This window comes from Betta splendens, chromosome 2 (genome assembly GCF_900634795.4).
Source record: "Betta splendens chromosome 2, fBetSpl5.4, whole genome shotgun sequence".
NCBI lineage: Eukaryota > Metazoa > Chordata > Actinopteri > Anabantiformes > Osphronemidae > Betta > Betta splendens.
In genome coordinates this window covers 1,667,230-1,736,148 of record NC_040882.2, presented here as the reverse complement: position 1 = coordinate 1,736,148, position 68,919 = coordinate 1,667,230, and the positions used below count along the sequence as shown (strand labels likewise).

The 68,919-nt window shown below is 44.6% G+C and overlaps 7 protein-coding genes and 1 long non-coding RNA gene across 9 annotated transcripts in view; 2 read left to right on the top strand and 6 right to left on the bottom strand.

The window, feature by feature from the left end:
* Positions 1 to 980, top strand: part of pcid2 (PCI domain containing 2) — a 3,824-nt gene extending 2,844 nt beyond the window's left edge. Inside the window, exons 12-15 of the mRNA XM_029137242.3 lie at positions 81 to 154; positions 234 to 359; positions 582 to 705; positions 788 to 980. Of these exons, the coding sequence (XP_028993075.1) occupies positions 81 to 154; positions 234 to 359; positions 582 to 705; positions 788 to 877 (414 nt within the window). The 3' untranslated portion in view covers positions 878 to 980. The remainder of the gene's footprint in view (positions 1 to 80; positions 155 to 233; positions 360 to 581; positions 706 to 787) is intronic.
* Positions 981 to 3,026: 2,046 nt separating this feature from the next.
* Positions 3,027 to 6,359, bottom strand: prozb (protein Z, vitamin K-dependent plasma glycoprotein b). Its single transcript, XM_029143120.2, has 8 exons — positions 6,240 to 6,359; positions 5,650 to 5,813; positions 5,545 to 5,569; positions 5,027 to 5,191; positions 4,828 to 4,959; positions 4,674 to 4,753; positions 4,412 to 4,550; positions 3,027 to 4,075 (listed from the first exon to the last, which is right to left on the bottom strand). Exons 1-8 carry the CDS (start codon positions 6,331 to 6,333, stop codon positions 3,309 to 3,311), a joined length of 1,566 nt encoding a protein of 521 aa, XP_028998953.1. The 5' UTR covers positions 6,334 to 6,359; the 3' UTR covers positions 3,027 to 3,308.
* A 4,287-nt stretch (positions 6,360 to 10,646) lies between these two features.
* On the bottom strand, positions 10,647 to 22,418 carry LOC114850175 (venom prothrombin activator porpharin-D-like). Its single transcript, XM_029142181.3, has 12 exons — positions 22,272 to 22,418; positions 21,452 to 21,612; positions 20,634 to 20,658; positions 20,406 to 20,519; positions 19,859 to 19,987; positions 19,560 to 19,688; positions 19,218 to 19,349; positions 12,625 to 12,759; positions 12,168 to 12,376; positions 11,925 to 12,042; positions 11,510 to 11,697; positions 10,647 to 11,381 (listed from the first exon to the last, which is right to left on the bottom strand). The coding sequence occupies exons 1-12, from the start codon at positions 22,351 to 22,353 to the stop codon at positions 11,013 to 11,015; spliced, it is 1,791 nt and encodes a 596-aa protein (XP_028998014.2). The 5' UTR covers positions 22,354 to 22,418; the 3' UTR covers positions 10,647 to 11,012.
* A 50-nt stretch (positions 22,419 to 22,468) lies between these two features.
* On the top strand, positions 22,469 to 24,506 carry LOC114850181 (uncharacterized). Its single transcript, XR_003784782.3, has 3 exons — positions 22,469 to 23,168; positions 23,867 to 23,960; positions 24,096 to 24,506. It is a non-coding gene; the product is annotated as an uncharacterized LOC114850181 (long non-coding RNA).
* Positions 24,507 to 27,663: 3,157 nt separating this feature from the next.
* Positions 27,664 to 29,386, bottom strand: LOC129602987 (PCI domain-containing protein 2-like). Its single transcript, XM_055502210.1, has 8 exons — positions 29,378 to 29,386; positions 29,107 to 29,154; positions 28,805 to 28,946; positions 28,557 to 28,645; positions 28,351 to 28,436; positions 28,187 to 28,273; positions 27,836 to 27,959; positions 27,664 to 27,753 (listed from the first exon to the last, which is right to left on the bottom strand). Exons 1-8 carry the CDS (start codon positions 29,384 to 29,386, stop codon positions 27,664 to 27,666), a joined length of 675 nt encoding a protein of 224 aa, XP_055358185.1.
* A 3,884-nt stretch (positions 29,387 to 33,270) lies between these two features.
* LOC114848291 (coagulation factor VII-like) lies at positions 33,271 to 47,538 on the bottom strand. The gene is made up of 8 exons (XM_029138662.3): positions 47,407 to 47,538; positions 46,849 to 47,012; positions 46,741 to 46,765; positions 46,188 to 46,301; positions 45,008 to 45,154; positions 44,299 to 44,417; positions 43,940 to 44,060; positions 33,271 to 35,305 (listed from the first exon to the last, which is right to left on the bottom strand). The coding sequence occupies exons 1-8, from the start codon at positions 47,477 to 47,479 to the stop codon at positions 34,713 to 34,715; spliced, it is 1,356 nt and encodes a 451-aa protein (XP_028994495.1). The 5' UTR covers positions 47,480 to 47,538; the 3' UTR covers positions 33,271 to 34,712.
* A 1,560-nt stretch (positions 47,539 to 49,098) lies between these two features.
* On the bottom strand, positions 49,099 to 63,347 carry f7 (coagulation factor VII). Its single transcript, XM_029138651.3, has 8 exons — positions 63,216 to 63,347; positions 62,658 to 62,821; positions 62,550 to 62,574; positions 61,997 to 62,110; positions 60,817 to 60,963; positions 60,108 to 60,226; positions 59,749 to 59,869; positions 49,099 to 51,114 (listed from the first exon to the last, which is right to left on the bottom strand). Exons 1-8 carry the CDS (start codon positions 63,286 to 63,288, stop codon positions 50,522 to 50,524), a joined length of 1,356 nt encoding a protein of 451 aa, XP_028994484.1. The 5' UTR covers positions 63,289 to 63,347; the 3' UTR covers positions 49,099 to 50,521.
* A 592-nt stretch (positions 63,348 to 63,939) lies between these two features.
* Positions 63,940 to 66,671, bottom strand: LOC114848295 (coagulation factor VII-like). 2 transcript variants are annotated; one of them, XM_029138691.3, is made up of 8 exons: positions 66,491 to 66,671; positions 65,919 to 66,082; positions 65,822 to 65,846; positions 65,623 to 65,736; positions 65,402 to 65,542; positions 65,148 to 65,236; positions 64,891 to 65,011; positions 63,940 to 64,661 (listed from the first exon to the last, which is right to left on the bottom strand). In XM_029138691.3, the coding sequence occupies exons 1-8, from the start codon at positions 66,573 to 66,575 to the stop codon at positions 64,114 to 64,116; spliced, it is 1,287 nt and encodes a 428-aa protein (XP_028994524.1). In that variant the 5' UTR covers positions 66,576 to 66,671; the 3' UTR covers positions 63,940 to 64,113. The 2 variants fall into 2 exon arrangements, with proteins under 2 accessions (XP_028994524.1, XP_028994504.1); XM_029138671.3 differs by having other exon boundaries at positions 63,941 to 64,661; positions 65,919 to 66,085.
* Positions 66,672 to 68,919: the final 2,248 nt, after the last annotated feature.

The following is a 68,919-nucleotide window of genomic DNA, read 5'->3' as shown; positions in this document are numbered from 1 at the left end:
CCTGAATGAATCTAGTGCCAAGAATTTGGCCTGGTTGAGGTACAGTGGTAGATTTATCCTCATTACAGCTGTTGTTTCAGGGTCACATGCCGACTCATCAGCTGCTGAGAAAATACGACCTCATGCAATTTGACGACGTGACTAAAGCTGTGAGGTAAGTGGGAGGCTTGAAGCACCAACCCAGGAAGTGACGTCATGTTGTCAGGTTACCTCACACCGGGTGTGTTTATCAGTGAGGGGAACCTGCTGCTGCTGAACGAGGCTCTGTCCAAACACGAGACCTTCTTCATCCGCTGTGGGATTTTCCTCATCCTAGAAAAGCTCAAGATCATCACCTACAGGAACCTCTTCAAAAAAGTGTAAGGTTTTCCATCCAATCTCTCAACTCTGTTACATTCAGCCACCGCTCATGTGACTGCTTTGTAAACTGCAGACGTAAGATGTTACACAATTATTGCCCCAAAGGAAGACAAGGTGGAGGCATGGGGGCACATCTTTTCCAAGTGTTAATGTTAAAGTTCAAAGCCATCGTCAGAGGCAGGCAAACATGACGAGGAAACTCTACCACATTTTCTCTGCAGGTATTTGCTCCTGCGAACCCACCAGCTGCCCCTGGACGCCTTTTTAGTGGCTTTGAGGATGATGCAGGTAGAGGATGTAGACGTTGATGAAGTGCAGTGCATACTGGCCAACCTAATCTACATGGTGAGGACAAAACGACATGAGCAGTTCATGTGCGAAAGAACAGCCATGTTCAGCTCTTCTTCCACCCTTTGTCTTCTTTCAGGGTCACATCAAAGGTTACATCTCCCATCAGCACCAGAAGCTCGTGGTCAGCAAACAGAATCCATTCCCACCTCTCTCCTCAGTCTCCTAGTCCTCATTACCCACAATTCCTTGCAGTCTGATGGCTCACAGCCTTGAAACCCTTTTTGATAAATTTTGTAAAAAGTTGTTGAATAAACAGATGCTGGTTTGTACAGTGCGTGTTTATTATTAATACCATCTGGACCGTGCCGTGTTCTCTAAACAGTTTGCATTGTGGGTATTATATTATTGTTATATTTATATATAACTCTATATATATAACTCCCTTCTCACCCCACGTGGGTTGTGTCATCCGTTTTCCAAGCTCGGGTCCTCGAGGCCAGGAACCTTGAGGGTTCTGCGCAGTATCCTTGCTGTTCCTAGGACTGCACTTTTCTGGACTGAGATTTCGGATGTTGTTCCAGGGATCTGTTGTAGCCACTCCTCCATTTTGGGGGTCACTGCCCCCAGTGCTCCGATCACCACAGGCACCACTGCAACACAACCTGCGAAAGTGTACTCTCAATGGCAGGGTAATAACAACAGAGCAGACCCACCAAGGCTGGAAACTGAACAGTACTGGAAAGGTATAAGGGAAAGGGAGGCGTCACACAATAGTGATGCACAGTGGCTGGTGGACCTGAGGGAAGACCACAGCAACCTCCCCGAACAGAATCCAGTGACTATCACAGTGGCAGACATCCAACATAGAGTCTCAGGTATGAAAAACTGGACAGCACGTGGCCCTGACATGATCCACGCCTACTGGCTAAAGAAGCTCACTACAATCCATGAGCGCCTGGCAACACAAATGAACCAGCTGCTAAGGGATGGGACTCACCCTGAATGGCTGACCGAAGGGCGAACGATCCTGATAATTAAGGATCCCTCAAAGGGTACAGTACCTTCCAACTACCGGCCAATAACCTGTCTCTCCAAAACATGGAAGCTCATGTCAGGCATCATCGCAGCTAAGATAAGTGGGCACATGGGTCAATACATGAGCAAAGCACAGAAGGGCATTGGTAAGGATACCAGAGGAGCCAAACACCAACTCCTGGTAGACAGAACAGTCGCCCAAGACTGCAGAGTGCGACACACCAACCTGTGCACAGCCTGGATCGACTACAAGAAACGGAACGGTGCCACCATAGGTCACCTCCTCTGCATGGATGACATCAAGCTGTACGCTGTAAGAGTAAGCGAGACATCGACTCGCTGATCCACACCACCAGGATCTACAGCTCGGACATCGGGAGATGACGTGCTGAGTGAATGTCACAGGCAGTGGAGAACAGAGGATGAGATTCTGGAAGAGGGACCATCATGGGAGGACAAGCCCTTACACGGGATGTACCACCAGAACATAACTGAAGTGGCTGATCTCAACAAATCCTACCAATGGCTTGAAAGGGCTGGGCTGAAGGACAACACAGAGTTACTCGTCGTGGCTACACAGGAGCAGGCCCTGAGCACCAGAGCCATAGAGGCCCAGATCTACCACACCAGACAAGACCCAAGGTGTAGACTGTGCAAAGAGGCCCCTGAGACAATCCAGCACATAACTGCAGGGTGTAAGATGCTGGCAGGCAAAGCATACATGGAACGCCATAACCAAGTGGCTGGCATAGTATACAGGAACATCTGCGCGGAGTATGGACTGGAAACCCCAAGGTCAAAGTGGTAAACACCTCCCAAGGTGGTAGAGAATGAGCGAGCCAAGATCCTGTGGGACTTCCAGATCCAGACTGACAGAATGGTAATGGCGAACCAACCAGACATTGTGGTGGTGGATAAAGAGCAGAGGAAAGCCGTAGTGGTGGATGTGGCAATACCAAGCGATGGCAACATCAGGAAAAAGGAACATGAGAAACTAGAGAAATACCAAGGGCTCAGAGAAGAACTGGAGAAGGCTTGGAAGGTGAAGGCCACAGTGGTGCCTGTGGTGATCGGAGCACTAGGGGCTGTGACCCCCAAACTGGAGGAGTGGCTACAACAGATCCCTGGAAAAACATCCGAAATCTCAGTCCAGAAAAAAAGTGCAGTCCTAGGAACAGCAAGGATACTGCGCAGAACCCTCAAGCTCCCTGGCCTCTGGTAGAGGACCCGAGCTTGGAAAGTGGATGAGACCACCCGCGGAGGGTGAGAATAGTGTTTGTGTGTGTGTGTGTGTGTGTGTGTGTGTATATATATATATTTCGTAGACTCGCTTTAATAATTCTCATAAAACACTTATCACGCATTAAGATTAGTATTTATTGAAGTTTTTTTTTCCATGATATGTAGTTGGAGCTTATTTGTGAGTTGATTATTCCCAAATGCACAGAATCAGGAACTCAAACTGTTTTACAATTCAGTGGTCAACAGAAGATGAACAGACCTACATGTAGAACGACATGTGGAGAATGCACTGCTCATGTAAAGTGACTGATTTTCAGGTAAATGTGCTGTGAGGGCCTTTTAGGACAGCGCTCAGCAAGCCGGGTCCTTAAAGAGGGCTGCTAGTGAATCTCAGGATACTCACTGACTTGTGGGGTCATGTTATTCTCTGCAGCCTCCAGGCTTGGTCTAATCCAGCTTAGATAGCGGGACAGTTTGGTGAACACCAGGCCGCCGCTGTCTGCAGGTGGTGAGATCATGAGCCCGGTCAGATATGCTGTCCCATGCTCTACAGTAGCGACGGGTGTTCCTGGCAGCAGATCGCCGTCTTCTGACGCCTTATGGATGCTGCTGTTGTGGGCTTCTGATCCATGTGACACGTCCTGGCCTCCAGTGTGACCGGTGTGATTGTGGCCCCTGTTCTCAGGATGTTCATCCATCATTCTCTTGTGCCCTCTGGGACTCCCTGAATGTCCATGTGGTCTCTGAGCTTTGTTGGGACCCGTCCCATGGAGCCCATTTCTGTTCCTTACATCACTGTTTTGGTTTCCTTTCAGTCCAGTCCCCTGCATCCTTTTTTGCCTTGTCATGCAGAACATTTTATTGGTAAGTGGATATGAGACATTGAGCTGACTGTGGCACTCATCAAGTGTCATGTAGACCAGGTCCTGGTTTTGTCCACCCTCCTTTTCTTCGATGACCCCCATCCTCCTCGAATGCATCAGAACATTCTCACTGAAGTCCTTGGTGGGGAGACAGAGCTGGATGAGGTCAGGGCCAAAGGGGAGCGGGGCAGCTAGCTCAAGGAGGGCCAGGTCGTTGTCAAGGTGATCTGTGCGAAAGCGGTTGTGAATGTACAAAGCCTGTACAGGAACCAGTAGGTTGTTGCCTATGAGACAAAGACTTGAGGTTATCGTTTGCAACTGTTGTATGACAAATTATTAAAAATATTTCCACACAGCAGTACAAAAAGGTTATTATGCCATAATATTTCTAGGCTTAAAATTTGCAATAAACTGTAATGTTTTTTGTAATACTCTATGAATATTAATTAGTGAATGAAGGGACAATGTCAGTAACTATTAACTGGAGCTGGCTTTATGATTTTAGACCAGATCGTGTTATTTCTGCCAAAACTCAAAGCTAAAGTCTTTGTTTGGCCTCTGATTTTATGTTACTGTTATAGATGATTGATTCAGCAGTCAATAGTATGGTAGTTTCATACGAGCAGTGACTTGGAAGTTAGACGGTTGGGGGTCGGACCCTGAGTCTAGGACGAGGCAGTGAGCAGTGGTCAGGACGGAGCGTCGTCCCAGCACTACTCCGCTACACAACTCCATCCCGCTCTGGTTCAGCAGAGACACCTGCATGTAGAAAAGTAGCACAGTAGGAGCTGGGGAGAGCAAGGCTGCTTTGCATCATGTGCTTTGTATTTATTTTGTTGGACAATAAGAAACAGGAAGGAAGCTTGTAGTTGTGTCTCTAACCTGCCAGGGGCAGTTTCCTTGACGACACATTGACTCAGACGAGTTGGACGTGTCAGGAAGTCTTCCACATGGAAACTTCACTGAGGAACCAAATACGCCGTTATTTCACAAATGCCAGTGCTCTGACTAAACGTGATTGTGAGTTTAAGCCAACCTTCAGGCAGACAGGTCCTTTTGTCGCTGTGGAGCCTGAACCCCGGCATGCAGGAGCAGGTGAAGGAGTGGTAGGAGGCTGTGCACAGCTGCTGGCAGGCTTTCGGCCCTTCAGTCGGACACTTCTTCATTTCTGAAACACACACCACATTTACAAACATTCAAGGTTAGATTCCTTCAGGCTCTGGATGAGCTCCGACCTGGTATAATGACTTGTGTTGCTGAAGATGGCTTCTCTTCTTTCAGGCGTCCCTGTTCACAGCGTGAGCCACGGTAGGGGGCCACGCAGGAGCAGTGGAACCCACGCAGCAGGTCAGTGCAGTTTCCACCATGTAGGCAGGGGTTGGGCTCACATTGATCCTCATCTTTGAAAACCAGCAGTCAACACAAACGAAGCAGTCATGAAAGAATAGAAGAAGAATCATTAGGACGGAATTCCCTGGACTGTGACAAAGCAATCTGCTGCTGCTGTAATCATCGGATGGACAAATCATATGTTTATGCAAGACCAAACTAAAAGAATTAACCCAGAAGTAGTTGAAGAAGATTTTCAGTACTTCACGTTCCAGTTGCTACAAGTTAACTTGTGCAAATACAAATTATTATTATTAAGTTTTTTGTGAAACGTGACACTATTCTTTTTATTGATCAATCATTTACTAAAAACTGCATTTGTAAATTTTCAGTTCCTTTAATGAATTTAAAAATAAAATCTCACCCATGTAAGTTGTCCAGAAGATGATCTGTAGAACAAACATATGTATATCATTTACATTAAAGAGCAGTTTAGAGTCATTTCTCTCAGATCATTCTAGAGTCCCACCGTCTTCCCCGTGTCCTCGAAGTATTCTCGAGCCTCCTCAAAGTTGCAGCGCTCTTCATAACACTCCCTCTCCAGGTTCCCCTGTAGGAGCTCCTCTAGCAGGAAGCTGTTGGCCCGTCTGGACCTTAGCAGCACGCTGTGGGCCTGTGAGGACTGACGGAACACTGGAAGCAACAGAACAACTCAGCTTCATTCACGTATCAGCTTTGAGTAGCTATAGGTCATGATTTAGTACAAGACCAGGGTAGCAGTTCTATGACATGATAAACCTAAGTATCACAGATCACATGCAAAGTACAGTACATCAGTCTCCCCGAGACTGCACATACACCATACAAAGCATATTAGACATGAGCATGCTTCACTGTATTTCAACATGTAGTTAGTTTAGTCATTTAATGTCATTACATTAAATGACTATACATGAATTATTACATTAACTTAAAATAAAAAAACCTAATCATGGTACAGTGAGAAGAACTAAACTACAGTAAACAGTGGCCTCCTTTTTCCAAATAACCAATTTTTATGTGCTATGCTATAATTTGAATCATTTGACCAGATCTAGAGCACCTTGTCACAGATCTTACCTTGTGTCTGACTGTGGACCTGAAGGAAACAGGCAAGCAAGTAGAGACATAGCAGCAGCGCTCGACAACAAGCCGACATGATCCCCGGCGCCATGACACTGACTTTACATTCACCCCCCCCTCCCACACACACACACACACACACACACACACACACACACACACACACACACACACACACACACACACACACACACACACACACACACACGATTATACAACAACTGGATAGGAATTTTTCCCAAATCTCATATTTTTACTCATTTTATTGAATATGTAAAAATGCAAACTGCAAAACCTCCATTTCCATTCACTTTCAAAAAAAATTATTCAGAAATAAAAGCATTTCATTGTTTTTCTATGGTTTTATATTTATACTTGAACTAAGCATTTTGAGTGATTTAGTAATTTAAAAAGACCTTGTTGTTGCTGCTCTGGTGACATGTAGGAGCGTAAACAGAAAGACAGGCTGCGTTTGGTAAACAGCCTGTCCCTGCTCTGGACTCTGGCCTCAAACAAAGCAGCAAAACGCCCCGGGTTTGAGGGTTTCAACATCAGAAATGATTTTTAGGACGTAAACCAAGATTGGAGCTTGATGCTACATTAGAGTGAGGGGCCATGTGGCTCAAATGTCCACAATGATTTTTTTAGCAACAATGTAGGTTCTGGGAAATGTAAACACTCAGGCCTTGAGTCCAATGCTGCTACTGTCTGTGATTAGATCTGACAAAATCTAGAGCAATCTAGGACAATGTAATAATAATAATAATAATAATAATAATAATAATAATAATAATAATAATAATAATAATAATCTACCTCCTGTCAGTAACCTAGAGTTAACGCATGTGCGCGACGTATATATAAAGACATTGTCAATGAATCGCCAGATTCACGAGTCTGATAGAAAGCTGAAGTGACAATAAAAGGGCAGCATATTTCACAGAGGCAGAGTTGGAGGTTTTAATGCTGGCGTACGAGGAATTCAAGCCTGTTATTATTAGAAAAAGTAACACAGCTGCATCAGCGATGGAGAGTTGGCTTGGCAAAAAATAAGTGTGTAAATGTGTGAGTTCATGGGAAATTAAACATAACTTCCACATCGTTTGTACTATCAATTTCATAAGATTTGTAATATTCTTGTTTAATAAGGTGTAATCCTTCTGGAGCAAGAACAACTCTGCCCCAAGTCAAAATGAAACACAAAAACATCCTACAAAAAGGTAAGATTTGATTACACAATTACATGATCTATGTGTTAAACACGTTTAACATGTTCTTTCTCTAATGTAATAGAAATAATAGAAAGAAGGCAGAGGCTCGTCAGACAGGTGGGGGCACCACCAACTCCCCTCACCCCATCTGAGGAGCTGGCTCTGTCCTTGAATAAAGGGTGACCAGTGGCCGAGGGCATTCCTGGGGCACTTCATCACACACTACCCCCCACGACATGAGTAACTTAGTGAAATGATTGATTTCATTGACTGATTTTTATTATTTCATAGGACTTTAAATGAACTACTGTCTCTGCCACTAAGATATTTGAATCTGCTTAACAGTAGTATGCAGGCTTATTATATTTAACTGCATAGGCTTCTACAATGTTGTAGTACTCTCCAGAAAGCACAGTGTGTAAGTGATTTGTTGCATTTACATTTCATGTTGTTTCATTGCCAGATAATATACTATAATAATATACTTGCATATTTCCACTATAGGATGAAGATAAAGAGACCACAGAACAGACAAAATTGGACAGTGCTGCTAGATCCAGGTCTGATATACCATATACAGTAACACATGACCCCTTTAAACATTAGGGAGTAACAAGTTGCCATTGTCCTTTCACAGAACATTCATGGGGATTTCCATGCAGATGTCACGGCTCCCGAGGTAGCGGACCCACATGCAACAGCGGAGACAAGACTTGAGTGGTAACGCAGTTTACTAGTTCTCGTGGTCAGGCAGGCGAAGGTCAATACACAGAGCAGGCAGGTACAGTACAGACAGGGTTTAGACAAGCAGTGGTCACAAGGCAGGCATGGGTCAACTCACGGCAAGACAGGATCGTAGACGAGACAAGAATCAGGGTCAGGAGAAGCAAGGTCATACACGGGTTCAAGATCATGAGTATCAACGCTGGATTGCTGACTAACGCACATAGACAATCTGGCAACCGGTTGGGGTGAGAGGTGGTGCTTAAGTAGTGGCACTTGATGACTAGATGGGGAACAGGTGTGTGGTCTGGAGCAGGAAGTAAAGCTGGCAGTAACTAATAATGGCTGAGGCAGGAAGTGAAAATAACATAAAACCGGAAATGAACATAAACAATGGTGCAGTGACTGAGTCCATGACAGCAGATGACGGTTCATCCACCTCATCACTAAATCTAAACAGTGTAAGAATATATCTGAGTTATATTTGCATCTCATAATGTTTAATATATAATTCTATAACATTAAAACTTTCCCTTTTTACTGCCTTCCTAGTTGCCAGCAAAGGAGCTGTATAAGGTCCATCTTCAACAGCAAATCAAAAAGGTGGACCTTATACAGCTCAAAATAGAGGAAAAGAGACTGGCTATTAAAAAGGCTACACTTTAAATTGAAATACTGAAGCATTGCCTTAAGGTTAGGACTTTATCTGAACATTAATGTTACAATTTGAACTGTTGTTATGTGAAGCAATGTAAATGATATTCCATTTTATTTTTTCATTTTTTTATTTAATTTTTCAATTAATTTTTTTTAATTGCCTTTAAACTAAAAGTGTATCTGAATCAGTGTAGTGGAGTGTTGTTATAGAAGTATGACCGAGGCCGACCAAGATGTCTATGTGTCATAGATTCTCATAAAAAAAAGAAACCTGTCACTCTGTTTGCGGTGCCAAATGTAAAAGGGGCACCTATAACTAGTTTTCTCACATTTAACTAAATTACACATTATGTTTTCTCACATTTAGTTAGTTTAGTTGTGCAAAAGTCTAAATGTAAATGTAAATGTTAAATGTAAATGTTAAATGTTAAATGTTAAATTTAAATGTTAAATGTAAATGTTAAATGTTAAATGTTCGTCGAGTGTAAACTATATATTCATGAATGTGCAAGTAGACTCCACCCCTACCCTCAAACAGCGCTGGTCTAAGATCAGAGACGAAACCTCAAACACCTTAAACAGTGCGCGCAAACCCCGCCCACATCTGACCTGGAAACTTTTATTTATAGCCTGAACGTAACTTCAGCTAGCTAGTATAGTTAGCTAACTAATTCTCCACCGGCGCCACAGAAATATTTTATTCAAACCTACTTAACTCTTAATGGTGTTTCAAACAGCAGTTTAAAGCGGTTTGTTCAATCTTTGCTAACAGGAGGGAGTCGGAGCTGACGGCCATGATGGATCCGACTTCAGGTTTCTCGCCACTATTGTTGTCCACCGATCCAGAGTCAGATGTGGGCGGAGCTATGCGAACTGTTTGAGGTGTTTGAGTCCGCGTCACTGATCTACGATAATAGGGGGTGGAGTCTACCTAAATATTCAGTTTTCGATCATGTAACATTTACGATTTTATCATTTACATCTAACATTTAACATCCATCCATCCATTTTCTAAACCGCTTATTCCCTAATGCTGGACTGCGGGAATCGAACCCAGAACCTTCTTGCTGTGAGGCGACAGTGCTACCCACAAATTTACATTTATAGTTAACATTTACATTTAGACTTTTGCACATTTAACTAAATGTGAGAAAACATCTTGTGTCATTTAATTTAATGGGGGAAAACTAGTTATAGGTGCTCCTTTTTCATTCGGCACCCCATAACTCTGTGGAATACATCTTTAATGACACGCAGAGGTCTGTGGTCAGGGAACTGTACAAAAGTGTGCAGGAACCGTTTCAGTGCCACACATATGGTAAGAAGGGCTCTACACACCATTGCTTTTCCCACATGCTCTGCATCGTCCAAATTATAAAATTTTTATTAAAAAACAAAAAGCTACGCACACAATTCTTTCTGTGGTGAGTGCAGATCCGTGGTTTGTTAAGTTTGAAATGAAAGGATTCAAAAGGTTTGTTAAATACATTAACGATTCTTTAGAGAAACGATAACACTCCTTCAAATAATCATCCGGATATGAAAAAAAACATCAATACGTGGCCTTATGACCCTCTCACGGTGGAAGAATCCCTGTATAAACTGTGCCTCCACGTCCACAGGCACGCCATGCTCAGTAACCTCCGAAACGAACTTACATACATACATACCCTGAAAGTAGAAGATGGATGGATAATGATAATAATAATAATAATAATACTAATAAAATAATAATAATAATAATAATAATAATAATAATAATAATAATAATAATAATAATAATTGATGCAGTATTTCTCTAGCTTAAAACGTTCAAAAACATCAAAACACATGTTTCCACTTTCCATTTGATTTATTTCTTAGTTTCCATTGTTCCTACTGAAAAGCAGAAAATCAAGCCAGTTCACCGATGAGCTCTTTGTTGTGAATGTTTCAGTTGGATGATGCTGATATGTCAGTGTGATAGTGTTTGCTCTGAGAGGATAGAAGAAGTTTCAGTCAGATACAAAATGTGAAGCACTCTGAGGAACAGGTTGGTCTGTGTGGACGGACGGCTCTGACACTTCGCTACAAATACATTATTGATGATTTGTGCCTTTATTTAACATCTTTAGTTCCCAACCCAAAGTGTATCCGAGCCAAATGTGACATAGTTAAGGCGCAGCCTCTGTTTCTTAGCCTACTTGCCGGCCTTCTCTTTGGACACCAGGTGGTCGATGTTGTTGCGGATCCAGGGGATGTACTTGGACACCTGGGTGTAGACGCCGTACTTGCCTCTGCGTGCGCAGCTGATGACGCCGGTGACAAAGTAGGTGCCGCTATAGCGTGTGACATGCGGCCCGCCACTGTCGCCTTGGCAGGCATCCTTAGTTTCTGACTCATAGCCGGCACAGAACATGCGGGTGGAGATGCGCAGCTGGGTGGATTCTATGCAGGTGAGCCGGTCGACATAGGGCATAGTGAAGCGCTGTAGAATGGTGGACGTCTGCTGACCTTCGTCGTCGCGTCCAAAACCACTGACTAACCCTTCCTGCTGCCGCATCAGCACGTGAAGGGGAATTAGGTCCTGTTAACTCAACATATGCTTCTTGACATGGGCAGATGTTGGCTTTGCATAATAACAGAAAAAACATAACTACATGTAAAGCTCATACTCGGGGCCAGGTGGTACTTTACCTTTTCAGCAAACTCTTGCTCAGGTATACAGGCCGGCAAAATGGACCAGCTGAACTTGATGGGCTTGGTTAATTTGATAAGAGCAATGTCATTGAGGTAGGTGTCGGGCCTGTATTTATTGTGGGTGACAATAGTTTCCACATAGTGAGTAGCTTCGTTACCGTGATCCACCAACGTGTCAAATTCACCTGAGTGCACACATATACCAGAGGATTTGTTTAAATATACTGAAATGAGCATGATAGAAAGTCAAGCAGACAAACATGTACTGTAATGTCTTAATAATGAAAGTAACGCATGCACTATGTGCTGCACAAGTGCATATTTTAAAAATTAAAGTCAACCTCAAGTAGTACAGTATGGTAGTAAGTACTAAAATACAAACGTCAGTTTGTGTTTGCATGGTCAGACCCACCTAGTTTGACGTAGATGTAGCGTGACTGGTTCATGCAGTGAGCAGCCGTGAGGATGATGTACTCGTTGAGAATGGTTCCTCCACAGAAGCCTTCATCTTTTTGATTCAGTAGAAGAGCCTACAAAGAAGATTGGTGTAAGCTGTGAAACAACAGGTTCTCCCACAGTTCATAGTCCTACTAGACTTGCATATGTAGTAAACCTCTGTATGCCGCCACAGTATGCGTGCATTATACATATATACCTGCCACGGACACTCTCCAGGCGGACAGTCCTCTCCGTTAATCCTTGGCTCAGATACTTCCTGTTTTGGTACAGTTTGGCTTGCACTGTTTTGGGACTTGGTAGAGTTGATAAGATCCAACGTGGTAGCGTTACACATAGTTGTGTTCTGTCTCTCTCTAAAAACAGTTCGGGCATCTTGGGAGATGATGGCGCCGCATTTGTAGGTCTCTGCAAAAACCAATGATCAGAGTTTGTAGACACAAAAATGTGTCAGTGAAAGAACCACAAAAGCCATGATGTGAAGGTAGAAGGATCAATCACCTACTGAGACAAAAGCTGCTCTATCTGAGGTAATGTGTGTCATTGTTCTGATTCAGCAACCAAAATCTTCAGCAACAATAATTTCCACATTTCTCTATTGTACCTTGAGAGTAAATCAACAATACAGTAAATATCTGTGCAGTCAAGCCTCTTACTGTTAGAGTCGCAGGATTTCGGATCATCTGATGCCAGGAAATAGCCGTCAGCACAAGAACACTGAACGTTGCCTCGGATAACGTTGCAGAAATGCTCACACCCACCATTTTTGGTCTCACAGAGGTCAGGAGTAACTGCAAGCAAAGAAAAGACCAGCATCAGGTGGTATGGAGTCAAATTGCGCGTGCATGCGTAATCAAATCTGTGTGTGCATAAACCTATCTGTGCGTGTGCAAACCAATCTGTGTGCGTAACCAGATTTTTACCAGACTTAGTGGGGCTATATGTCATGATTCATGTCATCTGTCACATCCTGCTTTATTTTGTTAACTTCCTGTCACTCTCCGGTTCCCAGTATCCACACCTGTTACCAATCAGTAATCAGTATCAGTATATAGCCTCCACCTCTCACAGACTCAAGCTGCCAGATTGTTAGTTTCCGTACTCTTTCCAGCATTCTCTTGTTAGCTACTCGTGTTTTGACCTTGATCGCCTTGACCCTTGATTCTTGCCTGAACCCTGTGTATCCTGCTACCTGTGAGAGACCCGTGCCTGATAATCTGACCGTGAGTTTGCCTGATCCTTGTCTGTACTTTTGCCGAGCCTGCTCGTGTACCGAACCCTGCCTGGACATTGAATCAGAGATTGCCTGCTCCTTTGTGTACTGCTTCATTGATCGACCTGTGTATGACCTGGACCGTCTGACCCTGCTTTGCCTAATAAACCTGTGACTAATCACCATCGTGTTCTGCGCCGTGCATGTGGGTCCGACACCTGCCCAAGCCTGACAGAACAATCTGGCCAGAAATGGACTCCGCCGGTGCAGAGAACTTCCGAGCACAGCTTATGGCTCAGGAGCAACGAGCAGCAGAACAGGAGGAGAAAACCAGCGCCGGAGTCCTCCTCGTCTGCTGAGCCTTGGTCGCGTTGCCCCATTCCGTCCGGGGACGGGGCCTCAGGATGTGCTGCATGAAAGTCCCTGATGAGGGACTTGTCCAATATGTCCCGGGCCGGCACCCAAGAACGTTCATCCGGCCCGTAGCCCTCCCAGTCGACCAGATACTGGAAGCCCCGACCCCGGCGTCTGCAGTCGCGGAGGTCCCGGACCGAGTAGACAGGACCACCGTCCACGATCCGCGGACTCTCTCGGCGGGTCAAGGACTGCTTGGCGGCGAGGGATTTGCCCAGCAATTTGGACGCTCTGATCGCCCTGGCGATACAAATTGACCGTAGGCTGGGGAGCAACGAACGGGAGCACCATCGAGAGGAAAGGCTGCGGGAGGACCGTCGACTCCGCATTACGAGCCCCAGGAGGGGGCAGCGTGAGCCGGGCGGCCAGACCGTTCCCCGGAACCCGGAAGTTGGACCGACGCCAGAGGAGCCGATGCAGATCGGACGCGCACGGCTTACAGAGGAAGAGAAGCGGTGTCGACGCTCCCAGAGACTGTGCATGTATTGCGGTCAGGCCGGACATTTCGCCTGGCACTGCCCGCTAAAAGACATGGCTCATCGCTAGCGCGGAGGGTAGCGGTGAGCCGAACGGTTTTAGGTAGCGCCTCCGCTCGCTCACTACCAACTGTGACATTGGTTTCCAGTACCCGATCCGTCCAGCAGGCGGTCCTCATTGACTCTGGAGCTGATGCCAGTCTGATGGACGCTGGACTCGCGAAACGACTGGGCATCGCGGCGCTCCCCCCCTTCTCCCGTGGAGACGGCAGCGCTGGACGGACGACGGCTCTGGAGAGTCACCCACCGCACCGAGCCGGTAATAATGACTTTTGCCGATACTCACACCGAGAGAATCACGTTTTTGGTCGTAGAGTCGTGCTACCACCCGGTGGTACTGGGCCACACATGGTTGAGGCTGCACAACCCCACGCTTGATTGGCGCAAGGGGGAGGTGAGCCGATGGGACCCAGATTGTCTGAACACGTGCTTTCAGGCCTCAGTTTCCCAACAGGCACCTGCGGAGGCAGCGGCGACAGCCAGTGAGGAGATCGAGCAGGCCGATCTGACTGGAGTTCCTGATTGCTACCACGACCTTCGCACGGTGTTCAGCAAGGCTCGAGCGACCTCTCTACCTCCCCATCGGAAACACGACTGCGCGATCAACCTGCGTCCAGGGACCACACCACCCAAGGGGAGGTTGTATCAGCTTTCTCCCAAGGAGAACCGGGCTATGAGGGAGTATCTGGACTCCGCGTTGGCCTCAGGTATTATTCGTCCCTCATCCTCTCCTGCAGGCGCAGGGTTCTTCTTTGTAGGGAAGAAGGACGGTTCGCTGCGGCCCTGCATTGACTACCGGGGTCTCAATGACATTACTGTTAGAGACTCTTACCCTCTTCCACTACTATCCTCCGCTTTTGAGTTGCTAGCAGGGGCTACTCATTTCACGAAATTGGATCTCCGTAACGCGTACCATCTGGTACGGATCCGAGAGGGGGATGAATGGAAGACGGCCTTCAATACCCCGAATGGACACTACGAGTACCTCGTCATGCCCTTCGGCCTTACCAACGCGCCAGCCGTTTTCCAGGCCTTCGTGAACGAGGTACTAGGGCCCATGATTAATGACTTTGTTTTTGTGTACCTTGATGACATCCTGGTCTTTTCTCGCTCCGAGGAGGAGCACATAGCACATGTCCGCCTGGTCCTCAAAAAACTTTTAGAACACCGGTTATACGTAAAGGCGGAGAAATGTGAGTTTCACGCAGACCAGGTCTCCTTCCTAGGATTCATTGTTAGCAGGGACAGGATTGAGATGGATCCGGCCAAGACCCAGGCAGTCCAGGAGTGGCCGGTCCCCCAGAGCCGCAGGGAGGTGCAACGCTTTTTAGGATTCGCCAATTTCTATCGGAAATTCATCAGGAGGTTCAGCAGTATTGCCGCCCCACTGCATGCGCTAACCTCGTGTAAGACTGCTTTTCAGTGGACGGACGATGCAGAGGAGGCGTTTCAGCGTCTGAAACGCAGCTTCATCACGGCACCAGTGTTACGGATGCCCGACCCACAACGGCAGTTCGTGGTGGAGGTCGATGCGTCCAACTCCGGAGTTGGGGCCGTGCTATCCCAGAGGGATCTCACAGACGGTAGGATCCACCCATGCACGTTCATGTCCCGCAAGCTATCTCCAGCTGAACGTAATTACGACATCGGGGACCGAGAACTGCTCGCTGTAAAAGTATCCCTAGAGGAATGGAGACACTGGCTGGAGGGGGCAGACCAGCCCTTCCTAGTGTACACGGATCATAAAAACCTCGAGTACCTCAGAACGGCGAAGCGGCTGAATTCGCGCCAGGCCCGATGGGCACTGTTCTTTAGTCGTTTTAATTTTCACTTGTCATATCGCCCTGGGTCAAAAAATGTGAAACCTGACGTTCTGTCTCGCCTGTATGACGCGCAGCAGGATCCAGCAGAACCAGAGCCCATCCTACCACCCGGGTGCCTGGTAGGGGCAGTCACATGGTCTGTGGAGCGTCGAGTACGGGAGGCCACCCGTGACCGTCCAGCCCCACGCGGCGTCCCGCCCAACCGGCTGTTTGTGCCACCCGACCTCAGGGGGGAGGTGATCCAGTGGGCTCACGCCTCACTGGTAAGTGGACATCCAGGGGTATCTGGCACCCTGTTTAGGTTGGGAGAACGGTTCTGGTGGCCGACTGTGAAGAAGGACGTCCAGGAATACGTCGCAGCATGTCCCACGTGCGCCATGGGCAAGGCGTCGCATCAGCGACCGGCCGGCCTGCTGCGTCCTCTGCCGGTACCGCACCGCCCATGGTCGCACATAGCTCTAGACTTTGTCACCGGTTTACCACCCTCCCAGGGGAAGACAGCCGTCATGACGGTGGTAGATCGCTTCTCCAGGTTAGCTCACTTTATTTCATTACCCAAGTTGCCGTCAGCCAAGGCTACGGCCCAAGCCATGCTCGAACATGTATTTAGACTCCATGGCTTTCCTACAGACATTGTATCGGACCGAGGCCCCCAATTCGTCTCGCGATTTTGGCGAGAGTTCTGTACTCTCCTAGGGGCAGAGGTTAGTTTATCGTCGGGGTACCACCCCGAATCCAATGGACAGGCCGAACGGGCCAATCAGCAGCTGGAGGTGGGATTGCGGCTCCTCGCCTCCAGAAACCCGGGGTCATGGGCCAGCAAACTCGTGTGGGTGGAGTTCGCCCATAACACGTTGCCTTGCGCCTCCACCGGACTAACCCCGTTTCAGTGCGCCTATGGGTTCCAGCCACCGTTGTTTCCGGCCTTGGAGGAAGAGGTCCACGTCCCGTCGGCACACGCTCTGGTTCGGCGCTGCCGCCTCACATGGGTGCAGGCACGGCGCACCATGTTGCAGGCACGGGACCAATACAAGCGGGCGGCCGACCGTAAGCGGACACCGGGCCCAGAGTACAAGGTGGGTGACCAGGTCTGGTTATCCACCAGGGACCTCAGGTTGCAGGCTCAGACCCGTAAGTTAACACCTAAATTCATTGGTCCATATACGATATCACGCATCATTAACCCTGTTTCTGTGAGGCTCTCATTGCCCAGGACTATGAAGATACACCCCACCTTTCATATCAGCCGTCTCAAGCCCTATAGATCGTGTCCCATGGTCCCTCCTCACCAACCGCCTCCTCCTCCTCGGATCGTGGACGGTGGTCCTGTCTACTCGGTCCGGGACCTCCGCGACTGCAGACGCCGGGGTCGGGGCTTCCAGTATCTGGTCGACTGGGAGGGCTACGGGCCGGATGAACGTTCTTGGGTGCCGGCCCGGGACATATTGGACAAGTCCCTCATCAGGGACTTTCATGCAGCACATCCTGAGGCCCCGTCCCCGGACGGAATGGGGCAACGCGACCAAGGCTCAGCAGACAAGGAGGACTCCGGCGCTGGTCCCTCCTCCTGATGTCCTCCCTCCGCCCACCCTGCTTCGTCATCCGGCCGAGGGGGGGGATTCGAGCCCTCCTCCTACTACCTCCCTCCACCCGCCCTGGGCGGAGGGGGGAGGGGCTCGTTGGCGCCGTGGAAGACGCCATGGGGGGGGGGGGGGTACTGTCATGATTCATGTCATCTGTCACATCCTGCTTTATTTTGTTAACTTCCTGTCACTCTCCGGTTCCCAGTATCCACACCTGTTACCAATCAGTAATCAGTATCAGTATATAGCCTCCACCTCTCACAGACTCAAGCTGCCAGATTGTTAGTTTCCGTACTCTTTCCAGCATTCTCTTGTTAGCTACTCGTGTTTTGACCTTGATCGCCTTGACCCTTGATTCTTGCCTGAACCCTGTGTATCCTGCTACCTGTGAGAGACCCGTGCCTGATAATCTGACCGTGAGTTTGCCTGATCCTTGTCTGTACTTTTGCCGAGCCTGCTCGTGTACCGAACCCTGCCTGGACATTGAATCAGAGATTGCCTGCTCCTTTGTGTACTGCTTCATTGATCGACCTGTGTATGACCTGGACCGTCTGACCCTGCTTTGCCTAATAAACCTGTGACTAATCACCATCGTGTTCTGCGCCGTGCATGTGGGTCCGACACCTGCCCAAGCCTGACACTATACCATGCATACACTTATAGTTCGGGGCATTAAAATTCCGCACAAATTGTGGCTAAATTTACAAGTAAAATAACGTGTCCTTAATTTGACCCCACGCTCTGATTGGCTAATGAACAAGAAAGTTGTCACTGTCCTTTGACGTGGAACAGCAGATCCTGAATGCTCCACAAGCAGCAAAAAACTATTCCACTGACTGATGACTTTAATTATATTTAATGATTATAGACAGACATGACGTCTCATATTCATGTGTATGAAGTGTGACATTACTCTTGTGATTTGCGGAGGTGATGCAGTTGCACCAACGTTAAACTGGTGTTTCTATCATACATTAATGTAGCATGTTAGCCGACAGGCTATTAGCAATGCCATGCTATGTAATGATGCAGTTCCAGTAATGATGCCGTTTTGACTGTGTGATCGTTTATCAGACCACAATAAACACGTTTGCTTTAGGTGAGCACCTTTACTTTAACAATGCTTTTAAACAGCCTGATATGTAATGCAGTTGTTAGACAGGCTTGGATTTCAGTGTAGAATCACAATGCTTCTTGCTGAACAACATCGGTCTACAAGGAGACAAACGCCAGTGTTGATGCAGAATATCTCAAGATGTCACTGATTCCAAAGACACGGGCAAGCTTGGTCTGAGGAATCTTGGTCGTTTATTTATTTCGCAGCATTCACTTTCGACTTTCAGCTGTGAACGTAAACCAAGGCATTGACGCGGACAGCTAACAGGATGTCACCCAGGTAAAACAACTCACCGGAAGTTGGTCGCCGGTTAATGTGGTCATTCTTTTATATAGAACACCAGTTTACACGCTAATAGGTAAGTAACGTAAATTTGTGTTCCATATAAAAGAGTGACCGCGGTGACTTGTTTTATCTAGGTGACATCATGTTATTTGTCCCTCATTGTTGGTCATTGTTCTGATTCAGCAACCAAAATATTCAGCAACAAGAATTTCCACATTCCTCTATTGTACTTTGAGAGTAAAGGATACAGTAAATATCTGTGCAGTTAAGCCTCTTACTGTTAGAGTGGCAGGATTTGTCATCTGATGCTAGGAAATAGCCGTCAGCACACGAACACTGAACGATTCCTTGGATGACGTTGCAGAAATGCTCACACCCACCATTTTTGGTCTCGCAGAGGTCAGGAATAACTGCAAGCAAAGAAAAGACCAGCATCAGGTGGTATGGAGTCAAATTAGGGTCAGATTAGATTTGTGCGTTTGTAGCCAGAACTTTGCATGCATAACCAGATGTGTGCGTGTGTAATCAAATGTGTGCGTGCGTAAACCAGTCTGTGCATGTGTAAAACAATCTCTGCGTGTGTAAGCAGATTTGTACTTGTAGACGTAGTTGGGCCATACCAGAGTGGCAGGATTTCTCATCTGATGCCAGGAAATAGCCGTCAGCACACGAACACTGAACGTTTCCTTGGATGACGTTGCAGAAATGCTCACACCCACCATTTTTGGTCTCACAGAGGTCAGGAATAACTGCAAGCAAAGAAAAGAATAGCATCAGGTGGTATGAAGTCAAATTAGGGTCCGATTAGATTTGTGCGTATGTAGCCAGAACTATGCATGCATAACCAGATGTGTGCGTGCGTAAACCAATCTGTGCGTGCGTAAGCAGATTTGTACTTGTAGACGTAGTGGGGCTATACCAGAGTGGCAGGATTTCTCATCTGATGCCAGGAAATAGCCGTCAGCACACAAACACTGAACGTTTCCTTGGATGACGTTGCAGAAATGCTCACACCCACCATTTTTGGTCTCACAGAGGTCAGGAATAACTGCAAGCAAAGAAAAGACCAGCATCAGGTGGAGCCACAGGTATAAACTTATGCTTTAGTTACTGGGTAGGCGGTTACACAGCAGCCCTACGTTCAGGCTCAAAGAGCCAGTGTTTAAAATGCAAAACCTGAAACACCTAAATCAGCGGTGTCAATCTCAAACCTGTCCCTTGCTGGTTTTTCAACTCTCCTTCCCCAGAGCCTGCTGATTACCTATCAGATGTGTTACTGTAAGTCAATCAGCAGCTGGATGAGCCAAGTGACACACCTGTTCAAGGTGATCAGCAGGAAGAGTTCAAAAACTAGCAAGGACACCCGCCCTCGAGGACCTCAGTTTGACACTCCTGCCCTAAATGCAATGTGAAGCCACAGTAACAAGATGCTTATGTAACTCTGGTCACTAAGTCTGAGTCTGTACCAATTTCACAGTTGAAGCCTTGGTATCCAGTCTGGCAAAAGCATTGGTAGCTGCCAATTCCATCTTTGCACAGTCCTCCATGAGCACAGGGGTGGGACTCACACGCATTTCCATCTGTACGACAGTAGACTCATTCAGAAGAGCTCCAGGACACTGCTGGCCTCATATGAACACATTACATCCATTACATCCAAAACTCCATTTAGTGTTCATGAACAGGTGCCTTACCTACATATATGGCCCAGAAGACATTCTGAAAAAATTTAAATCTGGTCAGAAGGTTAATAGTCGAGATGTTTGAACCTCAGTAACACTGTTTAATTTCATATGGATGCTGGACTCTTAATACACCTCTCCAGTGCATTTAAAACATCCGAAGCAGCAGAGTTAAGTTTACCACAACAAAGTCTCTGAACCTGGGAAGCTGCTAAGTGAGAGGTCTACAACTATGGTCCTTAAGAGTTACTGTTCTGCTGATTTTCCAACTCACTCTGCTGATTACCTAGATCAGGTGTCAGTTAGCTGCCGATTGGATTCTAAGTGATGATGATCCCAGGCCTGTTCTTGATGAGCCTCAATCCTCACACTCTGGTCACGCCCCCTCGCATCCAGCCACTCCCACTTTCTTGGTTCCCCCATCCCCAGTGTTATCACCGCTACACTCAGCTGTGCCTTCCCTTCTGCCCTCAGTAAAAATACACAACATATGCCACACCTCATTGCTATCATGACTCTATCACTCATAGAGTGCCTTGTTTGTGAGTCTTGTTTTGCTTATGAGTCTTATTTTCTGGTTGAGTGTCTGTTCTCTTTTATTCCACTTATTAGGTTGAATATGTTGTATATCTGTCTCAGGTGGTCCAGTCCAGTCTGTGTTCTGTTTCGTTGACATTCGTAGAATGGTCATGTGGCCACTTTTCTCTCCTGAGTTGTAAGTTACTGAGGTTGTTGTTACCGAAGAGGTCTGGATAATTTGGTTACAGTAAGATCAACCTAACAGTTTGCTGTGACTTGTGGCTTTAAGTGAAGGTGCAAAAGGTTCATACAGTTTTTGGAACATCCTCGATGATCTCACGGGCCTCCTCCCAGCTGCAGAGCTTCTTCACACACTCCCTCACTATCCTACCCTTGTTATGTGACTCCACGAAAGTGATGGCTTGTCTCCCTCGGGTCAGAAACTGATTGGCCTCCTTGTTGTCCAGAAAAACTGGCAGGAATACAAAGATTAAAACATGGTGAAATTGCGCAGAGAATAATATTAATAATAATAATAATACTCCATCCATTTTCTACCGCTTGCTCCAATTCGGGTTCGCGGGGGGGCTGGAACCTATCCCAGAGAGCTGAGGGAAAGAGTTACCAGTCCATTGCAGGGCCACACAGAGATGAACAACCATTCACACACACACATAGGGGCAATGTAGAGTAGCCAATTAACCTAAAGTAGTGAAGGAGTACCTGGAGAGAGCAAACTCTACTTTCTGAGTGGAACCCACACAGAACATGAAAACTCCACATTCTGAGTGGAGTTTGTGAGTTTGGGAATCGAACCAAGGACCTTCTTTGGGAATTTAACCCAGGATCTTCTTGCTATGTAGTGATAATGGGTATTATTATTAATAATAATAACAATTCAAAGTTGTCATTGTATCTATTGGGCTGTCAATCATAAATCAGTCAATATTAGCTTATTAGGGAGGGGTCACATGGCAGCTGCTGCCACCAGATAACACCCCGATGCAGAAACGCATGCCTCAACATTGCACTGTCTCTCTTTCTCTAAACCTTGATACCATCCAACTAAGTTTTTTTGTCCTACACAGTATGTTCTGTCCAAAAGCTTAGATTGGATTGTGGCCAACTTACCGTGAGCGTAAGGAGCACATGGAGCACCAGCACTCACATGGAGCACCAGAAGGCTCAGGGACCAGCGGTAAAACCAAAGCATGATGATGGTGACTTTTTCTGTTCTGACTTCAAGTAATGGAGTCCAAAGGTGGAGAGAGAGTAAGGGGAGGGAAGGAAGAGAGGGCAGTGACCTGTGGGGAGGGAGGTCTGACATGTTGACTGTGCACAGATCAATCTACAACATCAGAGACACTGAGTTCCATGTGCACTGATAAACAGGGAGGTTGTTGTGTCTTATTGTATGAAAAGACATGAATAGACATAAACAAGATAGAAATATATCAGTGATGTAGCGGCCCAGGACTAATCAGCACTAAGGATTATGGATAGAGTTGTGTTGGAGGTGTTTTATGTGTTGTAGTTATGTATGGGAGTAGTTTGGTGTAATTTTGGCATATGTCTTAGGTCCCGCAGTGTATTGCAGTGTGGTGCACAGGCATCCTCACCCCACTAGCTATACGTAGGCTTAGCTGCTCAGTTAGCCTTGGCTTAGCTCGCCTGGCTTCTCACCAACACGTGATGTCCTCAGCCATTACCATTACATCATGAAGATATACACAAACATGCAAGCAGTTGCACTGTGGATTACGCAATGGTGCAGTGGGTAGCACTGTCGCCTCACAGCAAGAAGGTCCTGGAGCTGACCGGGTGCCTTTCTGTGGAGTTTGCATGTTTGCATGCTCTCGCTGTGTTCGCGTGGGTTCTCCTCCCATGGTCTAAAGACATGCATTAGGTTGATTAGTCACTCTGAATTGCCCATAGGTGTAAGTGTGCGAATGGTTGTCTGTCTGTGTGGTGCCCTCCGATGGACTGGCGACCAAGTCGGTAACTTGTTTCACATGTGGGATTAGTTTGGTAAGTTTGATTCATGTTTACGTATTTTCAGTTTGTCATGTTAGTTTTAATGACAGTTTGAGTTTTAATATTGGTGACGCCATATTTAACTGACATAAATGTTATCTTTAAATTTTTTATTTGCATATTTATTGTGTCTGTATTCATTATGAATTTATTATTATGTATTTATTATGTATAATGTTCAGTGCTGGTCCGGAATTAAGTTGTGAAAGAAAGCAGGCAGTGTAAGACAAGATGCTAAAGTTACACAGTAGTGATGGGATTTTTACAGATTCTACTTTCCTAATTTATTATCATAATTTAGGTTGGTTTGTGTGTTTCTAAGCATTTGTTTATTTCGTGTTTTAATAAAAGCCTTATTTTAATGCAGTTTTATATTTAAAAAACATACAGTCACTGCTGTTTAACATTTTAATCAAACCTTTAGGTCTTAACATTCTAAATTATTGGAGGTTGACATATTTTATTCTTACAAAGTCTGCACTCAGGTTCGCCGTCTCCAGTATCATTGAACTGCATCCAGATGCTGCTTCTTTTTCGTATTCCTGTCATTTTATTTTTTTACTTTTTCCTGATGCATTTGCTTTTAAATCTGGCTCCCCATCTGTTTACCACTACAATCCTCATGATGATGATAATTGGCCGAATGGTGCGCCAATAAAAGCAGTCTCCTGTTTGTGTGTATGAATTTTCAGCAGAGCTGACCAATGGCGGCCTAAGATTGGCTTCACCCGGCAGGAGTCGGCTCTTCTCCTTCGCTACAAAGCATCGGCTCTTGCAGCCAGTGAAGTATGATTATTTTACGTTTGTTTCCTGTTGTTTGTTTATTTATGTACTTAACTACTGTATATAGTATATAACTATGTACTATAAGCTCTAATTTGGTGATTTCTCAATTACTAATTCATCTCATTCCTCGTTTAGATCCACCTGCAGCTAACGGATTAATCCTCCGACACCATCTCTGCCTCCTCCACCGCTCCATCGGTTCTGACACCTGCCCCTGACCCCTGGCAGTTCCTCCCCTCTTTGCACTCCTTAGCTCCCTGATCTGAGCTTCCATAGATGCTGTTTAACCTCTGTATTCCAGCAATAAATATTGCCTGCTCACTCACAGTTGTCACAGTCTGGGGTTTTTGCCTGCATTTCCTGTTTTATTTTTGTAGTATTTCCGGTTTCTGTTCAGTCATGCCTTTTCCTGCTTTATGTTTTAGTCACGTGACCACACAGCTGTTTTCAACCCGGTCTTTTAGTCCAGTACATAATCCCTGGCTCGAAATGATTTGGTAGTGAACCAGCAGCTCCTGCTCTGCTGTGTCTTGGTATGGGGATGATGTGGGTGTTCTAAGCTCTTCTTGAGGCCACAGACTTCTAACATGAGGTGATTTATGGCATAAAATGAGCTTCACGAGACAACACCAGTAAAAGGACACATACTGTATAAGGACTACAAATAAACAACAATAAAAGACACAACAATAAAGCTGTTGAAGGAGTTTAATTCAGTATCATGCAGTGATCAACCACAGATGCTCAACATCATGACCTACAATATTATTCAGTTCATTTAAATGTGAACAATATTATACTTATAAAGCCTCTGTATCACACAAGGACTGCAGTTCCACTTAAACTATGGACTGTGTGCATGAATGATGACATCTGGACATATCAGCATTTCTGTAACAGTGACACCAGCAAATCATGCAGCACACTCACGTAATAGAACAATCATTTGTCTAAACTGTTTTCAAACAGTGTAACACAGTCAAACCTATGCGAAAATACTGTTTCGTTTCCTTTAACTTGTTCCGTAGTTAAACTGGATAATATGAAAAATCTATTCAATTCACATTTAGGAAAGTGTTAGTGATCAAACCTGAACCGAAATTTACGCTACGTAACCGAAGACTCACAAACACACAGTCCTGATTCTCCCACAGTCCTCTGTGACTCTGCTTTCTCGTCAGCTTACAACAGTTTGGCTTATTTCTCTTGGCTTGGATTTTGTGCATTTGGAAATAATCAACTCAGAAATAAGATCAAATTACATATTAGTAAAAAAACCCAAACTTCAATAAATGCACTCATAATCTTAATCCGTGAAATGTGTTTTATGGGAATTATTAAAGGTCCATGCACAAGCTATTTTTCATGCTACACAATGCTAAAGAATTGGACCTTGATGTCTGAGTAAGGTGTCTGTAACTTTTTATGCCAAGAAGCGTTTTAGATTGCCCACACGGCCCATCTGAAAATGTGTGTTTTAAGCTCTCGTCCACAACGCTGTATTTTCAGAGTGCGTCGCAAGCAAAGTTGATCGCCACACCCCTTTGAGGAAGCGCATAGACGTGATCCGCCGCGGGAATTAAACGTCACGGTCACTGAATCCAACGATGAAACTGGCTACCTCGTCCTCGTAGTGAAGTTCAACCAGTTTGATCCAAAATCTGACTCTGAAGTTGAATGGGAGGCTGCTGAAGTGGTAACACTTCGAATGGCGCAAGGTACGTCTAACTGGCAATTTCACATTTAATGTAATTTATTGATTTATATAATACGCAACTTGATTAGCTGCTAAAGCTAATACTAATGGTTGCCAATAAGCAGCCTGAATTATAACAACAGAACATTCATAACACGACTAAAGCTTGTTTGGGAGCAAAACTTGATAAATTAATATAAACTCATTTTTACATGTTTTTTTCTTTCTCATGCTGCTGCTGTGTCAAAATAATTTCTCCATAATGGGGTCTTCAGCTGCAGCTTATATTTTGCCATATTTGTCTGTAATTAAGTGGGAACATGTGAAACTGTTGCTGCAATAAATCAGAAATTAAACAATTTTAGAACATTTTACTATTTACAGATTCATTATAACGTACCTGGGAACTCTGGTTTACCACCATAGTTTTGGTTCTCAATACATATTGACCTTATATGTTTTTGATTGCTTTTAGTAAGGTGTATGATATATCAAGTGATAATATATAACTAATAGAAATGTAGTTATTGTTTTTTTCTTCATAAATTTGACAGTACTATGTCTGTGTGTATCTCGAGTTGTTGCAGGTATCTAGCCTAGAGAAGTTCTGTCAGCTGGTGCTGGGGACTTCTAGGGTGAATAGTCTAAGTTGTCATCCCATATTTCCTGGTCTTGTGGATCAGGGCAGTGTTTCCTGAGGGACAAGGCACCTATGTTGGACTTAGACCACCTGTAAAATACCTAAATTATTGTTTTTGTGGCAATACTGCAATAAAAGTTGAAATATTATAAAGCATTTGTCTGTTTTCCCTCATAAAAAATAGTTCAGTGAAACAGCAATAGTCAAAGCCAACTTTATTGTTAACCAATGCACCAGCACTATAATGCTGGATAAGTTACCTTCACAGCTCAATGTGCAGTCACAATGTGCACATACCTTTCCTCCTGAGGGGAGCAACAACTCTTCTACAAAGTAGCCACGTGTCAGTTTGAGAAGCAACCTCTTTGCCTTTCGGTAGCTAGGATGCGTCAGCCTGTATAAAAAAAACAGTCACGTTTGTCCCGTTTACAGTTAGCTGACTAGATAAGCAACAACATACATGTTAGACTTAGATAGAACTTGCCATAACCCAAATTCACAGGTCTACTTGGGCTACGACACACTCTTAAAACTTACTATCGCAGCCAAACCCAAGTTGTACTGAACGCCGCTAGTTGCTAACGCGATGGTAGCATCGCGTTAGCGGCTAACATGACGCTAACAGCTAAAATGTGAGCTGGGTGAATGACCTCAGTACCATATATAACACGATTCGAACCGGACGAATGCTGGAGAGGCTTGGACGCAGACGAAGCTGAAATGGCGTCCACAAACAAAGAAGCATTTAGGCAGCGGTGCCGGCTCCGGTCCATTTACAAGTAAATGAATACATAAAGTTCTTCTTTCTTGCTCCGCTGGTAAAATGAAAAGGCTGCGATGCTGGTGGAACAACCAACAACAGAGACCTTTCTGAACCCCAACGGCCCCATGTCAGTTTGTGTCACAGTGAGTGACTTCTTCTTTTGTCTTTTAAATGGCGGGTGGCAACCAACTGAAAGGTGCAATACCATCTGTGCTAGACTGCACAGTGAGTGACTTCTTCTTTTGTCTGTGACTGAAGTGAGTGACTGAAACGAAATGTTGCAGGTACATTTAGGGGTCACACCACACCAGGAGTGTCTTAACCTGAACCAGGGAATCAAATAAACGTACCAGAATGTCCAAAAAGTGAATTTTGCATGTGCAGGCACCTTTAAAGCGAGTCTATGAAATAAGATAATACCCACAACGCAAACTCTCCAGGGATCACAGCATGATCTAGATGGTATTAATAAACACGATAAAAGATAATGAACACACACTGTACAAACAGACATCTGTGTATTCAACAACTTTTTTCAGATTTAATCAAAAAGGGTTTCTAGGCTGTGAGCCATCACACTGCAGGGAATTGTGGGTAATGTAGACTAGGTGACCATGGAGAGAGGTGGGAATGGATTCTGTTTACTGACCATGCACTTCTGGTACTGATGGGAGATGTAACCTTTGATGTGACCCTGAAAGAAGACAAAGGGTGGAAGAAGAGCTGAGCATAGCTGTCCTTCCTCACATGAACTGCTCATGTCGTTTTGTCCTCACCATGTAGATTAGGTTGGCCAGTATGTACTGCACTTCATCAACGTCCATGTCCTCCACCTGCATCATCCTCAGAGCCACCAAAAAGGCGTCCAAAGGCAGTTGGTGGGTTAGCAGGAGCAGATACCTGCAGAGAGAAGATGGTACAGTGTGTCCTCATCACGTTTGCCTGCCTCTGCCTCTGACGAAGGCTTTGAACTTTAACCTGAACGCTTGGGAAAGAGATGCCCCCATGCCTCCACCTTGTCTTCCTTTGGGGTAATAGTTGTGTACATTTCAGAAATCATCATCTTACATCTGCAACTTTCAAAGCAGTCACATTAGTGTTGAATGTCACAGAGTTGAGAGATTGGCTTTATCAGGATGAGGAAGATCCCACAGCGGATGAAGAAGGTCTCGTGTTTGGACAGAGCCTCGTTCAGCAGTAGCAGGTTCCCCTCACTGATAAACCTGACCTGTGAGATAACCTGACAGCATTACGTCACTTCCCGGGTTGGTGCCTCGAGCCTCCCACTTACCTCACAGCTTTGGTCACGTCGTCAAATTGCATGAGGTCGTATTTCCTCAGCAGCTGATGAGTCGGCATGTGACCCTGAAACAACAGCTGTATTTAGATAATTCTATCACTGTATCTCAACCAGGCCAAATTCTTGATTCATTCAGGATCTAAAACAGTGGAAACTATTTTTACCACTTTCATTTGGTTGAGATTTTAACCAGCAGCAACAGGCAGCAAGCAGATGAGAATCATCTTCTTGGTCCTCTGACTGGATCGATGACACTGGTCGAAGGCATAAGACAGAAACATTTTCGCTACAGAGTCATATTTGGACTAATACTTTTAATATTTACGGATTGATGATCTTCTGCTCTTTTTCACTTTAAAAAAAATATAGTCTCACATGACTCTTCAGGGGAAACACAAAGCATCAAAACATAAACACAACCAAACTCAGAATATTGTGGTACTACGTGGTTTAAAATTACTGTCAAACATTGCTTTCCGACCCACATAGTATTTGTACGTGACCTTCAGAGCTTGACTGTAGTCGTTTTTCAGGTTGGAGCTGTCGATGGCTCTGATCAGAGGCTTACACAGGTGCAACTTGTTGATCTACTTCATCACAGAAGATGAATAAGTTAATATAGGTTTCTGCTGACAACCAGTGCCACAGTTATATTCAACTAAACAATACTTTTTCTTTACTTTTTGCTTATGACCCCAAAAGTTATTTCTTCACGTTTAACTCAGCAATAAGAACCTAAGATCAGACCTTGAAAGAGATCTTTAAGAGCTGGATGCTCAGAAACATAATACCCCACTTTTAGTGTCATCAATCCCAGCAGCACGTTTTGGGCCTGTGGGGGCTGACTGAACACTGGAAGCAACAGAACAGCTCAGCTTTATTCACGTATCAGCTGTGAGTAGCTATATAGTAGGTCATGATTTAGTACAAGACCAGGGTAGTAGTTTTATGACATGATAAACCTAAGTATTGTAGTACTGGCTTGGTTAGAAGTAGCTCATAGCGTGTGAGAACATACCGCCAGCATATTAACATTGGATCCCTGCTCCTTCCTGGTATTTTACCACCCAATCAAGGCAGATGGCCGTCCACCCTGAACCTGGTTCTATCAAGATACTCTTTCCTGCCTAGTGCTGCTCAGCAGGAATAGTTGTTTAAGATCTTAAACCGACCTCGTAAAGTGCCTTCAAATTACTTTTGTTCTGAACTGGCCATACGTAAATAAAGTGATAATGGTATAGTGATAAGAGGCAAGCACGTAGAGACATAGCAGCAGCGCTCAACAACAAGCCGACATGATCCCCGGCGCCATAACACTGACTTTACATTCACCCCCCTCCCACACACACACATGCACCTATGATTATACAACAACTGAAAGAGAAATTATCTGCAAATGTCATATTTTTCCTTGTTTGTTGAATAAAAATGAAATGCAAAATTCCATTTCCATTTACTTTCAAAAGCCCCAAATCTAGTAAAAATGGATTCAGAAATAAAAGCATGGTTTTATATTTATACTTGAACAAAGCATTTGAGTTTTTTGGTAATTTAAATTTGGTATTGCTGTTCTGGTGACATGTAGGAGAGTAAACAGAAAGACAGGCTTGTCTTTGGTAAACAGCCTGTCCCTGCTCTGGACTCCGGCCTCAAACAAAGCAGCAAAACGCCCAGGTTTGAGGATTTCAACATTAGAAATGATTTTTAGGATGTATGTAAACCAACGTTGGAGCCTGATGCTACATTAGAGTGAGGGCCCATATGGCTCAAAGGTCCACAGTTATTTTTTTTATTTTGGGAAATGTAAACACTGAGACCTTGGTTTGAGAATAATGCTGCTACGGTCTGTGATTAGATCTGACAAAATCTTGGACAATGTAATAATAATAATAATAATAATAATAATAATAATAATAATAATAATTGCAGTATTTCTCTAGGTTAGATTGTTCAAAAGCAACAAAACACATGTTTCCACTTTCCATTTGATTTATTTCTTAGTTTCCATTGTTCCTATTGAAACGGAGACAATCAAGCCAGTTCACTGATGAGCTCATAGTTGTGAATGTTTCAGTTGGATGATGCTGATCATCAGAATGTTTGCTCTGAGAGGATAGAAGAAGTTTTAGTCAGATACAAAACGTGAAGCACCCTGAGGAACAGGTGTCTGTCTCTGGGCCAAATGTGACATAATTAAGGCGCAGCCTCTGTTTCACAGTTGCAGCCTGTGAATTGGGCTGTGGTGCCTCTTGGCCCGCTTGCCGGCTTTCTCTTTGGACACCAGGTGGTCAATGCCGTTGCGGATCCAGGGGATGTACTTGGACACCTGGGTGTAGACGTCGGCTCTGCGAGCACAGGCTTCGCCCCAGCTGACGACGCCGGTGACAAAGTAGGTGCTGCTATAGCGTGTTACATGCGGCCCGCCACTGTTGCCCTGGCAGGCATCCTTTGGATTTGGATTTGTTTAAATATACTGATAGGTGCATGATAGAAAGTCAGGCAGACAAAAATGTACTGTAATGTCTTGATAATAAAAGTAATACATGCACTGTGCTTGAGTACTTTACAACTGCATATTTTAAAAATCAAACTCATAAACTTCAAGTAGTACAGTATGATAGTAAGTAAGGTAGCAAGTACTAAAATACAAAAGTGAGTTTGTGTTTGCATGGTCAGACCCACCTAGTTTTACATAGATGTAGCGTGACTGGTTCATGCAGTGAGCAGCCGTGAGGATGATGTACTCGTTGAGAATGGTTCCTCCACAGAAGCCTATGTCTTTATCATTCAGCAGAAGAGCCTACAAGGAAGATTGGTGTAAGCTGTGAAAAAACAGGTTTTCCCACAGTTCATATTCCTACTAGACCTGCGTGTGCAGTAAACATCCACATGCCGCCACAGCATGCGTGCGTCCACGTATGTCCTGTTGTGGGACTTGATGAGATTCAACCTGGTAGCGTTACCCACAGTTGTGTTCTGTCTTTCATACCTAAAAACAGTTCGGACATCCTCGGAGATGATGGCGCTGCATTTGTAGGTCTCTGCAAAAACCAATGATCAGAGTTTGTAGACACGAAAATGTGTCAGTGAAAGAACCACAAAAGCCATGATGTGAAGTTAGAAGGATCAATCACCTACTGAGACAAAAGCTGCTCTATCTGAGGTAACACGTGTCATTGTTTTGATTTACCTATAAAAATCTTCAGCAACAATAATTTCCAAATTCCTCTGTGCCGTCAGCACACAAACACTGAACGTTGCCTTGGATGACGTTGCAGAGATTCTCACACCCAACATTTTCGGTTTCGCAGAGCTCAGGAATAAATGCAAGCAAAGAAAAGACCAGCATCAGGTGGAGCCACAGGTATAAACTTATGCTTTAGTTACTGGGCAGGCGGTTACACAGCAGCTTTACGTTCAGGCTCAAAGAGCCAGTGTTTAAAATGCAAAACCTGAAACACCTAATTAAGGGGTGTCAATCTCAAACCAGTCCCTTGCTGGTTTTTCAACTCTCCTTCCCCAGAGCCTGCTGTTTACCTTGATCAGGTGTGTTACTGAAGTCAATCAGCAGCTGGATGAGCCAAGTGACACACCTGTTCAAGGTGATCAGCAGGAAGAGAAAACCAGCAAGGACACCCGCCCTCGAGGACCTCAGTTTGACACTCCTGCCCTAAATGCAATGTGAAGCCACAGTAACAAGATGCTTATGTAACTCTGGTCACTAAGTCTGAGTCTGTACCAATTTCACAGTTGAAGCCTTGGTATCCAGTCTGGCAAAAGCATTGGTAGCTGCTAATTCCGTCTTGGCACAGTCCTCCATGAGAACAGGGGTCGGACTCACACGCATCTCCATCTGTACGACAGTAGACTCAGTCAGAAGAGCTCCAGGACACTGCTGGCCTCATATGAACATGTTACATCCATTACATACAAAACGCCATTTAGTGTTTATGAACAGGTGCCTTACCTGAATATTTGGTCCAGAAGCCATTCTGAAAAAAATAAAATCTGGTCAGAAGGTTAATAGTCAAAATGTTTGAACCTGCAGGTACTGTAACACTGTTTAACTTCATCTGGATGCTGGACTCTTAAAACACTGAATCCAGTAGTTTACACGTTTCAGCCTCTCCAGTGCATTTAAAACATCTGAAGCAGCAGAGTTAAGTTTCCCACAACAAAGTCTCTGAACAATATTTAGGTTCCCTGGGTTTTGACTAGAGCTGCTAAGTCAGAGGTCTGCAACTATGGTCCTTAAGAGTTACTGTCCTGCTGGTTTTCCAACTCTCTCTGCTGATTACCTAGATCAGGTGTCAGTCAGCTGCTGATTGGATTCTAAGTGATGATGATCCCAGGCCTGTTCTTGATGAGCCTCAATCCTCACACTCTGGTCACGCCCCCTCGCATCCAGCCACTCCCACTTTCTTGGTTCCCCCATCCCCAGTGTTATCACCACCACACTCAGCTGTGCCTTCCCTTTTGCCTTCAGTATAAATACACAACATCTGCTACAACTCATTGCTATCATGACTCTGTCACTCATAGAGAGCTTTGTTTGTGAGTCTTGTTTTGCTTATGAGTCTTATTTTCTTGTTGAGTGTCTGTTTGCCTGTATTCCACTATTTAGATTGAATATGTTGTATATGTGTCTCAGATAGTCCAGTCCAGTCTGTGTTTTGTCTTGTTGACTTTCCTAATGCTTTTAGGATGGTCATGTGGCCACTTTCCCCTCCTGAATTGTAAATTACTGTGGTTGTTGGTGTTTTGTGTTGTATTTTTTGTTCTTGTGCCTCTGGCATATTCTCTAACATGAGGTGATTTAATGCATGAAATGAGCTTCATGAGACAACACCAGTAAATGGACCCACCAAAGAACTGCAAAGAGATAAACAATAATAAAAGACACAACAAAAAAGCTGTTGAAGGAGTTTAATTCGGTATCGTGCAGTGATCATACAGGTCACCACAGATGCTAAACATCTTCACCTTCAACATTATTCAGTTCTTTGAAAACATTTGAACTATATTATACTTATAAATCACACAAGGACTGCAGTTCCACTTAAACTATGGACTGTGTGCATGAATGATGACATGTATGGGGTGCCAAATGTAAAAGCAGCACCTATAACTAGTTTTCTCACATTTAACTAAATGACACAACATGTTTTCTCACATTTAGTTACATGTGCAAAAGTCTATCTAATGTTAAATACTAATGTAAATGTTAAATATAAATGTAAATGTTAAATGTAAATGTTAAATGTAAATGTTAAATGTTAAATGTAAATCTAAATGTTAAATGTAAATCTAAATGTTAAATGTTAAATCTAAATGTTAAATCTAAATGTTAAATCTAAATTTTAAATGTAAATGTAAATGTTAAATGTTAAATGTAAATGTTAAATGTAAATGTTAAATGATCGAACTGAATATTTAAGTAGACTCCACCCCCTACTATCCTAGATCAGTGACGCGGACTCAAACACGTCAAACAGTACGCATAGCTCCGCCCACATCTGACTTTGGATCGGTGCACGAAAATACTGGAGAGAAGCCTGAAGTCAAAGCCATCATGGCCGCCAGCTCCAACTCCCTCCCGTTGGGGGAGATTGAACGGGCTGTAACGGCAGGTGTGCGGAAGTTAACTAAAAGGTCTACAGATCAGATGTGGGCGGGGTTTGCGCGCACTGTTTGAGGTGTTTGAGTTTTCGTCTCTGATCTGAGACCAGCGCTGTTTGAGGGTAGGGATGGAGTCTACTTGCACATTCATGAATATTCATGATATGAGATCATGAATATTCATGAATGTGCAGGTAGATATACATTCTCGTACATTTAACATTTACATTTACATTTACATTTACATTTACATTTACATTTACATTTACATTAAACATTTAACATTTGACATTTAACATTTAACATTTAACATTTAACATTTACATTTAACATTTACATTTAACATTTACATTTACATTTAGACTTTTGCACATTTAACTAAATGTGAGAAAACATGTTGTGTCATTTAGTTAAATGTGAGAAAACTAGTTATAGGTGCTCTTTTTACATTTGGCACCCCATAGACATGTGGACATATCAGCATTTCTGTAACAGTGACACCAGCAAATCATGCAGCACAGTCACGAAATAGAACAATCATTTGTCTAAACTGATTTCAAACAGTGTAACAACCTGTTACTCTGTCAAACCTAAGCCAAAATACTGTTCCGATGTTTCCTGTAACTTATTCCATAGTTAAACTGGAAAATATATTAAATACACATTTAGGAAGGTGTTAGTGATCAAACCTGAACCTGCCAAAATAAATGTAAATTTTCGAGCACTGACTGACCTCAGGTGGTCAGGTTGTCATGTGGAACCTTTGTGTGGTTCTTGGGCTGATCGGTTGCTGCGGTTCGGTTTTGGATCCACTCCAGGTAGTTTGACAGGCGGGTATAGATGCCATAGTTACCGGGGCGGGCGCAGCCCTTCCCCCAGCTGACGATCCCCAGCAGGAACACTGTCTTCCTGTACTGTGTCACCAGGGGCCCACCGCTGTCGCCCTTACATGAGTCCTGCTTGCCTTCGATGTAGCCAGCACAGAACATGTTTTCTGTCAGCACCACGCCGCTCTCCTCTATACACTGCTGTGTCCGGATCCGAGGCACTTTCAGGCTTCTCAGGACATTGGAGGTGGGTCCGTGCTCCCCTCTCCTTCCCCAGCCACTCACTGTGTGTAGGCTGACGGCCCAGAGCTCCCGCTCGGCCAGTTGGCGAGTGGGTAGGCAGACGGGCACGATGTACTGGGTCCAGGTGATGGGCGCCACCAGGCGTAGCAAGGCCACGTCGTTGTCAGCCGTGAGAGGTGCATACCTCTCATGCATGATGATCTCAGCTACTTGGATCAGCTGCTCTGTGCCTTCGTTTTCCTCAGTGTTGTGTTCACCTGAAGAACAAAGAACATGTTCAGTTAACACAACCAGTATATACGTACACAGCAGTCACACTAGTGTAACATGCCCCTGATGATGACCAACCCTCTCATTGGGGTTTATATGAGGCAGCACAATTGGTCTGAAAGCAGCAAAGCTAACAAGTTTGACGTGAAGGTATCTCAGTTATGTACTGTAGCTCCCACTGCTGAAATCTAACGGGAATCTCAATGTTACTATACATGTTTTGAACTTTTAGCTCGATTTTTAAAACATTCTACAGCATAATCTGTCTCCATAGTTTGATCCAGGTATGTGACTGTGTCATTTAGCGTAACAGATTTGGCTCTGACCATTTACCTACAGTAGAGTCCTTTTAATTTGGGCCTCCTTTTAAATTATGCACTGATAAGGCTCAAGGTTCAGATTCTGTTAGTTCTGATATAACAGTGTCAGAATACACAATGTGTGTGTGTGTTGGCTGTGGTGCTGCCCAAGCAGCACAAATGGTTACTTGAGCTTCAGAACTAGGCCACAGTGCAATAACAGAAGGTTCTTGGTCCGATGATTCATGTTACATGAATGAATGGGTGTGTTGACACCTGGACCAAATGGCACCAGGTAAAATGTAAGCGTCAGTGTGATGTTGTGGGCATGTTCTGCTGAGTCTTTGGGTCCAGCCAACCACATGGATCCTGTCATGAATACTTTGATGGCTGTGGTCTTATTCTGCAGAATGATACATCCTGCCACAAAAATGCTTTAAGGAAAACAATCAGTTTGAGTTGTTGACTTGTCCTGAAAATTTCTATCAGCTATCGGTAAATTGGTAAAGGACAAGATGCTCCTGATCCTGAAAACACGACACAAAACCAGTGATGTGCGGTCAGGGTAGGCAGGGGAGGCCTCAAAGGCACAAAGTCCTCAGTCAGATTTTACAATCATAATGTCTTAAAAGTGTGTATTGTTCACTTTTTAATTGTCAGAATGCGTATTAATACTGGCCATACTGTATTTTACATTTTATCATCATTCGTATCTCGCCAAAAGGAACATGATAGGTCTTGAAGGTATGGGGTGCCGAATGTAAAAGGAGCACCTATAACTAGTTTTCTCACATTTAACTAAATGACACAACATGTTTTCTCACATTTAGGTAAATGTGCAAAAGTCCAAATGTAAATGTTAAATGTAAATGTTAAATGTAAATGTAAAATGTAAATGTTAAATGTAAATGTGAAATGTAAATATTAAATGTTCGCCGAGTGTAAACTGAATATTCATGAATGGCAAGTAGACTCCACCCCTACCCTCAAACAGGACTGGACTAAGATCAGACACGCGAACTCAATCACCTCAAACAGTGCGCGCAAACCCCGCCCACATCTGATCTGAAAACCTTTCTTTTTAGCCTGGACGTAACTTCGGCTAGCTAGTATAGTTAGCTAACTAATTCTCCACTGGCGCCACAGAAATATTCCATTTAAACCTACTTAACTCCCCATTAATGGTGTTTACAACAGAACAGCAGTTTGAAGCGGAGCCTCAGCCCGCACACCTGCCGTTACAGCCCGTTCAATCTCCCCCGACGGGAGGGAGTCAGAGCTGGCAGCCATGATGGCTTCGACTTCAGGCTTCTCTCCAGTATTGTCGTCCACCGATCCAGAGTCAGATGTGGGCGGAGCTATGCTACTTTTTGACGTGTTTGAGTCCGCGTCACTGATCTAGGATAATAGGGGGTGGAGTCTACTTAAATATTCAGTTCGATCATTTAACATTTACATTTAACATTTAGATTTACATTTAACATTTAGATTTACATTTAACATTTAGATTTAACATTTAACATTTAGATTTAACATTTACATTTAGATTTAACATTTACATTTATACTTTTGCACATTTAACTACAGATGGAGCGGTTCATTTTCGCTGATTTCAGTCACAACTGTCAGTGCCCTTTCTGACGCTGATCACACACTTATCACACCCTCATGAGCCGACTGTCAGCAGCCCCCCTCCTTGGTCTGTCTGGGGAAGGTGTTAAAAATGATAATGAGGCCACCCCCATTTTAGCACCAAAGACGCAATTCTAGGGTAAAACCAAAAGGTGGAGCTTTAGTATCTGACCTGTAGAGTTAGGGTCAAACAGCAAGTATAGGCACAGTTCTGAGAACAGGACATAGATCTGATAACGTCAGTTCTTCACCGTTTGCTAGGGCAGACAGACAAACAGACAGACAGACAATAGTCTGTCTAAACAGTCAACTAAAAAGTTGAGAAAACTTGAAAAGTTGACTTTATGTCAGAATTGAATATTGTACTTACTTTTTTTAATCATAGATAAGCATCTGCAGCTCACGCTGCCACAGCTGCCAAGGTACCTTCTGGAGGTTTATCAGTTACTGGCTGTATTAGGTTGAATTGGACTTTACTAACGTACCTAATGAAATTCTTAAATTTTCATTTTAGATATTTGGCCATATTCACTTGGATGTAGTGTGTGTCAGTCTGCCTGCTTTAGAAGCTTTTTTAAATTAAACAAAATGAGCATTTTGCATCTTCTAATGAAGCTTAAATGAACATAACAATAGAGGGCCTCTTTTCAGACAGAACAACCAATCCACAGCACTAGTTAGACTGGTTTCACACCACCCCCTTCTCCCCAAAGCACCAGAGTCCTGCAGTGCTGTTACCTGATGTAACCAACAGAAGATTTATCAGAGATCCATCACTTCAAAGAGCCTAGTGGTTAAAGCACACAACTTCCCACCCACAGTTTTTTTTAAACAAACCGTTTTTGTTAGTTGGTGGTTTAATATAAGAAACTTTTAAATCCTAAACCATGAACTAAATGCTTTCTTTTTAACAAGTTTTATTTACAGATTTTATAAACATCCAGTTCTTTTGACCATTTTCTAAACCAGGTAGTCTGAAAGTTGGGTACATTCTTTTAGAACAGAAATGTTTCTCAAGGAGCTTCTACATTATATGTCCTTCATGGGGGACGTGGTATATACATTCAAGACTGACGGCGAAGCAACTAGTAGCTCAGTGTTCCAACATCCACAAACGGCAACTGCTATCACAACTTGAGATTGACGAGATACAACACAAATGCTACGGCAAGGGGGAGCCAGGACGCCAGGTCAGAGGGGAGGTTTCACCATCTCCCCAACTGGGAACTGGGTACGAAGCCCCAATGAGCACAGACACGCTGAGCGAGGCAGCGACTGACCTGAAAGATAAGATCATGGCGAGATTGAACAGGCAACCCCGAAGCCAACTACAACGGCTAAGTGAAGTACGATCAGAAAGTCTCATGGAAGATGTGAATGCAGCATTGAGAGCGATCCCTACCACAACAATCACGGAAACCAATGAGCTGATATACGCTTCAGCATCAGTGATCCTAGAGGTGCTCGGCTATAAGAGCAACCATGGGAGCCATGAGAAACAATACCCACCATGGAAACGAAGGTTGGAGGCAAAAATCAAGGCAGCTCGGAGGGAAGTGAGCCAAATGACAGAGGCCCAGAGAGGTGCAATGAAAAGACCGATGCCCAAGAGGTACAGCCAGATGACCATACCTGAAGCACTCAAAACTGCCAAGCAAAGGCTACAAGCCTTGGCCAGCCGCCTAAAGAGATACACCAGAGACAATGAAGCCAGACGAATAAACCGGCTGTTCACAACACAACCTGCGAAAGTGTACTCTCAATGGCAGGGTAATAACAGCAGAGCAGACCTGCCAAGGCTGGAAACTGAACAGTACTGGAAAGGTATATGGGAGAGGGAGGCGTCACACAACAGCGATGCACAGTGGCTGGTGGATCTGAGGGAAGAGCACAGCAACCTCCCTGAACAGAATCCAGTGACTATCACAGTGGCAGACATCCAACAAAGAGTCTCAGGTATGAAAAACTGGACAGCACCTGGCCCTGACATGATCCACATCTACTGACTAAAGAAGCTCACTGCAATCCATGAGCGCCTGGCAGCACAAATGAACCAGCTGCTAAGGGATGGGACTCACCCTAAATGGCTAACTGAAGGGCGAACGATCCTGATAATGAAGGATCCCTCAAAGGGTACAGTCCCATCCAACTACTGGCCAATAACCTGTCTCTCCACAACATGGAAGCTCATGTCATGCATCATCGCCGCTAAGATAAGGGGGCACATGGGTCAATACATGAGCGAAGCACAGAAGGGCATTGGTAAGGATACCAGAGGAGCCAAACACCAACTCCTTGTTGACAGAACAGTTGCCCAAGACTGCAGAGTGTGACACACCAACCTGTGCACAGCCTGGATCGACTACAAGAAAGCCTATGACTCAATGCCACACACATGGATCACTGAATGCTTGGAGCTGTACAACATCAACAGAAATCTAAGGGCCTTCATCGCAAACTCGATGAGGTTGTGGAGAACCACCCTTGAAGCCAATGGGAAGTCACTTGCCCAAGTATCCATCAAATGTGGCATATACCAAGGAGATACACTGTCCCCACTGCTGTTCTGCATAGGTCTGAACCCCCTCAGCCAAATTATAAACAACACTTGCTATGGATACCGACTTCGGAACGGGGCCACCATAAGTCACCTCCTCTACATGGATGACATCAAGCTGTACGCTAAGAATGAGCGAGACATCGACTCGCTGATCCACACCACAAGGATCTACAGCTTAGACATCCGGATGTCATTCGGGCTCGAGAAATGTGGGAGGATGGTGACAAAGAGAGGCAAGGTAATCCACACAGAAGGGGTCTCACTCCCAGAAGGAACAATAGCAGACATTGAGGACAATTACAAGTACCTTGGAATACCACAGGCGAACGGCAACCTTGAACAGGCAACAAGGAATGCGGCAACAGCCAAATACCTCCAACGAGTAAGGCAAGTCCTAAGAAGCCAGCTCAATGGCAAGAACAAATCCCGGGCAATAAACAGCTACGCCCTGCCAGTGATCAGATACCCTGCGGGAATAATAAGGTGGCCAAAGGAAGAGATACAGACCACAGATGTTAAGACACGAAAGCTCCTCACCATGCATGGAGGGTTCCACCCCAAATCCAGCACCCTGAGACTGTACGCTAGCCGCAAGGAAGGAGGCCGAGGACTAGTGAGCGTGAGAGCCCCTATCCGGGATGAAACATCCAAGATCCATAAGTACAAGTATAAGGCTCCGACAGATGACGTGCTGAGTGAATGTCTCAGGCAGTGGAGAACAGAGGATGAGATGCTGGAAGAGGGACAATCATGGGAGGACAAGCCCTTGCACGGGATGTACCACCGGAACATAACTGAAGTGGCTGATCTCAACAAATCCTACCAATGGCTTGAAAGGGCCGTGCTGAAGGACAGCACAGAGGCACTCATCCTGGCTGCACAGGAGCAGGCCCTGAGCACCAGAGCCATAGAAGCCCAGATCTACCACACCAGACAAGACCCAAGGTGTAGACTGTGCAAAGAGGCCCCTGAGACGATCCAGCACATAACTGCAGGGTGTAAGATGCTGGCAGGCAAAGCAAACATGGAACGCCATAACCAAGTGGCTGGCATAGTATACAGGAACATATGCGCGGAGTGTGGACTGGAAACCCCAAGGTCAAAGTGGGAAACACCTCCCAAGGTGGTAGAGAACGAGCGAGCCAAGATCCTGTGGGACTTCCAGATCCAGACTGACAGAATGGTAATGGCGAACCAACCAGACATTGTGGTGGTGGAAAAAGAACAGAGGAAAGCCGTAGTGGTGGATGTGGCAATACCAAGCGATAGCAACATCAAGAAAAAGGAACATGAGAAACTAGAGAAATACCAAGGGCTCAGAGAAGAACTGGAGAGGTGAAGGCCACAGTGGTGCCTGTGGTGATCGGAGCACTTGGGGCAGTGACCCCCAAACTGGAGGAGTGGCTACAACAGATCACTGGAAAAACATCAGAAATCTTAGTCCAGAAAAGTGCAGTCCTAGGAAGAGCAAGGATACTGCGCAGAACCCTCAAGCTCCCTGGCCTCTGGTAGAGGATCCGAGCTTGGAAAGTGGATGAGACCACCCGCGGAGGGAGAGAGTAGAGTGTGTGCATATATACACAAACCTCATGCACTTCCAGTCTACCTGTGAGCCTGGATTACACATCACTGCTCCACCTGGTGCATGTCACGTCTTGGGTCAACTTCCGGCATTACTTTGAAAGGACTTCCTGTTTACGTCATGTCACAACTGGTCCCTGCTTCTACCGGTCATTATCCACACCTGCACTTCATCAGTAATCAGTTCACCTTGTATTTAAGCACCACCTCTCACCCCAGTACTTTGCCAGATTGTTGCGTGACATTCACCACATTCCAGCGTTCTGATTTCTAGCCCAGCCTTGTTATCTTGTACCTTGTTTTTGACCACCGACGCCGACCCTGTCTGTGTTGTACGCCTTGGCCTCTGATCCTGTCCGTTAACGACCATGCTTGCTTACCTGACGACGGCCCTACCTCTGACGGAACGGTACTGTAATCTTGAGCCTTGTTAACGAACCTTGCCTGTCCCTGACACCGATTCTGCCTGATCCTTTGTACTGCTACGTATTGACCACCTGTGTATGACCCTGCCTGATCTGGACTCTGTGTTTTCGGAATAAACTCTTATTCACCATCTTCAAGCTGTGCTGTGCTGTGCATGTGGGTCCGTGAGCTACAACGCCCTGACAGTGCATGACTGCGCAATTGCAGGTCATTTTTTAAAAAAAGGTTTAGGGGGCGTTAACAAGGCAGCGACGCATTAAGTACATCACAGTGGGGGGTCATGACTGGTGTAGGGGGGCTTGGTGGAATGGTATCTAAGTCATGCTAATGTCATAACAAGATCAGCCTGAAATCCAGCAGGAGCGAGGCAGCGAAATTTTCCGCTACATCTGTAAATGTGAGAAAACATGTTGTGTCATTTAGTTAACTGTGAGAAAACTAGTTATAGGTGCTTCTTTTACATTTGGCACCCCATATGAAGGAACATATCTTTTCTGGTTTTACGGGTTTAGTGCGATCAGAAAAGTAATTATGTCACAAAAACATTGATAAACACATTAGGCAGGTTGTGCCTAAAGTCATGGTGTAGAATGAATCTGTCTGAAGGCTGCTAACATTATGCTGGAGACAAAATGTGAAATAAAAAAGGATTGTGTCGGGATCTTGTATCGGCCTATTCACTGACAGTTTCAGCATCGGGGCTGAGGCTCCCCTAGCTGGTGCCTCTCTTCCGATTTCTTGCCATATTAGATCAGAAAATGTGCAGATCTAACGATTTTTACTCAGGAAAATTTTAAGATAATTAAAATTATAGGGAAAAATATTTTTTATAACATGTATAAGACAGATAAATGGACAGAAATAAATTTTTATTTTACGTTTTTTTAGTCATGTTATGGTACTGTCAGGCGAGGTGAGGCCCTGCCTCCCCTGACCGCACGTCACTGGTTTCACTTGTGTTTTGTGTCGTGTTTTTTTTGTGAACAATCAGGAGCGTCTGGTCCTTTTCTGATTTACCTGTTACCTGTCGGCCGGAGCTATCAGCGCCTAAGTAAACTGTGGGTGAAGCGAAGCAGAGTCAGAGAAGGTGTAGGTCTCAGCTGATGGTTGAAAGTGAATGCTGCGGACTAAATAAACAATCACGATTTTTCAGATTTTTCTGCCTGTGTCTTTGGTATCGATGACTCCTTGAGAGACCCTGCAGCAGCACTGGACTTCTGTTTACTTGTAGACAGGGTTGATCAGCGGGAAGGACCAAGATCCTGCATTGAAATCCAAGCCTGTCTTACAACTGCATTACTGTACATATAGCCTGTACAAAAGCAATTGTTAAAATAAACGTGCTCACCTAAAGCAAACGTGTTTACTGTGGTCTGATAAATGGTCACACAGAGTCACAATGGTAGCGTTACTAGAACAAACCCATCTTAACTCCAGCTGCATCATAACATAGCATAGCATTGCTAATAGCCTGTCAGCTAACATGCTACATTAATGTATGATAGAAACACCAGTTTAACGTTGGTGCAACTGCATCACCTCCGCAAATCACAAGAGTAATGTCACATTTCATACACATGAATATGAGCCGTCATGTCTGTCTAATCATTAATTAATTTAATTTTAATTAATTAAAATAAATAATTTGACTCCATAGGGCTCAATTTACTGGAGCATCCGTAGGATCCGTGAGGCTCTACCTCACGTCATTAGAATCTGCTGGTGGCATCACTGTCCAGAGATCAAAGCTCACCATCAGGGGTCAAAAGAGGTTCATTTTGTAACAACTCAGGGCTGTTTTGACTAAACGGGACCAACACGTTGTCTGGCATGTTGTTACCGATGGGTGAATGGTGGCTAAGTCTAACGTCACAGACCACAGTGTTGGACAATGAAACACAGTGCTGGCAGTAAATGGCACGGATAACGAAAAATGTGGATTTACGGAAGTAAAAATAAGGCTAGTTTATGTATTGATTTGTTTTCTGAGTTTGTGATAGAGTTGCATTAAAGGTTTGAGTTGATGCAGTTGGCCGGTAAACATCCTGTTCATGTATCTGTTGCTACAAAAGTCACATTTTTAAATTTAGCAGCATGTTTCAAATGTAGAGACGGAGTCCAACCTGCAACCACCTTCAGAAAGTGAACGTCCGTGTTCTCCATGCAATGAGACGCTGTGAGGATCCACATGGGTTTATATATCACTCCTCCACAGAAGCCTTTTCCTTTATAGACCAGCAAAACCTTCAAAACAGACAGCAACACTTTCATTAGGACCTGCTTTTACACAGGACATTCACCGGGTAAAACTGGTGGGAACAAAGCTGCATAACAACAACCAAAACGTCTCTGGAATACAATACGTGTTTCTTCAAGTAACAATCAGGTTCCTATTATGATCCATCCTTGGCTGAGTTTTACAGCTTGTGCAGTAACCAACCCAGAGGTATCGTCAAGTGAGTCACCTGCTTCTTGAACTCACCTGCCAGGGACATTCACCCTTGGGACATTCCGTTCCTCCCACGATTCTTGCTCGAGGGTCGAGCTGGTGAACTTTGCTTTCATGCTGCAGGATAGGGACCATGCCACATGCTATAGAATCTGAATCCACACAAGACTACAGTTAACAACAAATCTGTGGAAAAGTAACTGGAACACACTGTGGTTGGTTTGGTTCACGTTGGTGTCACTCATGGCCTTTATATTTTTACACACATCTTCATCCAAATCTGAGAACGGTGCTACAGTAGTTGTTGTTAAAGATCAATATGGCCAGAATAGGCCACATTTGACCATCTCCTTTGTTTCAGTTTGTCAAGTTGTGATGACTGTCATGTAATGAATCCAACGTTGCGGAGACCACTGTACCAGCGTCTGACAACAGCTCTGAGACATTCATCTTGACATTAATTGTCTTGCCTGTCGGGGTCCTACTAATGGCAGGACCTTCTGTGGAAAAGGATGTCCTCTACCTGTTTTGTGGGCCATGTTATTATTTAGTCCTCTTCATTAATACCAAACTGAGGCTACTTAACCCCAGGCTACTTAACCGTCCAGTATCAGTATTCCAGACGTTTCACTGACCTGATGCAATTGAAAGACATTAATCTAAATGAATCTAAACAGTGTGTCATTATCAATCATATATATGCTTAAATGTATTTTTCTTTTTTTGTGAATGAAATGTCCACCTCTTGCTGTGCAGCTCAGCCCGTCTTCATTTAGGAAGTAGCCATCAGCGCACGAACAGTTGAGCCTTAGTCCTCCCTCGCCTTCACTGCAGAAATGCTCGCAGCCGCCGTTATCCAGCAGGCAGGTGCTGGGGACAGTCTGGGCCTCTGAGGACAGCACAGATACCATCAAGAATTCTGAATGACAGCTGATCTGTGTAAGGATTTAATTACGACTGGCATTTAAAGAATATAACAACAACAATTACGTTTTTTGAGCACACGGCAATGAGAACAAACATATAGTGTACAGTGCGTGTCCACATGTAACAGAAACAGGTGAAATTGTGTAAATAAATAATAATCACTAACAGTCAGAGTGTGAAGCCTCATTGTGCTGTTGTTAAAACAGCGGCATATGATTTAAATAGAAACAGTAACTTCCTCTACCTCGTCTAGTTCCTTAAACTCAGCTGAATGGATGCTACAGCAGCTAGTGTTGCACCAGACCCTGATCTACGATCGATCTCTGACTGATTAGCTTCTGAGGAGTGAACTACAACAGACAGGGCTGCAGGGCTGAAGGACAAGGGTTACTGATGTCAAAGCTTTAGATGTAGTGAGGTATCCTAATAATCATGCTTTCTCTGATGCCAATATCAGAATCTCTGGCTGGGTCCATTTTATTGGCCAGATTGAACACTTTTTAATAATACAAATAAATTAATAATAACACAGGCAAGGGAGGTTTAGAGACGGTGGTAATAAGTAGAACCAGTAAAAGGTGAAATGAGATCCAACAGTAACAGATCACTAGATAGAGAAAGACCAGTTTGGGGAAACAACAATAGACACGGGGCGGACCAGGATGGCCACACTAAAGCAGAGCTAGAGGATGAAGTTCAGTGACGAGCTGGATACCAGAGGTGAGGTCACGGATTCAGTCTGTGAGGTAGTCAGAATAACAGTTGTACCCATCAGGCCTGTGTCTGTAACACTGGGACCAGGAGCAGCTGAGCCGAGAAGTTTCATACACAGATCAATGGCTGAGTCTTTACCATCAGCCCTGAGATGTGTGTGTGTGTGTGTGTGTGTGTGTGTGTGTGTGTGTGTGTGTGTGTGTGTGTGTGTGTGTGTGTGTGTGTGTGTGTGTGTGTGTGTGTGTGTGTGTGTGTGTGTGTGTGTGTGTGTGTGTCTTTACCCAGCTCACAGTTGATCCCGGTGAACTGTGGCAGGCAGAAGCAGTTGTAGGATGAACTCTGGGAGTAGCAGGTTCCACCGTTCAGACAGGGATTGGACAGACAGCTGTCAGTCACTGAGAAAAAAACAGTCATAACACACTTATAACACACAACACTTCATACTATGACTATACTAATAGTCATAGTATGAAGATGAAACTACACGTGATCCTAAAATTCTGTGAAATGTTTGATGCTTAGGCGGAAGGTTTAGAGCCACCTACTCTACCACTGATCAACCTTCTATCACAGTGGCTTTATTTTTCTGAAACACCAGTTTAAGCCAGAGCACCAGCACTGTTGTTACAGGTGATACAATCCTACTGCAGTGGGGGAGGATGGGAGGATTAATGAGCAGAATCATGTTAATGTCTCTCTGCTGACTAATCTTTCAGAAGGCCAGAGGATCTGCAGGAGGGTTTTAAGCCGCTGGCATGACCCGAGCAGGAAGAAGGGCCTTGTGTTTACATCACTGTTACTTTCACACACTCTTAAAGGTAAAGAAATTCTTACCATTGTAGATTTTCCAGAATTCGTTCTGTTGGAAGCGAAAGTTAAATGGAGTTAGACTTGAAACACTGAACCACCCTGTGAGCTGTGAGGCCGAGCGTGAGGTCGCACCGTGGTCTCCGTGTGCTCGTACACCTCTCGGGCCTCTTCATATGAGCAGGTCTCCTCCAGACACTCTCTCTCCAAGTTTCCTTTTTGCAGCTCCTCGAACCATCCAGAGTTATGCCTCCGAGTCCGGTGCAGGATGCCATTGGCTCTGTCTGGATTCAGAAATACTGACACAGAGGAGGACAGCTGTGAGTCTTCTCTGCTGCCACAATTGTGCTTTTGTGTTATTATACATTCAAAGGATTTTAACCACTGGTCTGAACTGGTCAGTATGAAATTGCTTCTCTTCATTTTCCACCGCATCGCTATTAATTTCTACAGTTAAACCCATTAATGGTGCCCAGAAGATGGATACACACTGAATTGGCACCCCCGACCTGCACTTTTAATATTAGCATTTGTTTGCTTCTAGTAAACTATCACAATCTATATTGAACTAACTGGAATGAAATGATTAATGTTTGACTTTCCCTCTATGGGCCATAAGCAACTAAACCTTCCATCCAGACAAAGCTGTACCATAGTCGCTACTCATTTACGACTGATTTCAGTTCTCCTCACCTGACGCTGACTGGCAGCTGCAGAAGCTGAAGACCAAGATTACCAGGACCCTCAGGCACATTGTTGGCTTCATTAGAAACACGAGGGCTCTGCTGCTTCTTTACGGATCCAAAAGTTCAAAGTCTGATAAACCTCCCCCACCAGCTGATCACATGCTCCAGTAGACCACATAAACAGGCTTCACATGAAGGAGAGGAAGCGTTGTCCTGCTCTGTCTAAACAACTGGTGTAGGACTCTATACGTGTATATACTGTAGACTGAAGTGTTCTACTGAAGACGACTGTAGATGTTGATTAGCTGCTACAGCTACACAAAGACATCAAACCATCCCATTTGTCTGTTCAGCATCGGGTTTCAGGGGAAGAGGGCGTAACCCCTCCAGATATATACCTTAAATTGTGTAACCAAAATTCAAATTAAATAAATTATTCTGCATGGAGTCATGTTGACTAGGCCTGGTGTTGCTCCACTAGACGGCTGAGGTACAGCAGGAACCTCAGGGTTCACCACGCTGGATCTGTTCTGCATCCACCAGGCCTTACTGGAACAATTGACCTAAAGCAGCAGGCAGCGACTGGACAAGGTGTTTTTGTTGAGTCTATTACCTGTGCTTCTGTAGCGACTGTGATCCTCTGTGGCTTCCCGCTGTCCTTACAGTGAAAATGAAGTGATGTTTTTAGGTTCTGACATGATATTGATTAATTTCAAACCCAAATGAATGAAACTTTTCTTTGTTTTGTTTTTGTTTATTTGCACTTTTTCTCTTTTCGCTGGATTTGATTTCTTTACGTTTAGACAAATGATTGAACAGGTGATAGGATTGAATGTTTTATTGTTCATATGTAAATGTAATTATAATCAAATGATTAATAACTGTTATTGGTGCGTGAGATTATTTTAACCAGTGGACATGATTTTGTCGATCCAGTCCAGGAAGTTGCTGACCTTGGCATAGACACCGTACATGTTCTCGTTGGCGCACCCCTTCCCCCAGCTCACCACCCCTATCAGGAACCAGGTTTTCTGGTAGCGTGTGACCAGGGGGCCTCCGCTGTCGCCCTCACAGGAGTCTCGCCCGCCGCTCTTCAGCCCGGCGCAGAGCATGTTTCTGGTGATGTTGAGCTTGGTGTGGAGGCGGCATTCCTGCAGAGGAACCCTGGGCAGCTGGTCACGCCCCCTCGCATCCAGCCACTCCCACTTTCTTGGTTCCCCCATCCCCAGTGTTATCACCACCACACTCAGCTGTGCCTTCCCTTTTGCCTTCAGTATAAATACACAACATCTGCTACAACTCATTGCTATCATGACTCTGTCACTCATAGAGAGCTTTGTTTGTGAGTCTTGTTTTGCTTATGAGTCTTATTTTCTTGTTGAGTGTCTGTTTGCCTGTATTCCACTATTTAGATTGAATATGTTGTATATGTGTCTCAGATAGTCCAGTCCAGTCTGTGTTTTGTCTTGTTGACTTTCCTAATGCTTTTAGGATGGTCATGTGGCCACTTTCCCCTCCTGAATTGTAAATTACTGTGGTTGTTGGTGTTTTGTGTTGTATTTTTTGTTCTTGTGCCTCTGGCATATTCTCTAACATGAGGTGATTTAATGCATGAAATGAGCTTCATGAGACAACACCAGTAAATGGACCCACCAAAGAACTGCAAAGAGATAAACAATAATAAAAGACACAACAAAAAAGCTGTTGAAGGAGTTTAATTCGGTATCGTGCAGTGATCATACAGGTCACCACAGATGCTAAACATCTTCACCTTCAACATTATTCAGTTCTTTGAAAACATTTGAACTATATTATACTTATAAATCACACAAGGACTGCAGTTCCACTTAAACTATGGACTGTGTGCATGAATGATGACATGTATGGGGTGCCAAATGTAAAAGCAGCACCTATAACTAGTTTTCTCACATTTAACTAAATGACACAACATGTTTTCTCACATTTAGTTACATGTGCAAAAGTCTATCTAATGTTAAATACTAATGTAAATGTTAAATATAAATGTAAATGTTAAATGTAAATGTTAAATGTAAATGTTAAATGTTAAATGTAAATCTAAATGTTAAATGTTAAATCTAAATGTTAAATCTAAATGTTAAATCTAAATTTTAAATGTAAATGTAAATGTTAAATGTTAAATGTAAATGTTAAATGTAAATGTTAAATGATCGAACTGAATATTTAAGTAGACTCCACCCCCTACTATCCTAGATCAGTGACGCGGACTCAAACACGTCAAACAGTACGCATAGCTCCGCCCACATCTGACTTTGGATCGGTGCACGAAAATACTGGAGAGAAGCCTGAAGTCAAAGCCATCATGGCCGCCAGCTCCAACTCCCTCCCGTTGGGGGAGATTGAACGGGCTGTAACGGCAGGTGTGCGGAAGTTAACTAAAAGGTCTACAGATCAGATGTGGGCGGGGTTTGCGCGCACTGTTTGAGGTGTTTGAGTTTTCGTCTCTGATCTGAGACCAGCGCTGTTTGAGGGTAGGGATGGAGTCTACTTGCACATTCATGAATATTCATGATATGAGATCATGAATATTCATGAATGTGCAGGTAGATATACATTCTCGTACATTTAACATTTACATTTACATTTACATTTACATTTACATTTACATTTACATTTACATTAAACATTTAACATTTGACATTTAACATTTAACATTTAACATTTAACATTTACATTTAACATTTACATTTAACATTTACATTTACATTTAGACTTTTGCACATTTAACTAAATGTGAGAAAACATGTTGTGTCATTTAGTTAAATGTGAGAAAACTAGTTATAGGTGCTCTTTTTACATTTGGCACCCCATAGACATGTGGACATATCAGCATTTCTGTAACAGTGACACCAGCAAATCATGCAGCACAGTCACGAAATAGAACAATCATTTGTCTAAACTGATTTCAAACAGTGTAACAACCTGTTACTCTGTCAAACCTAAGCCAAAATACTGTTCCGATGTTTCCTGTAACTTATTCCATAGTTAAACTGGAAAATATATTAAATACACATTTAGGAAGGTGTTAGTGATCAAACCTGAACCTGCCAAAATAAATGTAAATTTTCGAGCACTGACTGACCTCAGGTGGTCAGGTTGTCATGTGGAACCTTTGTGTGGTTCTTGGGCTGATCGGTTGCTGCGGTTCGGTTTTGGATCCACTCCAGGTAGTTTGACAGGCGGGTATAGATGCCATAGTTACCGGGGCGGGCGCAGCCCTTCCCCCAGCTGACGATCCCCAGCAGGAACACTGTCTTCCTGTACTGTGTCACCAGGGGCCCACCGCTGTCGCCCTTACATGAGTCCTGCTTGCCTTCGATGTAGCCAGCACAGAACATGTTTTCTGTCAGCACCACGCCGCTCTCCTCTATACACTGCTGTGTCCGGATCCGAGGCACTTTCAGGCTTCTCAGGACATTGGAGGTGGGTCCGTGCTCCCCTCTCCTTCCCCAGCCACTCACTGTGTGTAGGCTGACGGCCCAGAGCTCCCGCTCGGCCAGTTGGCGAGTGGGTAGGCAGACGGGCACGATGTACTGGGTCCAGGTGATGGGCGCCACCAGGCGTAGCAAGGCCACGTCGTTGTCAGCCGTGAGAGGTGCATACCTCTCATGCATGATGATCTCAGCTACTTGGATCAGCTGCTCTGTGCCTTCGTTTTCCTCAGTGTTGTGTTCACCTGAAGAACAAAGAACATGTTCAGTTAACACAACCAGTATATACGTACACAGCAGTCACACTAGTGTAACATGCCCCTGATGATGACCAACCCTCTCATTGGGGTTTATATGAGGCAGCACAATTGGTCTGAAAGCAGCAAAGCTAACAAGTTTGACGTGAAGGTATCTCAGTTATGTACTGTAGCTCCCACTGCTGAAATCTAACGGGAATCTCAATGTTACTATACATGTTTTGAACTTTTAGCTCGATTTTTAAAACATTCTACAGCATAATCTGTCTCCATAGTTTGATCCAGGTATGTGACTGTGTCATTTAGCGTAACAGATTTGGCTCTGACCATTTACCTACAGTAGAGTCCTTTTAATTTGGGCCTCCTTTTAAATTATGCACTGATAAGGCTCAAGGTTCAGATTCTGCTAGTTCTGATATAACAGTGTCAGAATACACAATGTGTGTGTGTGTGTTGGCTGTGGTGCTGCCCAAGCAGCACAAATGGTCACTTGAGCTTCAGAACTAGGCCACAGTGCAATAACAGAAGGTTCTTGGTCCGATGATTCATGTTACATGAATGAATGGGTGTGTTGACACCTGGACCAAATGGCACCAGGTAAAATGTAAGCTGTCAGTGTGATGTTGTGGGCATGTTCTGCTGAGTCTTTGGGTCCAGCCAACCACATGGATCCTGTCATGAATACTTTGATGGCTGTGGTCTTATTCTGCAGAATGATACATCCTGCCACAAAAATGCTTTAAGGAAAACAATCAGTTTGAGTTGTTGACTTGTCCTGAAAATTTCTATCAGCTATCGGTAAATTGGTAAAGGACAAGATGCTCCTGATCCTGAAAACACGACACAAAACCAGTGATGTGCGGTCAGGGTAGGCAGGGGAGGCCTCAAAGGCATAAAGTCCTCAGTCAGATTTTACAATCATAATGTCTTAAAAGTGTGTATTGTTCACTTTTTAATTGTCAGAATGCGTATTAATACTGGCCATACTGTATTTTACATTTTATCATCATTCCTATCTCGCCATATAACATATTAGGTCTTGAAGGTATGGGGTGCCGAATGTAAAAGGAGCACCTATAACTAGTTTTCTCACATTTAACTAAATGACACAACATGTTTTCTCACATTTAGGTAAATGTGCAAAAGTCTAAATGTAAATGTTAAATGTAAATGTTAAATGTAAATGTTAAATGTAAATGTTAAATGTAAATGTTAAATGTAAATATTAAATGTTCGCCGAGTGTAAACTGAATATTCATGAATGGCAAGTAGACTCCACCCCTACCCTCAAACAGGACTGGACTAAGATCAGACACGCGAACTCAATCACCTCAAACAGTGCGCGCAAACCCCGCCCACATCTGATCTGAAAACCTTTCTTTTTAGCCTGGACGTAACTTCGGCTAGCTAGTATAGTTAGCTAACTAATTCTCCACTGGCGCCACAGAAATATTCCATTTAAACCTACTTAACTCCCCATTAATGGTGTTTACAACAGAACAGCAGTTTGAAGCGGAGCCTCAGCCCGCACACCTGCCGTTACAGCCCGTTCAATCTCCCCCGACGGGAGGGAGTCAGAGCTGGCAGCCATGATGGCTTCGACTTCAGGCTTCTCTCCAGTATTGTCGTCCACCGATCCAGAGTCAGATGTGGGCGGAGCTATGCTACTTTTTGACGTGTTTGAGTCCGCGTCACTGATCTAGGATAATAGGGGGTGGAGTCTACTTAAATATTCAGTTCGATCATTTAACATTTACATTTAACATTTAGATTTACATTTAACATTTAGATTTACATTTAACATTTAGATTTAACATTTAACATTTAGATTTAACATTTACATTTAGATTTAACATTTACATTTATACTTTTGCACATTTAACTACAGATGGAGCGGTTCATTTTCGCTGATTTCAGTCACAACTGTCAGTGCCCTTTCTGACGCTGATCACACACTTATCACACCCTCATGAGCCGACTGTCAGCAGCCCCCCTCCTTGGTCTGTCTGGGGAAGGTGTTAAAAATGATAATGAGGCCACCCCCATTTTAGCACCAAAGACGCAATTCTAGGGTAAAACCAAAAGGTGGAGCTTTAGTATCTGACCTGTAGAGTTAGGGTCAAACAGCAAGTATAGGCACAGTTCTGAGAACAGGACATAGATCTGATAACGTCAGTTCTTCACCGTTTGCTAGGGCAGACAGACAAACAGACAGACAGACAATAGTCTGTCTAAACAGTCAACTAAAAAGTTGAGAAAACTTGAAAAGTTGACTTTATGTCAGAATTGAATATTGTACTTACTTTTTTTAATCATAGATAAGCATCTGCAGCTCACGCTGCCACAGCTGCCAAGGTACCTTCTGGAGGTTTATCAGTTACTGGCTGTATTAGGTTGAATTGGACTTTACTAACGTACCTAATGAAATTCTTAAATTTTCATTTTAGATATTTGGCCATATTCACTTGGATGTAGTGTGTGTCAGTCTGCCTGCTTTAGAAGCTTTTTTAAATTAAACAAAATGAGCATTTTGCATCTTCTAATGAAGCTTAAATGAACATAACAATAGAGGGCCTCTTTTCAGACAGAACAACCAATCCACAGCACTAGTTAGACTGGTTTCACACCACCCCCTTCTCCCCAAAGCACCAGAGTCCTGCAGTGCTGTTACCTGATGTAACCAACAGAAGATTTATCAGAGATCCATCACTTCAAAGAGCCTAGTGGTTAAAGCACACAACTTCCCACCCACAGTTTTTTTTAAACAAACCGTTTTTGTTAGTTGGTGGTTTAATATAAGAAACTTTTAAATCCTAAACCATGAACTAAATGCTTTCTTTTTAACAAGTTTTATTTACAGATTTTATAAACATCCAGTTCTTTTGACCATTTTCTAAACCAGGTAGTCTGAAAGTTGGGTACATTCTTTTAGAACAGAAATGTTTCTCAAGGAGCTTCTACATTATATGTCCTTCATGGGGGACGTGGTATATACATTCAAGACTGACGGCGAAGCAACTAGTAGCTCAGTGTTCCAACATCCACAAACGGCAACTGCTATCACAACTTGAGATTGACGAGATACAACACAAATGCTACGGCAAGGGGGAGCCAGGACGCCAGGTCAGAGGGGAGGTTTCACCATCTCCCCAACTGGGAACTGGGTACGAAGCCCCAATGAGCACAGACACGCTGAGCGAGGCAGCGACTGACCTGAAAGATAAGATCATGGCGAGATTGAACAGGCAACCCCGAAGCCAACTACAACGGCTAAGTGAAGTACGATCAGAAAGTCTCATGGAAGATGTGAATGCAGCATTGAGAGCGATCCCTACCACAACAATCACGGAAACCAATGAGCTGATATACGCTTCAGCATCAGTGATCCTAGAGGTGCTCGGCTATAAGAGCAACCATGGGAGCCATGAGAAACAATACCCACCATGGAAACGAAGGTTGGAGGCAAAAATCAAGGCAGCTCGGAGGGAAGTGAGCCAAATGACAGAGGCCCAGAGAGGTGCAATGAAAAGACCGATGCCCAAGAGGTACAGCCAGATGACCATACCTGAAGCACTCAAAACTGCCAAGCAAAGGCTACAAGCCTTGGCCAGCCGCCTAAAGAGATACACCAGAGACAATGAAGCCAGACGAATAAACCGGCTGTTCACAACACAACCTGCGAAAGTGTACTCTCAATGGCAGGGTAATAACAGCAGAGCAGACCTGCCAAGGCTGGAAACTGAACAGTACTGGAAAGGTATATGGGAGAGGGAGGCGTCACACAACAGCGATGCACAGTGGCTGGTGGATCTGAGGGAAGAGCACAGCAACCTCCCTGAACAGAATCCAGTGACTATCACAGTGGCAGACATCCAACAAAGAGTCTCAGGTATGAAAAACTGGACAGCACCTGGCCCTGACATGATCCACATCTACTGACTAAAGAAGCTCACTGCAATCCATGAGCGCCTGGCAGCACAAATGAACCAGCTGCTAAGGGATGGGACTCACCCTAAATGGCTAACTGAAGGGCGAACGATCCTGATAATGAAGGATCCCTCAAAGGGTACAGTCCCATCCAACTACTGGCCAATAACCTGTCTCTCCACAACATGGAAGCTCATGTCATGCATCATCGCCGCTAAGATAAGGGGGCACATGGGTCAATACATGAGCGAAGCACAGAAGGGCATTGGTAAGGATACCAGAGGAGCCAAACACCAACTCCTTGTTGACAGAACAGTTGCCCAAGACTGCAGAGTGTGACACACCAACCTGTGCACAGCCTGGATCGACTACAAGAAAGCCTATGACTCAATGCCACACACATGGATCACTGAATGCTTGGAGCTGTACAACATCAACAGAAATCTAAGGGCCTTCATCGCAAACTCGATGAGGTTGTGGAGAACCACCCTTGAAGCCAATGGGAAGTCACTTGCCCAAGTATCCATCAAATGTGGCATATACCAAGGAGATACACTGTCCCCACTGCTGTTCTGCATAGGTCTGAACCCCCTCAGCCAAATTATAAACAACACTTGCTATGGATACCGACTTCGGAACGGGGCCACCATAAGTCACCTCCTCTACATGGATGACATCAAGCTGTACGCTAAGAATGAGCGAGACATCGACTCGCTGATCCACACCACAAGGATCTACAGCTTAGACATCCGGATGTCATTCGGGCTCGAGAAATGTGGGAGGATGGTGACAAAGAGAGGCAAGGTAATCCACACAGAAGGGGTCTCACTCCCAGAAGGAACAATAGCAGACATTGAGGACAATTACAAGTACCTTGGAATACCACAGGCGAACGGCAACCTTGAACAGGCAACAAGGAATGCGGCAACAGCCAAATACCTCCAACGAGTAAGGCAAGTCCTAAGAAGCCAGCTCAATGGCAAGAACAAATCCCGGGCAATAAACAGCTACGCCCTGCCAGTGATCAGATACCCTGCGGGAATAATAAGGTGGCCAAAGGAAGAGATACAGACCACAGATGTTAAGACACGAAAGCTCCTCACCATGCATGGAGGGTTCCACCCCAAATCCAGCACCCTGAGACTGTACGCTAGCCGCAAGGAAGGAGGCCGAGGACTAGTGAGCGTGAGAGCCCCTATCCGGGATGAAACATCCAAGATCCATAAGTACAAGTATAAGGCTCCGACAGATGACGTGCTGAGTGAATGTCTCAGGCAGTGGAGAACAGAGGATGAGATGCTGGAAGAGGGACAATCATGGGAGGACAAGCCCTTGCACGGGATGTACCACCGGAACATAACTGAAGTGGCTGATCTCAACAAATCCTACCAATGGCTTGAAAGGGCCGTGCTGAAGGACAGCACAGAGGCACTCATCCTGGCTGCACAGGAGCAGGCCCTGAGCACCAGAGCCATAGAAGCCCAGATCTACCACACCAGACAAGACCCAAGGTGTAGACTGTGCAAAGAGGCCCCTGAGACGATCCAGCACATAACTGCAGGGTGTAAGATGCTGGCAGGCAAAGCAAACATGGAACGCCATAACCAAGTGGCTGGCATAGTATACAGGAACATATGCGCGGAGTGTGGACTGGAAACCCCAAGGTCAAAGTGGGAAACACCTCCCAAGGTGGTAGAGAACGAGCGAGCCAAGATCCTGTGGGACTTCCAGATCCAGACTGACAGAATGGTAATGGCGAACCAACCAGACATTGTGGTGGTGGAAAAAGAACAGAGGAAAGCCGTAGTGGTGGATGTGGCAATACCAAGCGATAGCAACATCAAGAAAAAGGAACATGAGAAACTAGAGAAATACCAAGGGCTCAGAGAAGAACTGGAGAGGTGAAGGCCACAGTGGTGCCTGTGGTGATCGGAGCACTTGGGGCAGTGACCCCCAAACTGGAGGAGTGGCTACAACAGATCACTGGAAAAACATCAGAAATCTTAGTCCAGAAAAGTGCAGTCCTAGGAAGAGCAAGGATACTGCGCAGAACCCTCAAGCTCCCTGGCCTCTGGTAGAGGATCCGAGCTTGGAAAGTGGATGAGACCACCCGCGGAGGGAGAGAGTAGAGTGTGTGCATATATACACAAACCTCATGCACTTCCAGTCTACCTGTGAGCCTGGATTACACATCACTGCTCCACCTGGTGCATGTCACGTCTTGGGTCAACTTCCGGCATTACTTTGAAAGGACTTCCTGTTTACGTCATGTCACAACTGGTCCCTGCTTCTACCGGTCATTATCCACACCTGCACTTCATCAGTAATCAGTTCACCTTGTATTTAAGCACCACCTCTCACCCCAGTACTTTGCCAGATTGTTGCGTGACATTCACCACATTCCAGCGTTCTGATTTCTAGCCCAGCCTTGTTATCTTGTACCTTGTTTTTGACCACCGACGCCGACCCTGTCTGTGTTGTACGCCTTGGCCTCTGATCCTGTCCGTTAACGACCATGCTTGCTTACCTGACGACGGCCCTACCTCTGACGGAACGGTACTGTAATCTTGAGCCTTGTTAACGAACCTTGCCTGTCCCTGACACCGATTCTGCCTGATCCTTTGTACTGCTACGTATTGACCACCTGTGTATGACCCTGCCTGATCTGGACTCTGTGTTTTCGGAATAAACTCTTATTCACCATCTTCAAGCTGTGCTGTGCTGTGCATGTGGGTCCGTGAGCTACAACGCCCTGACAGTGCATGACTGCGCAATTGCAGGTCATTTTTTAAAAAAAGGTTTAGGGGGCGTTAACAAGGCAGCGACGCATTAAGTACATCACAGTGGGGGGTCATGACTGGTGTAGGGGGGCTTGGTGGAATGGTATCTAAGTCATGCTAATGTCATAACAAGATCAGCCTGAAATCCAGCAGGAGCGAGGCAGCGAAATTTTCCGCTACATCTGTAAATGTGAGAAAACATGTTGTGTCATTTAGTTAACTGTGAGAAAACTAGTTATAGGTGCTTCTTTTACATTTGGCACCCCATATGAAGGAACATATCTTTTCTGGTTTTACGGGTTTAGTGCGATCAGAAAAGTAATTATGTCACAAAAACATTGATAAACACATTAGGCAGGTTGTGCCTAAAGTCATGGTGTAGAATGAATCTGTCTGAAGGCTGCTAACATTATGCTGGAGACAAAATGTGAAATAAAAAAGGATTGTGTCGGGATCTTGTATCGGCCTATTCACTGACAGTTTCAGCATCGGGGCTGAGGCTCCCCTAGCTGGTGCCTCTCTTCCGATTTCTTGCCATATTAGATCAGAAAATGTGCAGATCTAACGATTTTTACTCAGGAAAATTTTAAGATAATTAAAATTATAGGGAAAAATATTTTTTATAACATGTATAAGACAGATAAATGGACAGAAATAAATTTTTATTTTACGTTTTTTTAGTCATGTTATGGTACTGTCAGGCGAGGTGAGGCCCTGCCTCCCCTGACCGCACGTCACTGGTTTCACTTGTGTTTTGTGTCGTGTTTTTTTGTGAACAATCAGGAGCGTCTGGTCCTTTTCTGATTTACCTGTTACCTGTCGGCCGGAGCTATCAGCGCCTAAGTAAACTGTGGGTGAAGCGAAGCAGAGTCAGAGAAGGTGTAGGTCTCAGCTGATGGTTGAAAGTGAATGCTGCGGACTAAATAAACAATCACGATTTTTCAGATTTTTCTGCCTGTGTCTTTGGTATCGATGACTCCTTGAGAGACCCTGCAGCAGCACTGGACTTCTGTTTACTTGTAGACAGGGTTGATCAGCGGGAAGGACCAAGATCCTGCATTGAAATCCAAGCCTGTCTTACAACTGCATTACTGTACATATAGCCTGTACAAAAGCAATTGTTAAAATAAACGTGCTCACCTAAAGCAAACGTGTTTACTGTGGTCTGATAAATGGTCACACAGAGTCACAATGGTAGCGTTACTAGAACAAACCCATCTTAACTCCAGCTGCATCATAACATAGCATAGCATTGCTAATAGCCTGTCAGCTAACATGCTACATTAATGTATGATAGAAACACCAGTTTAACGTTGGTGCAACTGCATCACCTCCGCAAATCACAAGAGTAATGTCACATTTCATACACATGAATATGAGCCGTCATGTCTGTCTAATCATTAATTAATTTAATTTTAATTAATTAAAATAAATAATTTGACTCCATAGGGCTCAATTTACTGGAGCATCCGTAGGATCCGTGAGGCTCTACCTCACGTCATTAGAATCTGCTGGTGGCATCACTGTCCAGAGATCAAAGCTCACCATCAGGGGTCAAAAGAGGTTCATTTTGTAACAACTCAGGGCTGTTTTGACTAAACGGGACCAACACGTTGTCTGGCATGTTGTTACCGATGGGTGAATGGTGGCTAAGTCTAACGTCACAGACCACAGTGTTGGACAATGAAACACAGTGCTGGCAGTAAATGGCACGGATAACGAAAAATGTGGATTTACGGAAGTAAAAATAAGGCTAGTTTATGTATTGATTTGTTTTCTGAGTTTGTGATAGAGTTGCATTAAAGGTTTGAGTTGATGCAGTTGGCCGGTAAACATCCTGTTCATGTATCTGTTGCTACAAAAGTCACATTTTTAAATTTAGCAGCATGTTTCAAATGTAGAGACGGAGTCCAACCTGCAACCACCTTCAGAAAGTGAACGTCCGTGTTCTCCATGCAATGAGACGCTGTGAGGATCCACATGGGTTTATATATCACTCCTCCACAGAAGCCTTTTCCTTTATAGACCAGCAAAACCTTCAAAACAGACAGCAACACTTTCATTAGGACCTGCTTTTACACAGGACATTCACCGGGTAAAACTGGTGGGAACAAAGCTGCATAACAACAACCAAAACGTCTCTGGAATACAATACGTGTTTCTTCAAGTAACAATCAGGTTCCTATTATGATCCATCCTTGGCTGAGTTTTACAGCTTGTGCAGTAACCAACCCAGAGGTATCGTCAAGTGAGTCACCTGCTTCTTGAACTCACCTGCCAGGGACATTCACCCTTGGGACATTCCGTTCCTCCCACGATTCTTGCTCGAGGGTCGAGCTGGTGAACTTTGCTTTCATGCTGCAGGATAGGGACCATGCCACATGCTATAGAATCTGAATCCACACAAGACTACAGTTAACAACAAATCTGTGGAAAAGTAACTGGAACACACTGTGGTTGGTTTGGTTCACGTTGGTGTCACTCATGGCCTTTATATTTTTACACACATCTTCATCCAAATCTGAGAACGGTGCTACAGTAGTTGTTGTTAAAGATCAATATGGCCAGAATAGGCCACATTTGACCATCTCCTTTGTTTCAGTTTGTCAAGTTGTGATGACTGTCATGTAATGAATCCAACGTTGCGGAGACCACTGTACCAGCGTCTGACAACAGCTCTGAGACATTCATCTTGACATTAATTGTCTTGCCTGTCGGGGTCCTACTAATGGCAGGACCTTCTGTGGAAAAGGATGTCCTCTACCTGTTTTGTGGGCCATGTTATTATTTAGTCCTCTTCATTAATACCAAACTGAGGCTACTTAACCCCAGGCTACTTAACCGTCCAGTATCAGTATTCCAGACGTTTCACTGACCTGATGCAATTGAAAGACATTAATCTAAATGAATCTAAACAGTGTGTCATTATCAATCATATATATGCTTAAATGTATTTTTCTTTTTTTGTGAATGAAATGTCCACCTCTTGCTGTGCAGCTCAGCCCGTCTTCATTTAGGAAGTAGCCATCAGCGCACGAACAGTTGAGCCTTAGTCCTCCCTCGCCTTCACTGCAGAAATGCTCGCAGCCGCCGTTATCCAGCAGGCAGGTGCTGGGGACAGTCTGGGCCTCTGAGGACAGCACAGATACCATCAAGAATTCTGAATGACAGCTGATCTGTGTAAGGATTTAATTACGACTGGCATTTAAAGAATATAACAACAACAATTACGTTTTTTGAGCACACGGCAATGAGAACAAACATATAGTGTACAGTGCGTGTCCACATGTAACAGAAACAGGTGAAATTGTGTAAATAAATAATAATCACTAACAGTCAGAGTGTGAAGCCTCATTGTGCTGTTGTTAAAACAGCGGCATATGATTTAAATAGAAACAGTAACTTCCTCTACCTCGTCTAGTTCCTTAAACTCAGCTGAATGGATGCTACAGCAGCTAGTGTTGCACCAGACCCTGATCTACGATCGATCTCTGACTGATTAGCTTCTGAGGAGTGAACTACAACAGACAGGGCTGCAGGGCTGAAGGACAAGGGTTACTGATGTCAAAGCTTTAGATGTAGTGAGGCATCCTAATAATCATGCTTTCTCTGATGCCAATATCAGAATCTCTGGCTGGGTCCATTTTATTGGCCAGATTGAACACTTTTTAATAATACAAATAAATTAATAATAACACAGGCAAGGGAGGTTTAGAGACGGTGGTAATAAGTAGAACCAGTAAAAGGTGAAATGAGATCCAACAGTAACAGATCACTAGATAGAGAAAGACCAGTTTGGGGAAACAACAATAGACACGGGGCGGACCAGGATGGCCACACTAAAGCAGAGCTAGAGGATGAAGTTCAGTGACGAGCTGGATACCAGAGGTGAGGTCACGGATTCAGTCTGTGAGGTAGTCAGAATAACAGTTGTACCCATCAGGCCTGTGTCTGTAACACTGGGACCAGGAGCAGCTGAGCCGAGAAGTTTCATACACAGATCAATGGCTGAGTCTTTACCATCAGCCCTGAGATGTGTGTGTGTGTGTGTGTGTGTGTGTGTGTGTGTGTGTGTGTGTGTGTGTGTGTGTGTGTGTGTGTGTGTGTGTGTGTGTGTGTGTGTGTGTGTGTGTGTGTGTGTGTGTGTGTGTGTGTGTCTTTACCCAGCTCACAGTTGATCCCGGTGAACTGTGGCAGGCAGAAGCAGTTGTAGGATGAACTCTGGGAGTAGCAGGTTCCACCGTTCAGACAGGGATTGGACAGACAGCTGTCAGTCACTGAGAAAAAAACAGTCATAACACACTTATAACACACAACACTTCATACTATGACTATACTAATAGTCATAGTATGAAGATGAAACTACACGTGATCCTAAAATTCTGTGAAATGTTTGATGCTTAGGCGGAAGGTTTAGAGCCACCTACTCTACCACTGATCAACCTTCTATCACAGTGGCTTTATTTTTCTGAAACACCAGTTTAAGCCAGAGCACCAGCACTGTTGTTACAGGTGATACAATCCTACTGCAGTGGGGGAGGATGGGAGGATTAATGAGCAGAATCATGTTAATGTCTCTCTGCTGACTAATCTTTCAGAAGGCCAGAGGATCTGCAGGAGGGTTTTAAGCCGCTGGCATGACCCGAGCAGGAAGAAGGGCCTTGTGTTTACATCACTGTTACTTTCACACACTCTTAAAGGTAAAGAAATTCTTACCATTGTAGATTTTCCAGAATTCGTTCTGTTGGAAGCGAAAGTTAAATGGAGTTAGACTTGAAACACTGAACCACCCTGTGAGCTGTGAGGCCGAGCGTGAGGTCGCACCGTGGTCTCCGTGTGCTCGTACACCTCTCGGGCCTCTTCATATGAGCAGGTCTCCTCCAGACACTCTCTCTCCAAGTTTCCTTTTTGCAGCTCCTCGAACCATCCAGAGTTATGCCTCCGAGTCCGGTGCAGGATGCCATTGGCTCTGTCTGGATTCAGAAATACTGACACAGAGGAGGACAGCTGTGAGTCTTCTCTGCTGCCACAATTGTGCTTTTGTGTTATTATACATTCAAAGGATTTTAACCACTGGTCTGAACTGGTCAGTATGAAATTGCTTCTCTTCATTTTCCACCGCATCGCTATTAATTTCTACAGTTAAACCCATTAATGGTGCCCAGAAGATGGATACACACTGAATTGGCACCCCCGACCTGCACTTTTAATATTAGCATTTGTTTGCTTCTAGTAAACTATCACAATCTATATTGAACTAACTGGAATGAAATGATTAATGTTTGACTTTCCCTCTATGGGCCATAAGCAACTAAACCTTCCATCCAGACAAAGCTGTACCATAGTCGCTACTCATTTACGACTGATTTCAGTTCTCCTCACCTGACGCTGACTGGCAGCTGCAGAAGCTGAAGACCAAGATTACCAGGACCCTCAGGCACATTGTTGGCTTCATTAGAAACACGAGGGCTCTGCTGCTTCTTTACGGATCCAAAAGTTCAAAGTCTGATAAACCTCCCCCACCAGCTGATCACATGCTCCAGTAGACCACATAAACAGGCTTCACATGAAGGAGAGGAAGCGTTGTCCTGCTCTGTCTAAACAACTGGTGTAGGACTCTATACGTGTATATACTGTAGACTGAAGTGTTCTACTGAAGACGACTGTAGATGTTGATTAGCTGCTACAGCTACACAAAGACATCAAACCATCCCATTTGTCTGTTCAGCATCGGGTTTCAGGGGAAGAGGGCGTAACCCCTCCAGATATATACCTTAAATTGTGTAACCAAAATTCAAATTAAATAAATTATTCTGCATGGAGTCATGTTGACTAGGCCTGGTGTTGCTCCACTAGACGGCTGAGGTACAGCAGGAACCTCAGGGTTCACCACGCTGGATCTGTTCTGCATCCACCAGGCCTTACTGGAACAATTGACCTAAAGCAGCAGGCAGCGACTGGACAAGGTGTTTTTGTTGAGTCTATTACCTGTGCTTCTGTAGCGACTGTGATCCTCTGTGGCTTCCCGCTGTCCTTACAGTGAAAATGAAGTGATGTTTTTAGGTTCTGACATGATATTGATTAATTTCAAACCCAAATGAATGAAACTTTTCTTTGTTTTGTTTTTGTTTATTTGCACTTTTTCTCTTTTCGCTGGATTTGATTTCTTTACGTTTAGACAAATGATTGAACAGGTGATAGGATTGAATGTTTTATTGTTCATATGTAAATGTAATTATAATCAAATGATTAATAACTGTTATTGGTGCGTGAGATTATTTTAACCAGTGGACATGATTTTGTCGATCCAGTCCAGGAAGTTGCTGACCTTGGCATAGACACCGTACATGTTCTCGTTGGCGCACCCCTTCCCCCAGCTCACCACCCCTATCAGGAACCAGGTTTTCTGGTAGCGTGTGACCAGGGGGCCTCCGCTGTCGCCCTCACAGGAGTCTCGCCCGCCGCTCTTCAGCCCGGCGCAGAGCATGTTTCTGGTGATGTTGAGCTTGGTGTGGAGGCGGCATTCCTGCAGAGGAACCCTGGGCAGCTCCAGCCGCTGGAGGACATTGGCTTGGGACCCCATCTGTGCCAGCCGTCCCCAGCCAGACACGGTGGTGTAGCGGATGGTTGCTAGAGTGCGTCCAAATGTGCTGTTTCGTGCAGGAAGGCAAATCGGGACGACGTGGCGTCCAAGCTTCACTGGGTGATAGAGCTTCAGCATGGCCAGGTCGCTGTCATAACTAGAGTGGTTGTAATCTGGATGAATCACAACATCGGTCACCCGCCGCCTCTGCTCAGTCATGTCATCCTTCTTTCGATCATGTTCACCTTCACAGAGAAAAGACAGACCATTAGGTGTTAAACATCATACAGTATTTTACAATGATCATTTAAATTAGCATTGACGTGTGTATTTTAGTAGCATATTATTGCAGATGCCGTCTGTGCCCCATGATCCAGGCTGCCTGTGCGAAGCTGCTTGTTGCTTCTGTTCCTGTGTTGACCCAACTTCTTGTGTCACATAGTTAAGGTGCTGCTTTGCATACGAGCGACTCACCAACAGTGATGTGGAAAATAGCCAGAGGTTTCCTCCAAACACAGTGAGCTGCAGTTAGAATCCACTGGTCTGATAGGACGATGGCTCCACAGCTGTAGACATTGTTTTCTGTCAGCAGGGCCTAAATACAGAAGGGGGTTCTTCTAATCTGCTTTATCGTCTGGGTTTATCAGCTGAACACATGCATCTCACTTACTGTACTAAAGGCGGAGCTCTTTAGAAGAGGAGAACCTACCAGAACAGGTGCTACCACCTACCTGCCATGGACAGTGTCCTTTCGGGCAGACTTTCCCATTAACAACCCTGGGAACCACGTGGACCATTGGCCGTCCACAGGGAACATCAACTGGACCAGACACAAACCAAGCAGTCAATGTTGGAACCAGCCTTCGTGGTGAAATGTAAGCTGTTAAGATGGTTTCTAGTTGACTGGACTCAAAGGTTAAAGCATTAAGAGTGCTTCACATTGCAGCTGGTTTAAATCAATGCCTTATAGTGAAGCATGTCAGACCTTGAGGCACGCAGGTGCTGTTGTCCTGATCCAGGCTGTACCCTGGAGCACAGAAACACATGTAGGAACGGTCTGGAAGCTCTCTGCAGAAGTGTTCACATCCCCCGTTCCTGTAGCGGCAGCCGTTGAAGGTCAAACGAACTGAAACAGAAGAAGTAGTCACAAAAAAGCCACAAAGTTTCTCAAGCCATCCACAACCATAAGGACGATAAAGTTTTTACTTTTGTCACAGTTGGACCCGTGGAAGCCGGCTGGACACTTGCAGACATAGGTAGAGAGGTGACGAGTGCACGTGGCTCCGTTCTTACAGGGAGAAGATAGGCACTGATCCACCGCTGCAAACAGGAAGAGGTCAGAAAGCGTTTCAACACCTAGACCAACAGTCTGGCTCGAAATTTTTATTTATTTATACACTACTACCTGTGTACTTCCTCCAGAAGGTCTCCTGAAAACATGAGACACAACATATGAGAGACTTAAAACCTCACGTGATCAACCAGTTCAATTTTTGACTCACCAGCTGCTGGGGAAGAGAGAAGATCTCTTTAGCTTCCTCATAGGAGCATTTCTCCTCCAAGCACTCTCGCTCCAGGTTTCCCTGCTTAAATTCCTCAAACAGAAAATTCGCCCGACGGCTACGATGCAAGAAGATGCTGGCCTCAGGTCTGTTTACGAACACAGCTGCTGTATAAACACATAAGGATAGCGGGACGTCTGTTTACTAAGGGTTTGATATGCTCTGATATGTGGTAATACACAGACACCTTTACAGTAGAAACACGGCGACAGCTATTCATAAGGACAGTTTCTACTTGGCTGTACTCCCATTCAGAACAAATGAACACATTTTATTGAGAAAACATTAGTAAAATGTCCCATCATGCATAAACCTATTTGCATATGATATAATATTATGTCTACGTATATACAGCTTTACCATTACTATACTGAACTGTGCAGCAAGAAGCAGAGCAGAGCTGAGATCCTGTCGACCAGAGCCAGAACTCCCACCTACAAGATTCTCGACTTCACACACATTCTACTGAGAAATGGCCAAAGGGAAAAAAGCCAAAGAAAGTGGTAACTGACCTCCAGGAACCCCAGTGCATGCTGGGAGCGAAGCGATGAGGAGCTGTAGAAAGAACAGCCGCTTTGTTTCTGTGACAGACACCATGTTTGTTCTGACCTGATCAAAGGTTAGACACACAAACACACAGTCCTGAGTGCTCTGTGACTCTGCTTCCTCGTCGGCTTACAACAGTTTGGCTTATTTCTCATTAGGCCACTTTCGTTTTTTTCCCCTCTGCTTTGACGTTGACAGGAAACAAGCCAATGTCCTCCACCCACCAATCAGAATCAACCTAGTCAGTGACCATGTTCATGTGATGTACTGTAGGAGTCTTAAGCCTCAGTTTTTTAGTCTATGTAGACGCAGCTTGTTTGGGTCATTGACAGCTGTAGAACTCTGCCTTTTTGCAGTGGGCTTGCATCCTGTTGATATAGTTAGTAATGAATTATCTGTGTATTTGCTTCCCCTGTAACGCGACCCAGAACAGGATACGATGACAACTGGCAGAATTTCCTGAGTCTGAAGACACTGCGGTTACATTTATACAGTGTTTGATTGTGGCTTGTACTGTATATATTTTCTTATTGAATTAATGAGTTCACACGTCCATGCTTTTATTTTAGTCAAGGACATGACAGAATTAAAATGATGTAAAAAAAAACAAATAATGAAGCTGAGTCGTTTAAATCCAGTGATAAGAACAAATAGTCTTGAATTTAACTGCAGTCCACTATGTTTATTTCTTTAATATGAGGAAGAGTGAACAAAAATAGTGATGAAAAAATGAAAAATGTATTTATGTGGCTGTTTTGTTTAGAGAAGAAGAAATAGAAGAAGTATGATCTTACAAATAATAGTTTATATATCATTTAGTTATAAGCCGTGCTCATCGATTCAGGCACTGATGTCAGTTTAATTGGCTAGCGTGTGGTGGAAGGGCTTGGAGTGAGCACCTTTCCCCTCCCTGCTGCAGCAAAGGCGACTGCGCTAGACGTCCATTGGCTCTGGAGAGTCACCCATCAGTCTGTTCCGGTAAAGATGACTTTCTCTGACACACACTCAGACATAATACCGCTACAATGTGATCTGAGATTGTTTTGGCCCAACACTGAGCCTCCTTATGTAAACCATTAATCATTGGCTCACACTGGTTTATTGTTACAATGAGTTTCGTTACTTGACATTATGATATTGTGACAGGCACCAGCCACAGGCCAACAAAGAGCCCTAATCAGGTGTTCACCTGTACTTAAAGGCACCAGCCTGGCCCGCCTCCCAGGGAGCCAATTAGGTTATATGGTGGGTGGGGCAAACCTCCACACCACCACAATATGTCTGCCTTTTATCCTGAACTCTAGTTGTCTCCTACCTGACTCCGCACCCAACCCAAGGCCGTAGGTTGGGTGCGGAGTCAGACAATTTGATTGGACAAAGGAACATTCCACCGGGGCCAGGGAAAAGGGTTAAAAGAGGACTTGAGGATTTTGGGATCTTTGCATCACGCCGTTGTATGCTCTGATCTCCCTAGCTGGTTTTCGGTTTGTTGTTGTGCACGATCAACATCTATGTTTTTGATTTGCTTTCCCCATTATTTTTCTTTACATTTATCTAATGTAAGCTATGTAAGACAACTCTTACATTAGCCTTTTTATGGGAAATTTCCACCATAGTCACACCTGGCTGCAGATTCACAACCTCCGGCTCGACTGGAGGAGTGGTGAAGTAGCAGAGTGGGGACCGGACTGTAATCTCTCCTGTTTGGTCTAGGACGCTGAACTGGACAAAGCTGCAACCAACAATCAGGGCTCCCTGGAGGTGGACCCGAGAGACGTGGCTGGGTCCCAGAGTCCTACTTGAATCTTCGCGCCATATTTAGTAAGAAGGAATCTTCACCGCCCCATCATTGGCTCCATGATTGTGCCATAAATCTGCAACCTGGAACTTCCAATGGAACACTTTACCAGCTGGCTCCTAAGGAAAGACTCGCCAGGTATCTGTCGGACGGCCTTCGTCATTGTCATCGGTTCTACTGGCCCTCCGTCCTCAGAGATTTCAAAGAATACATCGTAGGCTGCCCCACCTGTGCTTCTCATAAAACCTCTGTAATGGAGGTGGTCTCCATTACTAATGGAACCTCTCAGCGCCTCAATTTGTTAAATAACACAACCCATAACCATACTTTAAAGTAATTTTATTTTACAGGTTTAAATAACTCAAATGGTCATTGACTCACCTCATGTGCTCCAGTTGGTTTGGTAAAGAGAGTGACCTCACAACCAGGCGCCATTTTGAAGGCTCTGGCCTCAACTACTGATTAATGAGAGTAGGGGAGTTTGTAGTGGGTTCGGTATTTAATTTGGAGTTATATTATTGTTTGGTGGAATGTTTGTATTATGTTTATGTATTTGTGTGATTTATTTCTTATGTGTATGAGTGTTTGTGTTTAGAG

What these genes read in the sequence shown, in the direction of transcription:
- prozb (XM_029143120.2), bottom strand. Translation starts at nt 6,333, where the DNA reads ATGGCGCCGGGGATCATGTCGGCTTGTTGTCGAGCGCTGCTGCTATGT. An exon ending in TCGAGGACACGGGGAAGACG is followed by an intron (nt 5,570 to 5,649) that starts GTGGGACTCTAG and finishes TTTGTTCTACAG; the next exon opens with ATCATCTTCTGGACAACTTA. An exon ending in AACACAAGTCATTATACCAG is followed by an intron (nt 4,960 to 5,026) that starts GTCGGAGCTCAT and finishes TGTGTGTTTCAG; the next exon opens with AAATGAAGAAGTGTCCGACT.
- LOC114850175 (XM_029142181.3), bottom strand. Translation starts at nt 22,353, where the DNA reads ATGCTTTGGTTTTACCGCTGGTCCCTGAGCCTTCTGGTGCTCCATGTG. An exon ending in ATGTGCTCCTTACGCTCACG is followed by an intron (nt 21,613 to 22,271) that starts GTAAGTTGGCCA and finishes TATTCCTGCCAG; the next exon opens with TTTTTCTGGACAACAAGGAG. An exon ending in AGGCTTCAACTGTGAAATTG is followed by an intron (nt 19,988 to 20,405) that starts GTACAGACTCAG and finishes CTTTGCTTGCAG; the next exon opens with TTATTCCTGACCTCTGTGAG.
- LOC129602987 (XM_055502210.1), bottom strand. An exon ending in ATCTTCCTCATCCTGATAAA is followed by an intron (nt 27,960 to 28,186) that starts GCCAATCTCTCA and finishes TTCTCTCTGCAG; the next exon opens with GTATCTGCTCCTGCTAACCC. An exon ending in TGGCCAACCTAATCTACATG is followed by an intron (nt 27,754 to 27,835) that starts GTGAGGACAAAA and finishes GTCTTCTTTCAG; the next exon opens with GGTCACATCAAAGGTTACAT.
- LOC114848291 (XM_029138662.3), bottom strand. Translation starts at nt 47,479, where the DNA reads ATGAAGCCAACAATGTGCCTGAGGGTCCTGGTAATCTTGGTCTTCAGC. An exon ending in CGGGATCAACTGTGAGCTGG is followed by an intron (nt 45,155 to 46,187) that starts GTAAAGACACAC and finishes TGCTGTCCTCAG; the next exon opens with AGGCCCAGACTGTCCCCAGC. An exon ending in AGGGTGAATGTCCCTGGCAG is followed by an intron (nt 44,061 to 44,298) that starts GTGAGTTCAAGA and finishes TCTGTTTTGAAG; the next exon opens with GTTTTGCTGGTCTATAAAGG.
- f7 (XM_029138651.3), bottom strand. Translation starts at nt 63,288, where the DNA reads ATGAAGCCAACAATGTGCCTGAGGGTCCTGGTAATCTTGGTCTTCAGC. An exon ending in ATTCTGGAAAATCTACAATG is followed by an intron (nt 62,111 to 62,549) that starts GTAAGAATTTCT and finishes TTTTTTTCTCAG; the next exon opens with TGACTGACAGCTGTCTGTCC. An exon ending in GCTGAGCTGCACAGCAAGAG is followed by an intron (nt 60,227 to 60,816) that starts GTGGACATTTCA and finishes GTGTGGATTCAG; the next exon opens with ATTCTATAGCATGTGGCATG.
- LOC114848295 (XM_029138671.3), bottom strand. Translation starts at nt 66,575, where the DNA reads ATGGTGTCTGTCACAGAAACAAAGCGGCTGTTCTTTCTACAGCTCCTC. An exon ending in TCTCTCTTCCCCAGCAGCTG is followed by an intron (nt 65,847 to 65,918) that starts GTGAGTCAAAAA and finishes TCATGTTTTCAG; the next exon opens with GAGACCTTCTGGAGGAAGTA. An exon ending in AAGGACACTGTCCATGGCAG is followed by an intron (nt 65,012 to 65,147) that starts GTAGGTGGTAGC and finishes TTCTGTATTTAG; the next exon opens with GCCCTGCTGACAGAAAACAA.